This window comes from Macaca fascicularis, chromosome 8, assembly GCF_037993035.2.
Source record: "Macaca fascicularis isolate 582-1 chromosome 8, T2T-MFA8v1.1".
NCBI lineage: Eukaryota > Metazoa > Chordata > Mammalia > Primates > Cercopithecidae > Macaca > Macaca fascicularis.
The window spans coordinates 49,087,236-49,159,324 of NC_088382.1; positions in this window are offsets into that span (position 1 = coordinate 49,087,236).

A 72,089-nucleotide genomic window follows, 5' to 3' on the forward strand; every position below is an offset into this window, starting at 1 on the left:
TTCTTACTCTTTGTTATCGGAGGATATTTCCTTTGGCCCTATAGTCCTCAAAGGGATCCGAAATATCTGCTCTCAGATTCCACCGAAATAAGGCTAGCAAAGTGATCCACGAAATACAGATGTAACTCTGTGAGTGGAAGTCACACATCACAGAGCAGTTTCTCAGAAAGCTTCCTTCCAGATTTCATCTGAGGATATTTCCTTTTTCACCATAGCCCTCTGTGGGCTTCCAAATATCACTTTGCCAATTCCACAAGAACTGTCTTAGCGAAAGGCTTCTTGAGGGGAAAGCTGTACCTCTGTGAGATGATTTGACAGAACACAATGAAGTTTCTCAGAAAGCTTCTTTCTCTTTGTTATCGGAGGATATTTCCTTTGGCCCTATAGTCTTCAAAGGGATCCGAAATATCTGTTTTCATATTCCACAGAAATAAGGCTAGCAAAAAGATCCACGAAATACAGATGTAACTCTGTGAGTGGAAGTCACACATCACAGAGAAGTTTCTCAGAAAGCTTCTTTCCAGATTTCATCTGAGGATATTTCCTTTTTCACCATAGCCCTCTATGGGCTTCCAAATATCACTTTGCCAATTCCACAAGAACTGTCTTAGCGAAAGGCTTCTTGAGGGGAAAGCTGTAACTCTGTGAGATGATTTCACAGAAAACAAAGAAGTTTCTCAGAAAGCTTCTTTCTCTTTGTTATCGGAGGATATTTCCTTTGGCCCTATACTCTTCAAAGGTATCCGAAATATCTGTTCTCACATTCCACAGAAATAAGGCTAGCAAAGAGATCCACGAAATACAGATGTAAGTCTGTGAGTGGAAGTCACACATCACAGAGCAGTTTCTCAGAAAGCTTCTTTACAGACTTCATATGAGGATATTTCGTTTTTCACCATAGACCTCTATGGGCTTCGAAATATCACTTTGCCAATTCCACAAGAACTGTCTTAGCGAAAGGCTTCTTGAGGGGAAAGCTGTAACTCTGTGAGATGATTTCGCAGAACACAAAGAAGTTTCTCAGAAAGCTTCTTTCTCTTTGTTATCGGAGGATATTTCCTTTGGCCCTATAGTCTTCAAAGGGATCCGAAATATCTGTTCTCAGATTCCACAGAAATAAGGCTAGCAAAGATATCCACGAAATACACATGTAACTCTGTGAGATGAATTAAAAGAACACTAAGCAGTTTCTCAGAAAGCTTCTTTCCAGATTTCATCTGAGGATATTTCCTTTTAGACCATAGCCCTCTACGGGCTTCCAAATATCACTTTGCCAATTCCACAAGAACTGTCTTTGCCAATTGCTTCTTGAGGGGAAAGCTGTAACTCTGTGCGATGATTTCACAGAACACAAAGAAGTTTCTCAGAAAACTTCTTTTTCTTTGTTATCAGAGGATATTTCCTTTGGCCCTATAGTCTTCAAAGGGATCCGAAATATCTCTTCTCAGATTCCACAGAAATAAGGCTAGCAAAGAGATCCACGAAATACACATGTAACCCTGTGAGTGGAAGTCACACATCACAGAGCAGTTTCTCAGAAAGCTTCTTTCCAGATTTCCTCTCAGGATATTTCCTTTTTCACCATAGCCCTCTTTGGGCTTCCAAATATCACTTTGCCAATTCCACAAGAACTGTCTTAGCGAAAGGCTTCTTGAGGGGAAAGCTGTAACTCTGTGAGATGATTTCACAGAACACAAAGAAGTTTCTCAGAAAGCTTCTTTCTCTTTGTTATCGGATGATATTTCCTTTGACCCTATAGTCTTCAAAGGGATCCGAAATACCTGTTCTCAGATTCCACAGAAATAAGGCAAGCAAAGAGATCCACGAAATACAGATGTAACTCTGTGAGTGGAAGTCACACATCACAGAGCGGTTTCTCAGAAAGCTTCTTTCCAGATTTCATCTGAGGATATTTCCTTTTTCACCATAGCCCTCTATGGGTTTCCAAATATTACTTTGCGAATTCCACAAGAACTGTCTTAGCGAAAGGCTTCTTGAGGGGAAAGCTGTAACTCTGTGGGATGATTTCACAGAACACAAAGAAGTTTCTCAGAAAGCTTCTTTTTCTTTGTTATCGGAGGATATTTCCTTTGGCCCTATAGTCTTCAAAGGGATCCGAAATATCTGTTCTCAGATTCCACAGAAATAAGGCTAGCAAAGAGATCCACGAAATACAGTTGTAACTCTGTGAGATGAATTAACAGAACACTAAGCAGTTTCTCAGAAACTTCTTTCCAGATTTCATCTGAGGATATTTCCTTTTTCACCATAGCCCTCTAAGGGCTTCCAAATATCACTTTGCCCATTCCACAAGAACTGTCTTAGCGAAAGGCTTCTTGAGGGGAAAGCTGTAACTCTGTGAGATAATTTCATAGAACACAAAGAAGTTTCTCAGAAAGCTTCTTTCTCTTTGTTATCGGAGGATTTTCCTTTGGCCCTATAGTCTTCAAAGGGATCCGAAATATCTATTCTCAGATTCCACAGAAATAAGGCTAGCAAAGAGATCCACGAAATACACATGTAATTCTTTGAGACGAATTAAAAGAACACTAAGCAGTTTCTCAGAAAGCTTCTTTCCAGATTTCATCTGAGGATATTTCATTTTTCACCATAGCCCTCTATGGGCTTCCAAATATCACTTTGCCAATTCCACAAGAACTGTCTTAGCGAAAGGCTTCTTGAGGGGAAAGCTGTAACTCTGTGAGATGATTTCACAGAACACAAAGAAGTTTCTCAGAAAGCTTCTTTTTCTTTGTTATCGGAGGATATTTCCATTGGCCCTATAGTCTTCAAAGGGATCCGAAATATCTGTTCTCAGATTCCACAGAAATAAGGCTAGCAAAGAGATCCACGAAATACAGATGTAACTCTGTGAGTGGAAGTCACACATCACAGAGCAGTTTCTCAGAAAGCTTCTTTCCAGATTTCATCTGAGGATATTTCCTTTTTCTTCGTAGCCCTCTATGGGCTTCCAAATATCACTTTTCCAATTCCACAAGAACTGTCTTAGTGAAAGGCTTCTTGAGGGGAAAGCTGTAACTCGGTGAGATGATTTCACAGAACACAAAGAAGTTTCTCAGAAAGCTTCTTTCCCTTCCATATCGGAGGATATTTCCTTTGGCCCTACAGTCTTCAAAGGGATCCGAAATATCTCTTCTCAGATTCCACAGAAATAAGGCTAGCAAAGAGATCCACGAAATACAGATGCAACTCTGTGAGATGAATTAACAGAACACTAAGCAGTTTCCCAGAAACTTCTTTCCAGATTTCATCTGAGGATATTTCCTTTTTCACCGTAGCCCTCTATGGGCTTCCAAATATCACCTTGCCAATTCCACAAGAACTGTCTTAGAGAAAGGATTCTTGAGGGGAAAGCTGTAACTCTGTGAGATGATTTCACAAAACACAAAGAAGTTTCTCAGAAAGCTTCTTTCTCTTTGTTATCGGATGATTTTCCTTTGGCCCTATAGTCTTCAGCGGGATCCGAAATATCTGTTCTCAGGTTCCACAGAAATAAGGCTAGCAAAGAGATCCAAGAAATACAGATGAAACCCGGTGAGTGGAAGTCACACATCACAGAGCAGTTTCTCAGAAAACTTCTTTCCAGATTTCATCTGAGGATATTTCCTTTTTCACCATAGCCCTCTATGGGCTTCCAAATATCACTTTGTCAATTCCACAAGAACTGTCTTACCGAAAGGCTTCTTGAGGGGAAAGATGTAACTCTGTGAGATGATTTCACAAAACACAAAGAAGGTTCTCAGAAAGCTTCTTTCTCTTTGTTATCGGAGGATATTTCCTTTGGCCCTATAGTCTTCAAAGGGATCCGAAATATCTGTTCTCAGATTCCACAGAAATAAGGCTAGCAAAGAGATCCACGAAATACAGATGTAACTCTGTGAGATGAATTAACAGAACACTAAGCAGTTTCTCAGAAACTTCTTTCCAGATTTCATCTGAGGATATTTCCTTTTTCACCATAGCCCTCTATGGGCTTCCAAATATTACTTTGCCAATTCCACAAGAACTGTCTTAGCGAAAGGCTTTGTGAGGGGAAAGCTGTAACTCTGTGAGATGATTTCACAGAACACAAAGAAGTTTCCAGAAAGCTTCTTTCTCTTTGTTTTCGGAGGATATTTCCTTTGGCCCTATAGTCTTCAAAGGATCCGAAATATCTGTTCTCAGATTCCACAGAAATAAGGCTAGCAAAGACATCCATGAAATACAGATGTAACCTTGTGAGTGGAAGTCACACATCACAGAGCAGTTTCTCAGAAAGCTTCTTTACATATTTCATCTGAGGATATTTCCTTTTTCACCATAGCCCTCTATGGGCTTCCAAATATCACTTTGCCAATTCCACAAGAACTGTCTTAGCGAAAGGCGTCTTGAGGGGAAAGCTGTAATTCTGTAAGATGATTTCACAGAACACAAAGAAGTTTCTGAGAAAGCTTCTTTCTCTTTGTTATCGGAGGATATTTCCTTTGGCCCTATAGTCTTCAAAGGGATCCGAAATATCTCTTCTCAGATTCCACAGAAATAAGGCTAGCAAAGAGATCCACAAAATACAGATGTAAGCCGGTGAGTGGAAGTCACACATCACAGAGCAGTTTCTCAGAAAGCTTCTTTCCAGATTTCATCTGAGGATATTTCCTTTTTCACCATAGCCCTCTATGGGCTTCCAAATAATGCTTTGCCAATTCCACAAGAACTGTCTTAGTGAAAGGCTTCTTGAGGGGAAAGCTGTAATTCTGTGAGATGATTTCACAGAACACAAAGAAGTTTCTCAGAAAGCTTCTTTCTCTTTGTTATCGGAGGATATTTGCTTTGGCCCTATAGTCTTCAAAGGGATCCGAAATATCTGTTCTCAGGTGCAACAGAAATAAGGCTAGCAAAGCGATCCACGAAATACAGATGTAACTCTGTGAGTGGAAGTCACACATCACAGAGCAGTTTCTCACAAAGCTTCTTTCCAGATTTCATCTGAGGATATTTCCTTTTTCACCATAGCCCTCTATGTGCTTCCAAATATCACTTTGCCAATTCCACAAGAACTGTCTTAGCGAAAGGCTTTGTGAGGGGAAAGCTGTAACTCTGTGAGATGATTTCACAGAACACAAAGAAGTTTCTCAGAAAGCTTCTTTCTCTTTGTTATTGGAGGATATTTCCTTTGGCCTTGTAGTTTTCAAATGGATCCGTAATATCTGTTCTCAGATTCCACAGAAATAAGGCTAGCAAAGAGATCCACGAAATACAGATGTAACAAGGTGAGTGGAAGTCACACATCACAGAGCAGTTTCTCAGAAAGTTTCTTTCCAGATTTCATCTGAGGATATTTCCTTTTTCACAATAGCCCTCTATGGGCTTCCAAATATCACTTTGCCAATTCCACAAGAACTGTCTTAGCGAAAGGCGTCTTGAGGGGAAAGCTGTAATTCTGTAAGATGATTTCACAGAACACAAAGAAGTTTCTGAGAAAGCTTCTTTCTCCTTGTTATCGGAGGATATTTCCTTTGGCCCTATAGTCTTCAAAGGGATCCGAAATATCTCTTCTCAGATTCCACAGAAATAAGGCTAGCAAAGAGATCCACGAAATACAGATGTAACTCTGTGAGTGGAAGTCACACATCACAGAGCAGTTTCTCAGAAAGCTTCTTTCCAGATTTCATCTGAGTATATTTCCTTTTTCACCATAGCCCTCTATGGGCTTCCAAATATCACTTTGCCAATTCCACAAGAACTGTCTTAGCGAAAGGCTTCTTGAGGGGAAAGCTGTAACTCTGTGAGATGATTTCACAAAACAAAAAGAAGTTTCTCAAAAATCTTCTTTCTCTTTGTTATCGGAGGACATTTCCTTTGGCCCTACAGTCTTCAAAGGGATCCGAAATATCTGTTCTCAGATTCCACAGAAATAAGGCTAGCAAAGAGATCCACGAAATACAGATGTAACTCTGTGAGATGAATTAACAGAACACTAAGCAGTTTCTCAGAAACTTCTTTCCAGATTTCATCTGAGGATATTTCCTTTTTCACCGTAGCCATCTATGGGCTTCCAAATATCACTTTGCCAATTCCACAAGAACTGTCTTAGAGAAAGGTTTCTTGGGGGGAAAGCTGTACCTCTGTGAGATGATTTCATAGAACACAAAGAAGTTTCTCAGAAAGCTTCTTTCACTTTGTTATCGGATGATTTTCCTTTGGCCCTATAGTCTTCAAAGGGATCCGAAATATCTGTTCTCAAATTCCACAGAAATAAGGCTAGCAAAGAGATCCACGAAATACACATGTAACCCTGTGAGATGTATTAAAAGAACACTAAGCAGTTTCTCAGAAAGCTTCTTTCCAGATTTCATCTGAGGATATTTCCTTTTTCACCATAGCCCTCTATGGGCTTCCAAATATCACTTTGCCAATTCCACAAGAACTGTCTTAGCGAAAGGCTTCTTGAGGGGAAAGCTGTAACTCTGTGAGATGATTTCACAGAACACAAAGAAGTTTCTCAGAAAGCTTCTTTCTCTTTGTTATCGGAGAATATTTCCTTTGGCCGTATAGTCTTCAAAGGGATCCGAAATATCTGTTCTCAGGTTCCACAGAAATAAGGCTAGAAAAGAGATCCACGAAATACAGATGTAACCCGGTGAGTGGAAGTCACACATCACAGAGCAGTTTCTCAGAAAGCTTCTTTCCAGATTTCATCTGAGGATATTTCCTTTTTCACCATAGCCCTCTATGGGATTCCAAATATTTCTTTGCCCATTCCACAAGAACTGTCTTAATGAAAGGCTTCTTGAGGGGAAAGCTGTAACTCTTTGAGAAGATTTCACAAAACACAAAGAAGTTTCTCAGAAAGCTTCTTTCTCTTTGTTATTGGAGGATATTTCCTTTGGCCCTATAGTCTTCAAAGTGATCCGAAATATCCGTTCTCAGGCTCCACAGAAATAAGGCTAGCAAAGAGATCCATGAAATACAGATGTAACTCTGTGAGTGGAAGTCACACATCACAGAGCAGTTTCTGAGAAATCTTCTTTCCAGATTTCATCTGAGGATATTTCCTTTTTCACCATAGCCCTCTATGGGCTTCCAAATATCACTTTGCCAATTCCACAAGAACTATCTTAGCGAAAGTCTTCTTGAGGGGAAAGTTGTAACTCTGTGAGATGATTTCACAAAACACAAAGAAAGTTCTCAGAAAGCTTCTTTCTCTTTGTTATCGGAGGATATTTCCTTTGGCCCTGTAGTCTTCAAAGGGATCCGAACTATCTGTTCTCAGATTCCACAGAAATAAGTCTAGCAAAGAGATCCACGAAATACAAATGTAACTCTGTGAGTGGAAGTCACACATCACAGAGCAGTTTCTCAGAAAGCTTCTTTCCAGATTTCATTTGAGGATATTTCTTTTTTCACCATAGCCCTCTATGGGCTTCCAAATATTACTGTGCCAATTCCACAAGAACTGTCTTAGCGAAAAGCTTCTTGAGGGGAAAGCTGTAATTCTGAGGGATGATTTCACAGAACACAAAGAAGTTTCTCAGAAAGCTTCTTTCTCTTTTTTATCGGAGGATATTTCCTTTGGCCCTTTAGTCTTCAAAGGGATCCGAAATATCTGTTCTCAGATTCCACAGAAATAAGGCTAGGAAAGAGATCCACGAAATACAGATCTAACTCTGTGAGTGGAAGTCATACATCACAGAGCCGTTTCTCAGAAAGCTTCTTTCCAGATTTCATCTGAGGATATTTCCTTTTTCACCATAGCCCTCTATGGGCTTCCAAATATCACTTTGCCAATTCCGCAAGAACTGTCTCTGCGAAAGGCTTCTTGAGGGGAAAGCTGTAACTCTGTGAGAAGATTTCACAGAACACAAAGAAGTTTCTCAGAAAGCTTCTTTCTCTTTGTTTTCGGAGGATATTTCCTTTGGCCCTATAGTCTTCAAAAGGATACGAAATATCTGTTCTCAGATTCCACAGAAATAAGGCTAGCAAAGAGATCCACGAAATACACATATAACTCTGTGAGATGAATTAAAAGAACACTAAGCAGTTTCTCAGAAAGCTTCTTTCCAGATTTCATCTGAGGATATTTCTTTTTTCACCATAGCCCTCTATGGGCTTCCAAATATCACTTTGCCAATTCCGCAAGAACTGTCTCTGCGAAAGGCTTCTTGAGCGGAAAGCTGTAACTCTGTGAGATGATTTCACAGAACACAAAGAAGGTTCTCAGAAAGCTTCTTTCTCTTTTTTATCGGAGGATATTTCCTTTGGCCCTATAGTCTTCAAAGAGATCCGAAATATCTGTTCTTAGGTTCCACAGAAATAAGGCTACCAAAGTGATCCACGAAATACGGATGTAACTCTGTGAGTGGAAGTCACACTTCACAGAGCAGTTTCTCAGAAAGTTTCTTTCCATATGTCATCTGAGGATATTTCCTTTTTCAACATAGCCCTCTATGGGCTTCGAAATATTACTTTGCCAATTCCACAAGAACTGTCTTAGCGAAAGGCTTCTTGAGGGGAAAGTTGTAACTCTGTGAGATGATTTCACAGAACACAAAGTAGTTTCTCAGAAAGCTTCTTTCTCTTTGTTAGCGGAGGATATTTCCTTTGGCCCTATAGTCTTCCAAGGGATCCGAAATATCTGTTCTCAGATTCCACAGAAATAAGGCTAGCAAAGAGATCCACGAAATACAGATGTAACTCTGTGAGATGAAAGAACAGAACACTAAGCAGTTTCTCAGCAACTTCTTTCCAGATTTCATCTGAGGATATTTCCTTTTTCACCATAGCCCTCTATTGGCTTCCAAATATCACTTTGCCAATTCCACAAGAACTGACTTAGCGAAAGGATTCTTGAGGGGAAAGCTGTAACTCTGGGGGATGATGTCACAGAACACAAAGAAGTTTCTCAGAAAGCTTCTTTCTCTTTGTTATCGGAGGATATTTCCCTTGGCCCTGTAGTCTTCAAAGGGATCCGAATTATCTGTTCTCAGATTCAACAGAAATAAGGCTAGCAAAGAGTTCCACGAAAAACAGATGTAACACGGTGAGTGGAAGTCACACATCACAGAGCAGTTTCTCAGAATGCTTCTTTCCAGATTTCATTAGAGGATATTTCCTTTTTCACCATAGCCCTCTATGGGATTCCAAATATTACTTTGCCAATTCCACAAGAACAGTCTTAGCGAAAGGCTTCTTTAGGGGAAAGCTGTAACTCTGTGAGATGATTTCACAGAACACAAAGAAGTTTCTCAGAAAGCTTCTTTCTCTTTGTTATCGGAGGATATTTACGTTGGCTCTATAGTCCTCAAAGGGATCCGAAATATCTGTTCTCAGATTCCACAGAAATAAGGCTAGCAAAGAGATCCAGGAAATACAGATGTAACCCGGTGAGTGGAAGTCACACTTCACAGAGCAGTTTCTCAGAAAGCTTCTTTCCAGATTTCATCTGAAGATATTTCGTTTTTCACCAGAGCCCTCTATGGGCTTCCAAATATCACTTTGCCAATTCCACAAGAACTGTCTTAGCGAAAGGCTTCTTGAGGGGAAAGCTGTAATTCTGTGAGATGATTTCACAGAACACAAAGAAGTTTCTCAGAAAGCATTTTTCTCTTTGTTATCGGAGGATATTTCCTTTGGCCCTATAGTCTTCAAAGGGATCCGAAATATCTGTTCTCAGGTTCCACAGAAATAAGGCTAGCAAAGCGATCCACGAAATACAGATGTAACTCTGTGATTGGAAGTCACACATCACAGAGCAGTTTCTCAGAAAGCTTCTTTCCAGATTTCATCTAAGGATATATCCTTTTTCACCGTAGCCCTCTTTGGGCTTCCAAATATCACTTTGACAATTCCACAAGAACTGTCTTAGAGAAAGGCTTCTTGAGGGGAGAGCTGTAACTCTGAGAGATGATTTCACAGAACACAAAGAAGTTTCTCAGAAAGCTTCTTTCTCTTTGTTATCGGAGGATATTTCCTTTGGCCGTAGTTTCTTCAAAGGGATCCGAAATATCTGTTCTCAGATTCCACAGAAATAAGGCTAGCAAAGAGATCCACGAAATACAGATGTAATCCTTTGAGTGGAAGTCACAGATCACAGAGCTGTTTCTCAGAAAGATTCTTTCCAGATTTCATCTGAGGATATTTCCTTTTTCACCATAGCCATCTATGGGCTTCCAAATATCACTTTGCCAATTCCACAAGAACTGTATTAGAGAAAGGTTTCTTGAGGGGAAAGCTGTAACTCTGTGAGATGATTTCACAGAACACAAAGAAGTTTCTCAGAAAGCTTCTTTCTCTTTGTTATCGGATGATTTTCCTTTGGCCCTATAGTCTTCAAAGGGATCCGAAATATCTGTTCTCAGATTCCACAGAAATAAGGCTAGCAAAGAGATCCACGAAATAAAGATGTAACTCTGTGAGTGGAAGTCACACATCACAGAGCAGTTTCTCAGAAAGCTTCTTTCCAGATTTCATCTGAGGATATTTCCTTTTTCACCATAGCCCTCTATGGGCTTCCAAATATCACTTTGCCAATTCCACAAGAACTGTATTAGAGAAAGGTTTCTTGAGGGGAAAGCTGTAACTCTGTGAGATGATTTCACAGAACACAAAGAAGTTTCTCAGAAAGCTTCTTTCTCTTTGTTATCGGATGATTTTCCTTTGGCCCTATAGTCTTCAAAGGGATCCGAAATATCTGTTCTCAGATTCCACAGAAATAAGGCTAGCAAAGAGATCCACGAAATAAAGATGTAACTCTGTGAGTGGAAGTCACACATCACAGAGCAGTTTCTCAGAAAGCTTCTTTCCAGATTTCATCTGAGGATATTTCCTTTTTCACCATAGCCCTCTATGGGCTTCCAAATATCACTTTGCCAATTCCACAAGAACTGTCTTAGCGAAAGGCTTCTTGAGGGGAAAGCTGTAACTCTCTGAGATGATTTCACAGAACACAAAGTAGTTTCTCAGAAAGCTTCTTTCTCTTTGTTATCGGAGGATATTTCCTTTGGCCCTATAGTCTTCCAAGGGATCCGAAATATCTGTTCTCAGATTCCACAGAAATAAGGCTAGCAAAGAGATCCACGAAATAAAGATGTAACTCTGTGAGATGAATTAACAGAACACTAAGCAGTTTCTCAGAAACTTGTTTCCAGATATCATCTGATGATATTTCCTTTTTCAACATAGCCCTCTATAGGCTTCCAAATATCACTTTGCCAATTCCACCAGAACTGTCTTAGCGAAAGGCTTCTTGGGGGGAAAGCTGTAATTCTGTGAGATGATTTCACAGAACACAAAGAAGTTTCTCAGAAAGCTTCTTTCTCTTTGTTATCGGAGGATATTTCCCTTGGCCCTGTAGTCTTCAAAGGGATCCGAAATATCTGTTCTCAGATTCCACAGAAATAAGGCTTGCAAAGAGATCCACGAAAAACAGATGTAACACGGTGAGTGGAAGTCACACATCACAGAGCAGTTTCTCAGAATGATTCTTTCCAGATTTCATCAGAGGATATTTCCTTTTTCACCATTGCCCTCTATGGGATTCCAAATATTACTTTGCCAATTCCACAAGAACAGTCTTAGCGAAAGGCTTCTTGAGGGGAAAGCTGTAACTCTGTGAGATGATTTCACAGAACACAAAGAAGTTTCTCAGAAAGCTTCTTTCTCTTTGTTATCGGAGGATATTTACGTTGGCTCTATAGTCCTCAAAGGGATCCGAAATATCTGTTCTAAGATTCCACTGAAATAAGGCTAGCAAAGAGATACACGAAATACAGATGTAACTCTGTGAGATGAATTAACAGAACACTAAGCAGTTTCTTAGAAACTTCTTTCCAGATTTCATCTGGGGATATTTCCTTTTTCACCATAGCCCTCTATGGTCTTCCAAATATCACTTTGCCAATTCCACAAGAACTGTCTTAGCGAAAGGCGTCTTGAGGGGAAAGCTGTCACTCGGTAAGATGATTTCATAGAAAACAAAGAAGTTTCTGAGAAAGCTTCTTTCTCTTTGTTATAGGAGGGTATTTCCTTTGGCCCTATAGTCTTCAAAGGGATCCGAAATATCTCTTCTCAGATTCCACAGAAATAAGGCTAACAAAGTGATCCACGAAACACAGATGTAACCCTGTGAGTGGGAGTCACACATCACAGAGCAGTTTCTCAGAAAGCTTCTTTCCAGATTTCATCTGAGGATATTTCCTTTTTCTACATAGCCCTCTATGGGCTTCCAAATATCACTTTGCCAATTCCACAAGAACTGTCTTTGCGAAAGGCTTCTTGAGGGGAAAGCTGTAACTCTGTGATATGATTTCACAAAACACAAAGAAGTTTCTCAAAAATCTTCTTTCTCTTTGTTATCGGAGGATATTTCCTTTGTCCCTATAGTCTTCAAAGGGATCCGAAATATCTGTTCTCAGATTCCACAGAAATAAGGCTAGCAAAGAGATCCATGAAACACAGATGTAACTCTGTGAGTGGAAGGCACACATCACAGAGCAGTTTCTCAGAAAGCTTCTTTCCAGATTTCATCTGAGGATATTTCTTTTTTCACCACAGCCCTCTATGGGCTTCCAAATATCACTGTGCCAATTCCACAAGAACTGTCTTAGCGAAAAGCTTCTTGAGGGGAAAGCTGTAATTCTGTGAGATGATTTCACAGAACACAAAGAAGTTTCTCAGAAAGCTTCTTTCTCTTTTTTATCGGAGGATATTTCCTTTGGCCCTATAGTCTTCCAAGGGATCCGAAATATCTGTTCTCAGATTCCACAGAAATAAGGCTAGCAAAGAGATCCACGAAATAAAGATGTAACTCTGTGAGATGAATTAACAGAACACTAAGCAGTTTCTCAGAAACTTGTTTCCAGATATCATCTGATGATATTTCCTTTTTCAACATAGCCCTCTATAGGCTTCCAAATATCACTTTGCCAATTCCACCAGTACTGTCTTAGCGAAAGGCTTCTTGGGGGGAAAGCTGTAATTCTGTGAGATGATTTCACAGAACACAAAGAAGTTTCTCAGAAAGCTTCTTTCTCTTTGTTATCGGAGGATATTTCCCTTGGCCCTGTAGTCTTCAAAGGGATCCGAAATATCTGTTCTCAGATTCCACAGAAATAAGGCTTGCAAAGAGATCCACGAAAAACAGATGTAACACGGTGAGTGGAAGTCACACATCACAGAGCAGTTTCTCAGAATGATTCTTTCCAGATTTCATCAGAGGATATTTCCTTTTTCACCATAGCCCTCAATGGGATTCCAAATATTACTTTGCCAATTCCACAAGAACAGTCTTAGCGAAAGGCTTCTTGAGGGGAAAGCTGTAACTCTGTGAGATGATTTCACAGAACACAAAGAAGTTTCTCAGAAAGCTTCTTTCTCTTTGTTATCGGAGGATATTTACTTTGGCTCTATAGTCCTCAAAGGGATCCGAAATATCTGTTCTCAGATTCCACTGAAATAAGGCTAGCAAAGAGATCCACGAAATACAGATGTAACTCTGTGAGATGAATTAACAGAACACTAAGCAGTTTCTTAGAAACTTCTTTCCAGATTTCATCTGAGGATATTTCCTTTTTCACCATAGCCCTCTATGGGCTTCCAAATATCACTTTGCCAATTCCACAAGAACTGTCTTAGCGAAAGGCTTCTTCAGGAGAAAGCTGTAACTCTGTAAGATGATTTCATAGAAAACAAAGAAGTTTCTGAGAAAGCTTCTTTCTCTTTGTTATAGGAGGATATTTCCTTTGGCCCTATAGTCTTCAATGGGATCCGAAATATCTCTTCTCAGATTCCACAGAAATAAGGCTAGCAAAGTGATCCACGAAACACAGATGTAACGCTGTGAGTGGAAGTCACACATCACAGAGCAGTTTCTCAGAAAGCTTCTTTCCAGATTTCATCTGAGGATATTTCTTTTTTCACCACAGCCCTCTATGGGCTTCCAAATATCACTGTGCCAATTCCACAAGAACTGTCTTAGCGAAAGGCTTCTTGAGGGGAAAGCTGTATCTCTGTGAGATGATTTCACAGAACACAAAGAAGTTTCTCAGAAAGCTTCTTTCTCTTTGTTATCGGAGGATATTTCCTTTGGCCCTATAGTCTTCAAAGGGATCCGAAATATCTGTTCTCAGATTCCACAAAAATAAGGCTAGCACAGAGATCCACGAAATACAGAAGTAACCCGGTGAGTGGAAGTCACACATCCCAGAGCAGTTTCTCAGAAAGCTTCTTTCCAGATGTCATCGGAGGATATTTCCTTTTTCAACATAGCCCTCTATGGGCTTCGAAATATTACTTTGCCAATTCCACAAGAACTGTCTTAGCGAAAGGCTTCTTTGGGGGAAAGCTGTAACTCTGTGAGATGATTTCACAGAACACAAAGAAGTATCTCAGAAAGCTTCTTTCTCTTTGTTATCGGAGGATATTTCCTTTGGCCCTGTAGTGTTTAAGGGATTCGAAATATCTCTTCTCAGATTCCACAGAAATGAGGCTAGCAAAGAGATCCACGAAATACAGATGTAACCCTGTGAGTGGAAGGCACACATCACAGAGCAGTTTCTCAGAAAGCTTCTTTCCATATTTCATCTGAGGATATTTCTCTTTTCACCATAGCCCTCTATGGGCTTCCAAATATCACTTTGCCAATTCCACAAGAACAGTCTTAGCGAAAGGCTTCTTGAAGGGAAAGCTGTAACTCTGTGAGATGACGCCACAGAACACAAAGATGTTTCTCAGAAAGCTTCTTTCTCTTTGTTATCGGAGGATATTTCCTTTGGCCCTATAGTCTTCAAAGGGATCCGAAATATCTGTTCTCAGATTCCACAGAAATAAGGCTAGCAAAGAGATCCACGAAATACAGATGTAACTCTGTGAGTGGAAGTCACACATCACAGAGCAGTTTCTCAGAAAGCTTCTTTCCAGATTTAATCTGAGGATATTTCTCTTTTCACCATAGCCCTCTATGGGCTTCCAAATATCACTTTGCCAATTCCACAAGAACAGTCTTAGCGAAAGGCTTCTTGAAGGGAAAGCTGTAACTCTGTGAGATGACTCCACAGAACACAAAGATGTTTCTCAGAAAGCTTCTTTCTCTTTGTTATCGGAGGATATTTCCTTTGGCCCTATAGTCTTCAAAGGGATCCGAAATATCTGTTCTCAGATTCCACAGAAATAAGGCTAGCAAAGAGATCCACGAAATACAGATGTAACTCTGTGAGTGGAAGTCACACATCACAGAGCAGTTTCTCAGAAAGCTTCTTTCCAGATTTAATCTGAGGATATTTCCATTTTCACCCTAGCCCTCTATGGGCTTTCAAATATCACTTTGCCAATTCCACAAGAACTGTCTTAGCGAAAGGCTTCTTGAGGGGGAAGCTGTAACTCTGTGAGATGATTTCACAGAATACAAAGAAGTTTCTCAGAAAGCTTCTTTCTCTTTGTTATCGGAGGATATTTCCTTTGTCCTTATAGTCTTAAAGGGATCCGAAATATCTGTTCTCAGATTCCACAGAAATAAGGCTAGCAAAGAGTTCCACGAAATACAGATGTAACTCTGTGAGTGGAAGTCACACATCACAGAGCAGTTTCTCAGAAAGCTTCTATCCAGATTTCATCTGAGGATATTTCCTTTTTCACCATAGCCCTCTATGGGCTTCCAAATATCACTTTGCCAATTCCACAAGAACTGTCTTAGCGAAAGGCTTCTTGAGGGGAAAGCTGTAACTCTCTGAGATTATTTCACAGAACACAAAGAAGTTTCTCAGAAAGCTTCTTTCTCTTTCTTATCGGAGGATATTTCCTTTGGCCTATAGTCTTAAAAGGGATCCGAAATATCTGTTCTCAGATTCCAAAGAAATAAGGCTAGCAAAGAGATCCACGAAATACAGATGTAACTCTGTGAGTGGAAGTCACCCATCACAGAGCAGTTTCTCAGAAAGCTTCTTTCCAGATTTCATCTGAGGATATTTCCATTTTCACCATAGCCCTCTATGGGCCTCCAAATATCACTTTGCCAATTCCACAAGAACTGTCTTAGCGAAAGGCTTCTTGAGGGGGAAGCTGTAACTCTGTGAGATGATTTCACAGAATACAAAGAAGTTTCTCAGAAAGCTTCTTTCTCTTTGTTATCGGAGGATATTTCCTTGGGCCCTATAGTCTTCAAAGGGATCCGAAATATCTGTTCTCAGATTCCATAGATATAAGGCTAGCAAAGAGATCCACGAAATACAGATGTAACTCTGTGAGATGAATGAACAGAACACAGAGCAGTTTCTCAGAAAGCTTCTTTCCAGATTTCGTCTGAGGATATTTCCTTTTTCATCATAGCCCTCTATGGGCTTCCAAATATCACTTTGCCAATTCCACAAGAACTGTCTTAGCGAAAGGCTTCTTGAGGGCAAAGCTGTAACTCTGTGAGATGTTTTCACAGAACACAAAGAAGTTTCTCAGAAAACTTCTTTCTCTTTGTTATCGGAAGATATTTCCTTTGGCCCTATATTCTTCAAAGGGATCCGAAATATCTGTTCTCAGATTCCTCAGAAATAATGCTAGCAAAGAGATCCACGAAATACAGATGTAACTCTGTGAGTGGAAGTCACACATCACAGCGTAGTTTCTCAGAAAGCTTCTTTCAACATTTCATGTGAGGATATTTCCTTTTTCACCATAGCCCTCTATGGGCTTCCAAATATCACTTTGCCAATTCCACAAGAACTGTCTTAGCGAAAGGCTTCTTGAGGGGAAAGCTGTAACTCTGTCAGATGATTTCACAGAACACAAGGAAGATTCTCAGAAAGCTTCTTTCTCTTTGTTTACGGAGGATATTTCCTTTGGCCCTATAGTCTTCAAAGGGATCCGAAATATCTGTTCTCAGATTCCACAGAAATAAGGCTAGCAAAGTGATCCACGAAATACACATGTAACTCTGTGAGTGGAAGTCACACATCACAGAGCAGTTTCTCAGAAAGCTTCTTTCCAGATTTCATCTGAGGATATTTCCTTTTTCACCATAGCCCTCCATGGGCTTCCAAATATCACTTTGCCAATTCCACAAGAACTGTCTAATCGAAAGGCTTCTTGAGGGAAAAGCTGTAACTCTGTGAGATGATTTCACAGAACACAAAGAAGTTTCTCAGAAAGCTTCTTTCTCTTTGTTATCGGATGATATTTCCTTTGGCCCTAGTCTTCAAAGGGATCCGAAATATCTGTTCTCAGATTCCAGAGAAATAAGGCTAGCAAAGAGGTCCACGAAATACAGATGTAACTCTGTGAGTGGAAGTCACACATCACAGAGCAGTTTCTCAGAAGGCTTCTTGCCAGATTTCATCTGAGGATATTTCCTTTTTCACCATAGCCCTCTATGGGCTTCCAAATATCACTTTGCCAATTCCAGAAGAACTGTCTTAGCGAAAGGCTTCTTGAGGGGAAAGCTGTAACTCTGTGAGATGATTTCACAGAACACAAAGAAGTTTCTCAGAAGGCTTCTTTCTCTTTGTTATCGGAGGATATTTCCTTTGGCCCTATAGTCTTCAAAGGGATCCGAAATATCTGTTCTCAGATTCCAGAGAAATAAGGCTAGCAAGGAGATCCACGAAATACAGATGTAACTCTGTGAGTGGAAGTCACACATCACAGAGCAGTTTCTCAGCAAGCTTCTTTCCAGATTTCATCTGAGGATATTTCCATTTTCAGCATTTCCCTCTATGGGCCTCCAAATATCACTTTGCCAATTCCACAAGAACTGTCTTAGCGAAAGGCTTCTTGAGGGCAAAACTGTAACTCTGTCAGATGATTTCACAGAACACAAAGAAGTTTCTCACAAAGCTTCTTTATCTTTGTTATCGGAGGATATTTCCTTTGGACCTATAGTCTTCAAAGGGATCCGAAATATCTTTTCTCAGATTCCACAGTAATAAACCTAGCAAAGAGATCCAAGAAATACAGATGTAACTCTGTGAGTGGAAGTCACACATCACAGAGCAGTTTCTCAGAAAGCTTCTTTCCAGATTTCATCTGAGGATATTTCCTTTTTCACCATAGCCCTCTATGGGCTTCCAAATATCACTTTGCCAATTCCACAAGAACTGTCTTAGCGAAAGGTTTCTTGAGGGGAAAGCTGTAACTCTGTGAGATGATTTCACAGAACCGAAAGAAGTTTCTCAGAAAGCTTCTTTCTCTTTGTTATCGGAGGATATTTCCTTTGGACCTATAGTCTTCAAAGGGATCCGAAATATCTGTTTTCAGAATCCACAGATATAAAGCTAGCAAAGAGATCCACGAAATACAGATGTAACTCTGTGAGTGGAAGTCACACATCACAGAGCAGTTTCTCAGAAAGCTTCTTTCCAGATTTCATCTGAGGATATTTCCTTTTTCACCATAGCCCTCTATGGGCTTCCAAATATCATTTTGCAAATTGCACAAGAACTGTCTTAGCGAAGGGTTTCTTTAGGTTAAAGCTGTAACTCTGTGAGATGATTTCACAGAACACAAAGAAGTTTCTCAGAAAGCTTCCTTCTCTTTGTTATCGGAGGATATTTCCTTTGGCCCTATAGTCTTCAAAGGGATCCGAAATATCTGTTCTCAGATTCCACAGAAATAAAGCTAGCAAAGAGATCCACGAAATACAGATGTAACGCTTTGAGTGGAAGTCACACATCACAGAGCAGTTTCTCAGAAAGCTTCTTTCCAGATTTCATCTGAGGATATTTCCTTTTTCACCATAGCCCTCTATGGGCTTCCAAATATCAGTTTGCCAATTCCACAAGAACTGTCTTAGCGAAAGTCTTCTTGAGGGGAAAGCTGTAACTCTGTGAGATGATTTCACAGAACACAAAGAAGTTTCTCAGAAAGCTTCTTTCTCTTTGTTATCGGAGGATATTTACGTTGGCTCTATAATCCTCAAAGGGATCCGAAATATCTGTTCTAAGATTCCACTGAAATAAAGCTAGCAAAGAGATCCACGAAATACAGATGTAACTCTGTGAGATGAATTAACAGAACACTAAGCAGTTTCTTAGAAACTTCTTTCCAGATTTCATCTGAGGATATTTCCTTTTCCACCATAGCCCTCTATGGGCTTCCAAATATCACTTTGCCAATTCCACAAGAACTGTCTTAGCGAAAGGCGTCTTGAGGGGAAAGCTGTAACTCTGTAAGATGATTTCATAGAAAACAAAGAAGTTTCTGAGAAAGCTTCCTTCTCTTTGTTATAGGAGGATATTTCCTTAGGCCCTATAGTCTTCAAAGGGATCCGAAATATCTCTTCTCAGATTCCACAGAAATAAGGCTAGCAAAGTGATCCACGAAACACAGATGTAACCCTGTGAGTGGAAGTCACACATCACAGAGCAGTTTCTCAGAAAGCTTCTTTACAGATTTCATCTGAGGATATTTCCTTTTTCAACATAGCCCTCTATGGGCTTCCAAATATCACTTTGCCAATTCCACAAGAACTGTCTTAACGAAAGGCTTCTTGAGGGGAAAGCTGTAACTCTGTGATATGATTTCACAAAACACAAAGAAGTTTCTCAAAAATCTTCTTTCTCTTTGTTATCGGAGGATATTTCCTTTGGCCCTATAGTGTTCAAAGGGATCCGAAATATCTGTTCTCAGATTCCACAGAAATAAGGCTAGCAAAGAGATCCATGAAACACAGATATAACTCTGTGAGTGGAAGGCACACATCACAGAGCAGTTTCTCAGAAAGCTTCTTTCCAGATTTCATCTGAGGATATTTCTTTTTTCACCACAGCCCTCTATGGGCTTCCAAATATCACATTTCCAATTCCACAAGAACTGTCTTAGTGAACGGCTTCTTGAGGGGAAAGCTGTAACTCTGTGAGATGATTTCACAGAACACAAAGAAGTTTCTCAAAAGCTTCTTTCTCTTTGTTTTCGGAGGATATTTCCTTTGGCCCTATAGTCTTCAAAAGGATCCGACATATCTGTTCTCAGATTCCACAGAAATAAGGCTAGCAAAGAGATCCATGAAATACACATGTAACACTGTGAGATGAATTAAAAGAACACTAAGCAGTTTCTCAGAAAGCTTCATTCCAGATTTCATCTGAGGATATTTCCTTTTTCACCATAGCCCTCTACGGGCTTCCAAATATCACTTTGCCAATTCCACAAGAACTGTCTTAGCGAATTGCTTCTTGAGGGGAAAGCTGTAACTCTGTGCGATGATTTCACAGAACACAAAGTAGTTTCTCAGAAAGCTTCTTTCTCTTTGTTATCGGAGGATATTTCCTTTGGCCCTGTAGTCTTCCAAGGGATCCGAAATATCTGTTCTCAGATTCCACAGAAATAAGGCTAGCAAAGAGATCCACGAAATAAAGATGTAACTCTGTGAGATGAATTAACAGAACACTAAGCAGTTTCTCAGAAACTTGTTTCCAGATATTATCTGATGATATTTCCTTTTTCAACATAGCCCTCTATAGGCTTCCAAATATCACTTTGCCAATTACACAAGAACTGTCTTAGCGAAAGGCTTCTTGGGGGGAACGCTGTATCTCTGTGAGATGATTTCACAGAACACAAAGAAGTATCTCAGAAAGCTTCTTTCTCTTTGTTATCGGAGGATATTTCCTTTGGCCCTATAGTCTTTAAGGGATTCGAAATATCTCTTCTCAGATTCCACAGAAATAAGGCTAGCAAAGAGATCCACGCAATACAGATGTAACCCTGTGAGTGGAAGTCACACATCACAGAGCAGTTTCTCAGAAAGCTTCTTTCCAGATTTCCTCTGAGGATATTTCCTTTTTCACCATAGCCCTCTATGGGCTTCCAAATATCACTTTGCCAATTCCACAAGAACTGTCTTAGCGAAAGGCTTCTTGAGGGGAAAGCTGTAGCTCTGTGAGATGATTTCACAAAACACAAAGAAGTTTCTCAGAAAGCTTCTTTCTCTTTGTTATCGGATGATATTTCCTTTGGCCCTAGTCTTCAAAAGGATCCGAAATATCTGTTCTCAGATTCCAGAGAAATAAGGCTAGCAAAGAGGTCCACGAAATACAGATGTAACTCTGTGAGTGGAAGTCACACATCACAGAGCAGTTTCTGAGAAGGCTTCTTGCCAGATTTCATCTGAGGATATTTCCTTTTTCACCATAGCCCTCTATGGGCTTCCAAATATCACTTTGCCAATTCCACAAGAACTGTCTTAGCGAAAGGCTTCTTGAGGGGAAAGCTGTAACTCTGTGAGATGATTTCACAGAACACAAAGAAGTTTCTCAGAAGGCTTCTTTCTCTTTGTTATCGGAGGATATTTCCTTTGGCCCTATAGTCTTCAAAGGGATCCGAAATATCTGTTCTCAGATTCCAGAGAAATAAGGCTAGCAAGGAGATCCACGAAATACAGATGTAACTCTGTGAGTGGAAGTCACACATCACAGAGCAGTTTCTCAGCAAGCTTCTTTCCAGATTTCATCTGAGGATATTTCCATTTTCAGCATTTCCCTCTATGGGCCTCCAAATATCACTTTGCCAATTCCACAAGAACTGTCTTAGCGAAAGGCTTCTTGAGGGCAAAACTGTAACTCTGTCAGATGATTTCACAGAACACAAAGAAGTTTCTCACAAAGCTTCTTTATCTTTGTTATCGGAGGATATTTCCTTTGGACCTATAGTCTTCAAAGGGATCCGAAATATCTTTTCTCAGATTCCACAGTAATAAACCTAGCAAAGAGATCCAAGAAATACAGATGTAACTCTGTGAGTGGAAGTCACACATCACAGAGCAGTTTCTCAGAAAGCTTCTTTCCAGATTTCATCTGAGGATATTTCCTTTTTCACCATAGCCCTCTATGGGCTTCCAAATATCACTTTGCCAATTCCACAAGAACTGTCTTAGCGAAAGGTTTCTTGAGGGGAAAGCTGTAACTCTGTGAGATGATTTCACAGAACCGAAAGAAGTTTCTCAGAAAGCTTCTTTCTCTTTGTTATCGGAGGATATTTCCTTTGGACCTATAGTCTTCAAAGGGATCCGAAATATCTGTTTTCAGAATCCACAGATATAAAGCTAGCAAAGAGATCCACGAAATACAGATGTAACTCTGTGAGTGGAAGTCACACATCACAGAGCAGTTTCTCAGAAAGCTTCTTTCCAGATTTCATCTGAGGATATTTCCTTTTTCACCATAGCCCTCTATGGGCTTCCAAATATCATTTTGCAAATTGCACAAGAACTGTCTTAGCGAAGGGTTTCTTTAGGTTAAAGCTGTAACTCTGTGAGATGATTTCACAGAACACAAAGAAGTTTCTCAGAAAGCTTCCTTCTCTTTGTTATCGGAGGATATTTCCTTTGGCCCTATAGTCTTCAAAGGGATCCGAAATATCTGTTCTCAGATTCCACAGAAATAAAGCTAGCAAAGAGATCCACGAAATACAGATGTAACGCTTTGAGTGGAAGTCACACATCACAGAGCAGTTTCTCAGAAAGCTTCTTTCCAGATTTCATCTGAGGATATTTCCTTTTTCACCATAGCCCTCAATGGGCTTCCAAATAACACTTTGCCAATTCCACAAGAACTGTCTTAGCGAAAGGCTTCTTGAGGGGAAAGCTGTAACTCTGTGAGATGATTTCACAGAACACAAAGAAGTTTCTCAGAAAGCTTCTTTCTCTTTGTTATCGGAGGATATTTACGTTGGCTCTATAATCCTCAAAGGGATCCGAAATATCTGTTCTAAGATTCCACTGAAATAAAGCTAGCAAAGAGATCCACGAAATACAGATGTAACTCTGTGAGATGAATTAACAGAACACTAAGCAGTTTCTTAGAAACTTCTTTCCAGATTTCATCTGAGGATATTTCCTTTTCCACCATAGCCCTCTATGGGCTTCCAAATATCACTTTGCCAATTCCACAAGAACTGTCTTAGCGAAAGGCGTCTTGAGGGGAAAGCTGTAACTCTGTAAGATGATTTCATAGAAAACAAAGTAGTTTCTGAGAAAGCTTCTTTCTCTTTGTTATAGGAGGATATTTCCTTTGGCCCTATAGTCTTCAAAGGGATCCGAAATATCTCTTCTCAGATTCCACAGAAATAAGGCTAGCAAAGTGATCCACGAAACACAGATGTAACCCTGTGAGTGGAAGTCACACATCACAGAGCAGTTTCTCAGAAAGCTTCTTTACAGATTTCATCTGAGGATATTTCCTTTTTCAACATAGCCCTCTATGGGCTTCCAAATATCACTTTGCCAATTCCACAAGAACTGTCTTAACGAAAGGCTTCTTGAGGGGAAAGCTGTAACTCTGTGATATGATTTCACAAAACACAAAGAAGTTTCTCAAAAATCTTCTTTCTCTTTGTTATCGGAGGATATTTCCTTTGGCCCTATAGTCTTCCAAGGGATCCGAAATATCTGTTCTCAGATTCCACAGAAATAAGGCTAGCAAAGAGATCCATGAAACACAGATATAACTCTGTGAGTGGAAGGCACACATCACAGAGCAGTTTCTCAGAAAGCTTCTTTCCAGATTTCATCTGAGGATATTTCTTTTTTCACCACAGCCCTCTATGGGCTTCCAAATATCACATTTCCAATTCCACAAGAACTGTCTTAGTGAACGGCTTCTTGAGGGGAAAGCTGTAACTCTGTGAGATGATTTCACAGAACACAAAGAAGTTTCTCAAAAGCTTCTTTCTCTTTGTTTTCGGAGGATATTTCCTTTGGCCCTATAGTCTTCAAAAGGATCCGACATATCTGTTCTCAGATTCCACAGAAATAAGGCTAGCAAAGAGATCCATGAAATACACATCTAACACTGTGAGATGAATTAAAAGAACACTAAGCAGTTTCTCAGAAAGCTTCATTCCAGATTTCATCTGAGGATATTTCCTTTTTCACCATAGCCCTCTACGGGCTTCCAAATATCACTTTGCCAATTCCACAAGAACTGTCTTAGCGAATTGCTTCTTGAGGGGAAAGCTGTAACTCTGTGCGATGATTTCACAGAACACAAAGTAGTTTCTCAGAAAGCTTCTTTCTCTTTGTTATCGGAGGATATTTCCTTTGGCCCTGTAGTCTTCCAAGGGATCCGAAATATCTGTTCTCAGATTCCACAGAAATAAGGCTAGCAAAGAGATCCACGAAATAAAGATGTAACTCTGTGAGATGAATTAACAGAACACTAAGCAGTTTCTCAGAAACTTGTTTCCAGATATTATCTGATGATATTTCCTTTTTCAACATAGCCCTCTATAGGCTTCCAAATATCACTTTGCCAATTCCACCAGAACTGTCTTAGCGAAAGGCTTCTTGGGGGGAACGCTGTATCTCTGTGAGATGATTTCACAGAACACAAAGAAGTATCTCAGAAAGCTTCTTTCTCTTTGTTATCGGAGGATATTTCCTTTGGCCCTATAGTCTTTAAGGGATTCGAAATATCTCTTCTCAGATTCCACAGAAATAAGGCTAGCAAAGAGATCCACGCAATACAGATGTAACCCTGTGAGTGGAAGTCACACATCACAGAGCAGTTTCTCAGAAAGCTTCTTTCCAGATTTCCTCTGAGGATATTTCCTTTTTCACCATAGCCCTCTATGGGCTTCCAAATATCACTTTGCCAATTCCACAAGAACTGTCTTAGCGAAAGGCTTCTTGAGGGGAAAGCTGTAGCTCTGTGAGATGATTTCACAAAACACAAAGAAGTTTCTCAGAAAGCTTCTTTCTCTTTGTTATCGGAGGATATCTCCTTTGGCCTTATATTCTTCAAAGGGATCCGAAATATCTGTTCTCAGATTCCACAGAAATAAGGCTAGCAAAGAGATCCACAAAATACAGATGTAACACTGTGAGTGGAAGTCACACATCACAGAGCAGTTTCTCAGAAAGCTTCTTTCCAGATTTCATCTGAGGATATTTCCTTTTTCACCATAGCCCTCTATGGGCTTCCAAATATCACTTTGCCAATTCCACAAGAACTGTCTTAGCGATAGGCTTCTTGAGGGGAAAGCTGAAACTCTGTGAGATGATTTCACAGAACACAAAGAAGTTTCTCAGAAAGCTTCTTTCTCTTTGTTATCGGAGGATATTTCCTTTGGCCCTATAGTCTTCAAAGGGATCCGAAATATCTGTTCTCATATTCCACAGAAATAAGGCTAGCAAAGAGATCCACGAAATACAGATGTAACCCGGTGAGTGGAAGTCACACATCACAGAGCAGTTTCTCAGAAAGATTCTTTCCAGATTTCATCTGAGGATATTTCCTTTTTCACCATAGCCCTCTATGGGCTTCCAAATATCACTTTGCCAATTCCACAAGAACAGTCTTAGCGAAAGGCTTCTTGAAGGGAAAGCTGTAATTTTGTGAGATGATTTCACAGAACACAAAGAAGTTTCTCAGAAAGCTTCTTTCTCTTTGTTATCGGAGGATATTTCCCTTGGCCCTGTAGTCTTCAAAGGGATCCGAAATATCTGTTCTCAGATTCCACAGAAATAAGGCTTGCAAAGAGATCCACGAAAAACAGATGTAACACGGTGAGTGGAAGTCACACATCACAGAGCAGTTTCTCAGAATGATTCTTTCCAGATTTCATCAGAGGATATTTCCTTTTTCACCATAGCCCTCAATGGGATTCCAAATATTACTTTGCCAATTCCACAAGAACAGTCTTAGCGAAAGGCTTCTTGAGGGGAAAGCTGTAACTCTGTGAGATGATTTCACAGAACACAAAGAAGTTTCTCAGAAAGCTTCTTTCTCTTTGTTATCGGAGGATATTTACGTTGGCTCTATAGTCCTCAAAGGGATCCGAAATATCTGTTCTCAGATTCCACTGAAATAAGGCTAGCAAAGAGATCCACGAAATACAGATGTAACTCTGTGAGATGAATTAACAGAACACTAAGCAGTTTCTTAGAAACTTCTTTCCAGATTTCATCTGAGGATATTTCCTTTTTCACCATAGCCCTCTATGGGCTTCCAAATATCACTGTGCCAATTCCACAAGAACTGTCTTAGCGAAAGGCTTCTTGAGGGGAAAGCTGTAACTCTGTGAGATGATTTCACAGAACACAAAGAAGTTTCTCAGAAAGCTTCTTTCTCTTTGTTATCGGAGGATATTTCCTTTGGCCCTATAGTCTTCAAAGGGATCCGAAATATCTGTTCTCAGATTCCACAGAAATAAGGCTAGCAAAGAGATCCACGACATACAGATGTAACTCTGTGAGTGGAAGTCACACATCACAGAACAGTTTCTCAGAAAGCTTCTTTCTCTTTGTTTTTGGAGGATATTTCCTTTGGCCCTCTAGTCTTCAAAGGGATCCGAAATATCTGTTCTCAGATTCCACAAAAATAAGGCTAGCACAGAGATCCACGAAATACAGAAGTAACCCGGTGAGTGGAAGTCACACATCCCAGAGCAGTTTCTCAGAAAACTTCTTTCCAGATGTCATCGGAGGATATTTTCTTTTTCAACATAGCCCTCTATGGGCTTCGAAATATTACTTTGCCAATTCCACAAGAACTGTCTTAGCGAAAGGCTTCTTGGGGGGAAAGCTGTAACTCTGTGAGATGATTTCACAGAACACAAAGAAGTATCTCAGAAAGCTTCTTTCTCTTTGTTATCGGAGGATATTTCCTTTGGCCCTGTAGTGTTTAAGGGATTCGAAATATCTCTTCTCAGATTCCACAGAAATGAGGCTAGCAAAGAGATCCACGAAATACAGATGTAACCCTGTGAGTGGAAGGCACACATCACAGAGCAGTTTCTCAGAAAGCTTCTTTCCAGATTTCCTCTGAGGATATTTCCTTTTTCACCATAGCCCTCTATGGGCTTCCAAATATCACTTTGCCAATTCCACAAGAACTGTCTTAGCGAAAGGCTTCTTGAGGGGAAAGCTGTAGCTCTGTGAGATGATTTCCCAAAACACAAAGAAGTTTCTCAGAAAGCTTCTTTCTCTTTATTATCGGAGGATATTTCCTTTGGCCTTATATTCTTCAAAGGGATCCGAAATATCTGTTCTCAGATTCCACAGAAATAAGGCTAGCAAAGAGATCCACAAAATACAGATGTAACACTGTGAGTGGAAGTCACACATCACAGAGCAGTTTCTCAGAAAGCTTCTTTCCATATTTCATCTGAGGATATTTCTCTTTTCACCATAGCCCTCTATGGGCTTCCAAATATCACTTTGCCAATTCCACAAGAACAGTCTTAGCGAAAGGCTTCTTGAAGGGAAAGCTGTAATTCTGTGAGATGATTTCACAGAACACAAAGAAGTTTCTCAGAAAGCTTCTTTCTCTTCGTTATCGGAGGATATTTCCTTTGGCCCTATAGTCTTCAAAGGGATCCCAAATATCTGTTCTCAGATTCCACAGAAATAAGGCTAGCAAAGAGATCCACGAAATACAGATGTAACTCTGTGAGTGGAAGTCACACATCACAGAGCAGTTTCTCAGAAAGCTTCTTTCCAGATTTCATCTGAGGATATTTCCTTTTTCACCATAGCCCTCTATGGGCTTCCAAATATCACTTTGCCAATTCCACAAGAACTGTCTTAGCGAAAGGCTTCTTGAGGGGAAAGCTGTAACTCTGTGAGATGATTTCACAGAACACAAAGAAGTTTCTCAGAAAGCTTCTTTCTCTTTGTTATCGGAGGATATTTCCTTTGGCCCTATTGTCTTCAAAGGGATCCGAAATATCTGTTCTTATATTCCACAGAAATAAGGCTAGCAAAGAGATCCACGAAATACAGATGTAACCCGGTGAGTGGAAGTCACACATCACAGAGCAGTTTCTCAGAAAGATTCTTTCCAGATTCCATCTGAGGATATTTCCTTTTTCACCATAGCCCACTATGGGCTTCCAAATACCACTTTGCCAATTCCACAATAACAGTCTTAGCGAAAGGCTTCTTGAAGGGAAAGCTGTAATTCTGTGAGATGATTTCACAGAACACAAAGAAGTTTCTCAGAAAGCTTCTTTCTCTTTGTTATCGGAGGATATTTCCCTTGGCCCTGTAGTCTTCAAAGGGATCCGAAATATCTGTTCTCAGATTCCACAGAAATAAGGCTTGCAAAGAGATCCACGAAAAACAGATGTAACACGGTGAGTGGAAGTCACACATCACAGAGCAGTTTCTCAGAATGATTCTTTCCAGATTTCATCAGAGGATATTTCCTTTTTCACCATTGCCCTCTATGGGATTCCAAATATTACTTTGCCAATTCCACAAGAACAGTCTTAGCGAAAGGCTTCTTGAGGGGAAAGCTGTAACTCTGTGAGATGATTTCACAGAACACAAAGAAGTTTCTCAGAAAGCTTCTTTCTCTTTGTTATCGGAGGATATTTACGTTGGCTCTATAGTCCTCAAAGGGATCCGAAATATCTGTTCTCAGATTCCACTGAAATAAGGCTAGCAAAGAGATCCACGAAATACAGATGTAACTCTGTGAGATGAATTAACAGAACACTAAGCAGTTTCTTAGAAACTTCTTTCCAGATTTCATCTGAGGATATTTCCTTTTTCACCATAGCCCTCTATGGGCTTCCAAATATCTCTTTACCAATTCTACAAGAACTGTCTTAGCGAAAGGCGTCTTGAGGAGAAAGCTGTAACTCTGTAAGATGATTTCATAGAAAACAAAGAAGTTTCTGAGAAAGCTTCTTTCTCTTTGTTATAGGAGGATATTTCCTTTGGCCCTATAGTCTTCAAAGGGATCCGAAATATCTGTTCTCAGATTCCACAGAAATAAGGCTAGCAAAGTGATCCACGAAACACAGATGTAACCCTGTGAGTGGAAGTCACACATCACAGAGCAGTTTCTCAGAAAGCTTCTTTCCAGATTTCATCTGAGGATATTTCCTTTTTCAACATAGCCCTCTATGGGCTTCCAAATATCACTTTGCCAATTCCACAAGAACTGTCTTAGCGAAAGGCTTCTTGAGGGGAAAGCTGTAACTCTGTGATATGATTTCACAAAACACAAAGAAGTTTCTCAAAAATCTTCTTTCTCTTTGTTATCGGAGGATATTTCCTTTGGCCCTATAGTCTTCAAAGGGATCCGAAATATCTGTTCTCAGATTCCACAGAAATAAGGCTAGCAAAGAGATCCATGAAACACAGATGTAACTCTGTGAGTGGAATGCACACATCACAGAGCAGTTTCTCAGAAAGCTTCTTTCCAGATTTCATCTGAGGATATTTCTTTTTTCACCACAGCCCTCTATGGGCTTCCAAATATCACTGTGCCAATTCCACAAGAACTGTCTTAGCGAAAAGCTTCTTGAGGGGAAAGCTGTAATTCTGTGGGATGATTTCACAGAACACAAAGAAGTTTCTCAGAAAGCTTCTTTCTCTTTGTTATCGGAGGATATTTCCTTTGGCCATATAGTCTTCAAAGGGATCCGAAATATCTGTTCTCAGATTCCGCAGAAATAAGGCTAGCAAAGAGATCCACGACATACAGATGTAACTCTGTTAGTGGAAGTCACACATCACAGAGCAGTTTCTCAGAAAGCTTCTTTCTCTTTGTTTTCGGAGGATATTTCCTTTGGCCCTCTAGTCTTCAAAGGGATCCGAAATATCTGTTCTCAGATTCCACAGAAATAAGGCTAGCACAGAGATCCACGAAATACAGAAGTAACCCGGTGAGTGGAAGTCACACATCCCAGAGCAGTTTCTCAGAAAGCTTCTTTCCAGATGTCATCGGAGGATATTTCCTTTTTCAACATAGCCCTCTATGGGCTTCGAAATATTACTTTGCCAATTCCACAAGAACTGTCTTAGCGAAAAGCTTCTTGGGGGGAAAGCTGTAACTCTGTGAGATGATTTCACAGAACACAAAGAAGTATCTCAGAAAGCTTCTTTCTCTTCGTTATCGGAGGATATTTCCTTTGGCCCTCTAGTGTTTAAGGGATTCGAAATATCTCTTCTCAGATTCCACAGAAATGAGGCTAGCAAAGAGATCCACGAAATACAGATGTAACCCTGTGAGTGGAAGTCACACATAACAGAGCAGTTTCTCAGAAAGCTTCTTTCCAGATTTCCTCTGAGGATATTTCCTTTTTCACCATAGCCCTCTATGGGCTTCCAAATATCACTTTTCCAATTCCACAAGAACTGTGTTAGCGAAAGGCTTCTTGAGGGGAAAGCTGTAACACTGTGAGATGATTTCACAGAACACAAAGAAGTTTCTCAGAAAGCTTCTTTCTCTTTGTTATCGGAGGATATTTCCTTTGGCCCTGTAGTCTTCAAAGGGATCCGAAATATCTGTTCTCATATTCCACAGAAATAAGGCTAGCAAAGAGATCCACGAAATACAGATGTAACCCGGTGAGTGGAAGTCACACATCACAGAGCAGTTTCTCAGAAAGATTCTTTCCAGATTCCATCTGAGGATATTTCCTTTTTCACCATAGCCCTCTATGGGCTTCCAAATATCACTTTGCCAATTCCACAAGAACAGTCTTAGCGAAAGGCTTCTTGAAGGGAAAGCTGTAACTCTGTGAGATGATTTCACAGAACACAAAGAAGTTTCTCAGAAAGCTTCTTTCTCTTTGTTATCGGAGGATATTTACGTTGGCCCTATAGTTTTCAAAGGGATCCGAAATATCTGTTACGTTGGCTCTATAGTCCACAAAGAGAAAGAAGCTTTCTCAGAAACTTCTTTGCGTTCTGTGAAATCATCTCACATAGTTACAGCTTTCCCCTCAAGAAGCCTTTCGCTAAGACAGTTCTTGTGGAATTGGCAAAGTGATATTTGGAAGCCCATAGAGGGCTATGGTGAAAAAGGAAATATCCTCATATGAAATCTGGAAAGAAGCTTTCTGAGAAACTGCTTAGTGTTCTGTTCATTCATCTCACAGAGTTACATCTGTATTTTGTGGATCTCTTTGCTAGCCTTATTTCTGTGGAATCTGAGAACAGATATTTCGGATCCCCTTGAAGACCATAGGGTCAAAGGAAATATCCTCCGATAACAAAGAGAAAGAAGCTTTCTGAGAAACTTCTTTGTGTTCTGTGAAATCATCTCACAGAGTTACAGCTTTCCCCTCAAGAAGCCTTTCGCTAAGACAGTTCTTGTGAAATTAGCAAAGTGATATTTGGAAGCCCATAGAGGGCTACGGTGAAAAAGGAAATATCCTCAGATGAAATCTGGAAAGAAGCTTTCTGAGAAACTGCTTAGTGTTCTGTTCATTCATCTCACAGAGTTACATCTGTATTTTGTGGATCTCTTTGCTAGCCTTATTTCTGTGGAACCTCAGAACAGATATTTCGGATCCCTTTGAAGACTATAGGGCCACAGGAAATATCCTCTGATAACAAAGAGAAAGAAGCTTTCTGAGAAACTTCTTTGTGTTCTGTGAAATCATCTCACAGAGTTACAGCTTTCCCCTCAAGAAGCCTTTCGCTAAGACAGTTCTTGTGGAATTGGCAAAGTGATATTTGGAAGCCCATAGAGGGCTATGGTGAAAAAGGAAATATCCTCAGATGAAACCTGGAAAGAAGCTTTCTGAGAAACTGCTTAGTGTTCTGTTCATTCATCTCACAGAGTTACATCTGTGTTTCGTGGATCTCTTTGCTAGCCTTATTTCTGTGGAATCTGAGAACAGATATTTCGGATCCCTTTGAAGACTATAGGGCCAAAGGAAATATCCTCCGATAACAAAGAGAAAGAAGCTTTCTGAGAAACTTATTTGTGTTCTGTGAAATCATCTCACAGAGTTACAGCATTCCCCTCAAGAAGCCTTTCGCTAAGACAGTTCTTGTGGAATTGGCAAAGTGATATTTGGAAGCCCATAGAGGGCTATGGTGAAAAAGGAAATATCCTCAGATGGAATCTGGAAAGAATCTTTCTGAGAAACTGCTCTGTGATGTGTGACTTCCACTCACCGGGTTACATCTGTATTTCGTGGATCTCTTTGCTAGCCTTATTTCTGTGGAATATGAGAACAGATATTTCCGATCCCTTTGAAGACTATAGGGCCAAAGGAAATATCCTCCGATAACAAAGAGAAAGAAGCTTTCTGAGAAACTTCTTTGTGTTCTGTGAAATCATCTCACAGAGTTACAGCTTTCCCCTCAAGAAGCCTTTCGCTAAGACAGTTCTTGTGGAATTGGAAAAGTGATATTTGGAAGCCCATAGAGGGCTATGGTGAAAAAGGAAATATCCTCAGATGAAATCTGGAAAGAAGCTTTCTGAGAAACTGCTCTGTGATGTGTGACTTCCACTCACAGAGTTACATCTGTATTTCGTGGATCTCTTTGCTAGCCTTATTTCTGTGGAATCTGAGAACAGATATTTCGGATCCCTTTGATGACTATAGGGCCAAAGGAAATATCCTGCGATAACAAAGACAAAGAAGCTTTCTTAGAAACTTCTTTGTGTTCTGTGAAATCATCTCACAGACTTGCAGCTTTCCCCTCAAGAAGCCTTTCGCTAAGACAATTCTTGTGGAATTGGCAAAGTGATATTTGGAAGCCCATAGAGGGCTATGGTGAAAAAGGAAATATCCTCAGATGAAATCTGGAAAGAAGCTTTCTGAGAAACTGCTCTGTGATGTGTGACTTCCACTCACAGAGTTACATCTGTATTTCGTGGATCTCTTTGCTAGCCTTATTTCTGTGGAATCTGAGAACAGATATTTCGGATCCCCTTGAAGACCATAGGGTCAAAGGAAATATCCTCCGATAACAAAGAGAAAGAAGCTTTCTGAGAAACTTCTTTGTGTTCTGTGAAATCATCTCACAGAGTTACAGCTTTCCCCTCAAGAAGCCTTTCGCTAAGACAGTTCTTGTGAAATTAGCAAAGTGATATTTGGAAGCCCATAGAGGGCTACGGTGAAAAAGGAAATATCCTCAGATGAAATCTGGAAAGAAGCTTTCTGAGAAACTGCTTAGTGTTCTGTTCATTCATCTCACAGAGTTACATCTGTATTTTGTGGATCTCTTTGCTAGCCTTATTTCTGTGGAACCTCAGAACAGATATTTCGGATCCCTTTGAAGACTACAGGGCCAAAGGAAATATCCTCAGATAACAAAGAGAAAGAAGCTTTCTGAGAAACTTCTTTGTGTTCTGTGAAATCATCTCACAGAGTTACAGGTTTCCCCTCAAGAAGCCTTTCGCTAAGACAGTTCTTGTGGAATTGGCAAAGTGATATTTGGAAGCCCATAGAGGGCTATGGGGAAAAAGGAAATATCCTCAGATGAAATCGGGAAAGAAGCTTTCTGAGAAACTGCTTAGTGTTTTGTTCATTCATCTAACAGAGTTACATCTGTATTTTGTGGATCTCTTTGCTAGCCTTATTTCTGTGGAATCTGAGAACAGATATTTCGATTCCCTTTGAAGACTATAGGGCCAAAGGAATTATCCTTCAATAACAAAGAGAAAGAAGCTTTCTGAGAATCTTCTTTTAGTTCTGTGAAATCATCTCACAGAGTTACAGCTTTCCCCTCAAGAATCCTTTCTCTAAGACAGTTCTTGTGGAATTGGCATAGTGATATTTGGAAACCCCTAGAGGACTATGGTGAAAAAGGAAATATCCTCAGATGAAATATGGAAAGAAGCTTTCTGAGAAACTGCTCTGTGATGTGTGACTTCCACTCACAGAGTTACATCTGTATTTCGTGCATCTCTTTGCTAGCCTCATTTCTGTGGAATCTGAGAACAGATATTTCGGATCCCTTTGCAGAATATAGGGCCAAAGGAAATATCCTCCGATTACAAAGAGAAAGAAGCTTTCTGAGAAACTTCTTTGTGTTCTGCGAAATCATCTCACAGAGTTACAGCTTCCCCTCAAGAAGCCTTTCGCTAAGACAGTTCTTGTGGAATTGGCAAAGTGATATTTGGAAGCCCATAGAGGGCTATGGTGAAAAAGGAAATATCCTCAGATGAAATCTGTAAAAAGCTTTCTGAGAAACTGCTCTGTGATGTGTGACTTCCACTCACAGAGTTACATCTGTATTTCGTGGATCTCTTTGCTACCCTTATTTCTGTGGAATCTGACAACAGATATTTCGGATCCCTTTGAAGACTATAGGGCCATAGGAAATATCCTCCGATAACAAAGAGAAAGATGCTTTCTGACAAATTTCTTTGTGTTCTATGAAATCAACTCACAGAGTTACAGCTTTCCCCACAAGAAGCCTTTCGCTAAGACAGTTCTTGTGGAATTGGCAAAGTGATATTTGGAAGCCCATAGAGGGCTATGGTGAAAAAGGAAATATCCTCAGATGAAATCTGGAAAGAAGCTTTCTGAGAAACTGCTCTGTGATGTGTGACTTCTACTCACAGAGTTACATCTGTATTTCGTGGATATCCTTGCTAGCCTTATTTCTATGGAATCTGAGAACAGATATTTTGGAACCCTTTGAAGACTATAGGGCCAAAGGAAATATCCTCCGATAACAAAGAGAAAGAAGCTTTCTGAGAAACTTCTTTGTGTTCTGTGAAATCATCTCACAGAGTTACAGCTTTCCCCTCCAGAAGCCTTTCGCTAAGACAGTACTTGTGGAATGGGCAAAGTGATATTTGGAAGCCCATAGAGGGCTACGGTGAAAAAGGAAATATCCTCAGATGAAATCTGGAAAGAAGCTTTCTGAGAAACTCCTTAATGTTCTGTTCATTCATCTCACAGAGTTACATCTGTATTTTGTGGATCTCTTTGCTAGCCTTATTTCTGTGGAATCTGAGAACAGATATTTCGGATCCCTTTGAAGACTATAGGGCCAAAGGAAATATCTTCCGATAACAAAGAGAAAGAAGCTTTCTGAGAAACTTCTTTGTGTTCTGTGAAATCATCTCACTGAGTTACAGCTTTCCCCTCAAGAAGCCTTTCGCTAAGACAGTTCTTGTGGAGTTGGCAAAGTGATATTTGGACGCCCATAGAGGGCTATGGTGAAAAAGGAAATATCCTCAGATGAAATCTGGAAAGAAGCTTTCTGAGAAACTGCTTAGTGTTCTGTTCATTCATCTCACAGAGTTACATCTGTAATTTGTGGATGTCTTTGCTAGCCTTATTTCTGTGGAATCTGAGAACAGAAATTTCGGATCCCTTTGAAGACTATAGGGCCAAAGGAAATATCCTCCGATAACAAAGAGAAAGAAGCTTACTGAGAAACATCTTTGTGTTCTGTGAAATCATCTCACAGAGTTACAGCTTTCCGCTCAAGAAGCCTTTCGCTAAAACAGTTCTTGTGGAATTGGCAAAGTGATATTTGGAAGCCCATAGAGGGCTATGGTGAAAAAGGAAATATCCTCAGATGAAATCTGGAAAGAAGCTTTCTGAGAAACTGCTTACGGATCTCTTCATTCTTCTCACAGAATTACATCTGTATTTCGTGGATCTCTTTGCTAGCCTTATTTCTGTGGAATCTGAGAACAGATATTTCGGATCCCTTTGAAGACTATAGGGCCAAAGGAAATATCTTCTGATAACAAAGAGAAAGAAGCTTTCTGAGAAACTTCTTTGTGTTCTGTGAAATCACCTCACAGAGTTCCAGCTGTCCCCTCAAGAAGCCTTTCGCTGAGACAGTTCTTGTGGAATTGGCAAAGTGATATTTGGAAGCCCGTAGAGGGCTATGGTGAAAAAGGAAATATCCTCAGATGAAATCTAGAAAGAAGCTTTCTGAGAAACTGCTCTGTGATGTGAGACTTCCACTCACAGAGTTACATCTGTATTTCGTGGATCTCTTTGCTAGCCTTCTTTCTGTGGAATCTGAGAACAGATATTTCGGATCCCTTTGAAGACTATAGGGCCAAAGGAAATATCCTCCGATAACAAAGAGAACGAAGCTTTCTGAGAAACTTCTTTGTGTTCTGTGAAATCATCTCACAGAGTTACAGCTTACCAATCAAGAAGCCTTTCGCTAAGACAGTTCTTGTGCAATTGGCAAAGTGATATATGCAAGCCCATAGAGGGCTATGGTGAAAAAGGAAATATCCTCAGATGACATCTGGAAAGAAGCTTTCTGAGAGACTGCTAAGTGTTCTGTTCATTCATCTCACAGCGTTACATCTGTATTTCGTGGTTCTCTTTGCTAGCCTTATTTCTGTGGAACCTGAGAACAGATATTTCGGATCCCTTTGAAGACTATAGGGCCAAAGGAAATATCCTCCGATAACAAAGAGAAAGAAGCTTTCTGAGAAACTTCTTTGTGTTCTGTGAAATCACCTCACAGAGTTACAGCTTTCCCCTCAAGAAGCCTTTCGCTAAGACAGTTCTTGTGCAATTGGCAAAGTGGTATTTGGAAGCTCATAGAGGGCAATGGTGAAAAAGGAAATATCCTCAGATGAAATCTGGAAAGAAGCTTTCTGAGAAACTGCTTACTGTTCTGTTCATTCATCTCACAGAGTTACATCTGTATTTCGTGGATCTCTTTGCTAGCCTTATATCTGTGGAATCTGAGAACAGATATTTCGGATCCCTTTGAAGACTATAGGGCCAAAGGAAATATCCTCCGATAACAATGGGAAAGAAGCTTTCTGAGAAACTTCTTTGTGTTCTGTGAAATCATCTCACAGAGTTACAGCTTTCCCCTCAAGAAGCCTTTCGCTAAGACAGTTCTTGTGGAATTGGCAAAGTGATATTTGGAAGCCCATAGAGGGCTATGGTGAAAAAGGAAATATCCTCAGATGAAATCTGGAAAGAAGCTTTCTGAGAAACTCCTTAGTGTTCTCTTCATTCATCTCACAGAGTTACATCTGTATTTTGTGGATCTCTTTCCTAGCCTTATTTCTGTGGAATCTGAGAACAGATATTTCAGATCCCTTTGAAGACTATAGGGCCAAAGGAAATATCCTCCGATAACAAAGAGAAAGAAGCTTTCTGAGAAACTTCTTTGTGTTCTGTGAAATCATCTCACAGAGTTACACCTTTCCCCTCAAGAAGCCTTTCGCTAAGACAGTTCTTGTGGAATTGGCAAAGTGATATTTGGAAGCCCATGGTGGGCTATGGTGAAAAAGGAAATATCCTCAGATGAAATCTGGAAAGAAGATTTCTGAGAAACTGCTTACTGTTCTGGTCACTCATCTCACAGAGTTACATCTGTATTTCGTGGATCTCTTTGCTAGCCTTATTTCTGTGGAATCTGAGAACAGATATTTCGGATCCCTTTGAAGACTATAGGGCCAAAGTAAATATCCTCCGATAACAAAGAGAAAGAAGCTTTCTGAGAAACTTCTTTGTGTTCTGTGAAATCATCTCACAGAGTTACAGCTTTCCACTCAAGAAGCCTTTCGCTAAGACAGTTCTTGTGGAATTGGCAAAGTGATATTTGGAAGCCCATAGAGGGCTATGGTGAAAAAGGAAATATCCTCAGATGAAATCGGGAAAGAAGCTTTCTGAGAAACTGCTTTGTGATGTGTGACTTGCACTCACAGAGTTACATCTGTATTTCGTGGATCTCTTTGCTAGGCTTATTTCTGTGGAATCTGAGAACAGATATTTCGGATCCCTTTGAAGACTATAGGGCCAAAGGAAATATCCTCCGATAACAAAGAGAACGAAGCTCTCTGAGAAACTTCTTTGTGTTCTGTGAAATAATCTCACAGAGTTACAGCTTTCCAATCAAGAAGCCTTACGCTAAGACAGTTCTTGTGGAATTGGCAAAGTGATATTTGGAAGCCCATAGAGGGCTATGGTGAAAAAGGAAATATCCTCAGATGACATCTGGAAAGAAGCTTTCTGAGAAACTGCTAAGTGTTCTGTTCATTCATCTCACAGAGTTACATCTGTATTTCGTGGATCTCTTTGCTAGCCTTATTTCTGTGGAATCTGAAAACAGATATTTCGGATCCCTTTGAAGACTATAGGGCCAAAGGAAATATCCTCCGATAACAAAGAGAAAGAAGCTTTCTGAGAAACTTCTTTGTGTACTCTGAAATCATCTCACAGAGTTACAGGTTTCCCCTTAAAAAGCCTTTCGCTAAGACAGTTCTTGTGGAATTGGAAAAGTGATATTTGGAAGCCCATAGAGGGCTATGGTGAAAAAGGAAAGATCCTCAGATGAAATCTGGAAAGAAGCTTTCTGAGAAACTGCTCTGTGATGTGTGACTTCCACTCACAGAGTTACATCTGTATTTCTTGGATCTCTTTGCTAGCCTTATTTCTGTGGAATCTGCGAACAGATATTTCGGATCTCTTTGAAGACTATAGGGCCAAAGGAAATATCCTCTGATAACAAAGAGAACGAAGCATTCTGTGAAACTTCCTTGTGTTCTGTTAAATCATCTCACAGAGTTACAGCTTTCCCCTCAGGAAGCCTTTCTCTAGGACAGTTCTTGTGGAATTGGCATAGTGATATTTTGAAGCCCATAGAGGACTATGGTGAAAATGGAAATATCCTCAGATGAAATATGGAAAGAAGCTTTCTGAGAAACTGCTCTGTGATGTGTGACTTCCACTCACAGAGTTACATGTGTACTTCGTGGATCTCTTTGCTAGCCTTATTTCTGTGGAATCTGCGGAAATTTATTTCCCATCCCTTTGAAGACTATAGGGCCAAAGGAAATATCCTCCGATAACAAAGGGAAGGAAGCTTTCTGAGAAACTTCTTTGTGTTCTGTGAAATCATCTAAAGAGTTACAGCTTTCCCCTCAAGAAGCCTTTCGCTAAGACAGTTCTTGTGGAATTGGCAAAGTGATATTTGGAAGCCCATAGAGGGCTATGATGAAAAAGGAAATATCCTGAGATGAAATCTTCAAAGAAGCTTTCTGAGAAACTGCTCTGTGATGTGTGACTTCCACTCACAGAGTTACATCTATATTTCGTGGATCTCTTTGCTAGCCTTATTTCTGTGGAATCTGAGAACAGATATTTCGGATCCCTTTGAAGACTATAGGGCCAAAGGAAATATCCTCCGATAACAAAGAGAAAGAAGCTTTCTGAGAAACTTCTTTGTGTTCTGTGAAATCATCTCACAGAGTTACATCTTTCCCCTCAAGAAGCCTTTCGCTAAGACTGTTCTTGTGGAATTGGCAAAGTGATATTTGGAACCCCATAGAGGGCTATGGTGAAAAAGGAAATATCCTCAGATGAAATCTGTAAAGAAGCTTTCTGAGAAACTGCTTAGTGTTCTGTTCATTCATCTCACAGAGTTACATCTGTAATTTCTGGATCTCTTTGCTAGCCTTATTTCTGTGGAATCTGAGAACAGATATTTCGGATCCCTTTGAAGACTATAGGGCCAAAGGAAATATCCTCCGATAACAAAGAGAAAGAAGCTTACTGAGAAACATCTTTGTGTTCTGTGAAATCATCTCACAGAGTTACAGCTTTCCGCTCAAGAAGCCTTTCGCTAAAACAGTTCTTGTGGAATTGGCAAAGTGATATTTGGAAGCCAATTGAGGGCTATGGTGAAAAAGGAAATATCCTCAGATGAAATCTGGAAAGAAGCTTTCTGAGAAACTGCTCTGTGATGTGTGACTGCCACTCACAGAGTTACATCTGTATTTCGTGGATCTCTTTGCTAGCCTTATTTCTGTGGAATCTGAGAACAGATATTTCGGATAACTTTGAAGACTATAGGGCCAAAGAAATATCTTCTGATAACAAAGAGAAAGAAGTTTTCTGAGAAACTTCTTTGTGTTCTGTGAAATCATCTCACAGAGTTACAGCTTTCCCCTCAAGAAGCCTTTCGCTAAGACAGTTCTTGTGGAATTGGCAAAGTGATATTTGGAAGCCCATAGAGGGCTATGGTGAAAAAGGAAATATCCTCAGATGAAATCTGGAAAGAAGCTTTCTGAGAAACTGCTTACTGTTCTCTTCATTCATCTCACAGAATTACATCTGTATTTTGTGGATCTCTTTGCTAGCCTTATTTGTGTGGAATCTGAGAACAGATATTTCGGATCCCTTTGAAGACTATAGGGCCAAAGGAAATATCCTCCGATAACAAAGAGAAAGAAGCTTTCTGAGAAACTTCCTTGTGTTCTGTGAAATCATCTAAAGAGTTACAGCTTTCCCCTCAAGAAGCCTTTCGCTAAGACAGTTCTTGTAGAATTGGCAAAGTGATATTTGGAAGCCCATAGAGGGCTATGATGAAAAAGGAAATATCCTGAGATGAAATCTTCAAAGAAGCTTTCTGAGAAACTGTACTGTGATAGGTGACTTCCACTCACAGAGTTACATCTATATTTCTTGGATCTCTTTGTTAGCCTTATTTCTGTGGAATCTGAGAACAGATATTTCGGATCCCTTTGAAGACTATAGGGCCAAATAAATATCCTCCGATAACAAAGAGAAACAAGCTTTCTGAGAAACTTCTTTTTGTTCTGTTAAATCATTTCACAGAGTTACAGCTTTCCACTCAAGAAGCCTTTCCCTAAGACAGTTCTTGTGAAATTAGCAAAGTGATATTTGGAAGCCCATAGGGGGCTATTTTGAAAAAGGAAATATCCTCAGATGAAATCTCGAAAGAAGCTTTTGGAGAAAGTGCTTAGTGTTCTGTTCATTCATCTCACAGAGTTACATCTGTATTTTGTGGATCTCTTTGCTAGCCTTATTTCTGTGGAACCTCAGAACAGATATTTCTGATCCCTTTGAAGACTATAGGGCCAAAGGAAATATCCTCCGATAACAAAGAGAAAGAAGCTTTCTGAGAAACTTCTTTGTGTTCTGTGAAATCATCTCACAGAGTTACAGGTTTCCCCTCAAGAAGCCTTTCGCTAAGACAGTTCTTGTGGAATTGGCAAAGTGATATTTGGAAGCCCATAGAGGGCTATGGGGAAAAAGGAAATATCCTCAGATGAAATCGGGAAAGAAGCTTTCTGAGAAACTGCTTAGTGTTTTGTTCATTCATCTAACAGAGTTACATCTGTATTTTGTGGATCTCTTTGCTAGCCTTATTTCTGTGGAATCTGAGAACAGATATTTCGATTCCCTTTGAAGACTATAGGGCCAAAGGAATTATCCTTCAATAACAAAGAGAAAGAAGCTTTCTGAGAATCTTCTTTTAGTTCTGTGAAATCATCTCACAGAGTTACAGCTTTCCCCTCAAGAATCCTTTCTCTAAGACAGTTCTTGTGGAATTGGCATAGTGATATTTGGAAACCCCTAGAGGACTATGGTGAAAAAGGAAATATCCTCAGATGAAATATGGAAAGAAGCTTTCTGAGAAACTGCTCTGTGATGTGTGACTTCCACTCACAGAGTTACATCTGTATTTCGTGCATCTCTTTGCTAGCCTCATTTCTGTGGAATCTGAGAACAGATATTTCGGATCCCTTTGCAGAATATAGGGCCAAAGGAAATATCCTCCGATTACAAAGAGAAAGAAGCTTTCTGAGAAACTTCTTTGTGTTCTGCGAAATCATCTCACAGAGTTACAGCTTCCCCTCAAGAAGCCTTTCGCTAAGACAGTTCTTGTGGAATTGGCAAAGTGATATTTCGAAGCCCATAGAGGGCTATGGTGAAAAAGGAAATATCCTCAGATGAAATCTGGAAAAAGCTTTCTGAGAAACTGCTCTGTGATGTGTGACTTCCACTCACAGAGTTACATCTGTATTTCGTGGATCTCTTTGCTACCCTTATTTCTGTGGAATCTGACAACAGATATTTCGGATCCCTTTGAAGACTATAGGGCCATAGGAAATATCCTCCGATAACAAAGAGAAAGATGCTTTCTGACAAATTTCTTTGTGTTCTATGAAATCAACTCACAGAGTTACAGCTTTCCCCACAAGAAGCCTTTCGCTAAGACAGTTCTTGTGGAATTGGCAAAGTGATATTTGGAAGCCCATAGAGGGCTATGGTGAAAAAGGAAATATCCTCAGATGAAATCTGGAAAGAAGCTTTCTGAGAAACTGCTCTGTGATGTGTGACTTCTACTCACAGAGTTACATCTGTATTTCGTGGATATCCTTGCTAGCCTTATTTCTATGGAATCTGAGAACAGATATTTTGGAACCCTTTGAAGACTATAGGGCCAAAGGAAATATCCTCCGATAACAAAGAGAAAGAAGCTTTCTGAAAAACTTCTTTGTGTTCTGTGAAATCATCTCACAGAGTTACAGCTTTCCCCTCCAGAAGCCTTTCGCTAAGACAGTACTTGTGGAATGGGCAAAGTGATATTTGGAAGCCCATAGAGGGCTACGGTGAAAAAGGAAATATCCTCAGATGAAATCTGGAAAGAAGCTTTCTGAGAAACTCCTTAATGTTCTGTTCATTCATCTCACAGAGTTACATCTGTATTTTGTGGATCTCTTTGCTAGCCTTATTTCTGTGGAATCTGAGAACAGATATTTCGGATCCCTTTGAAGACTATAGGGCCAAAGGAAATATCTTCCGATAACAAAGAGAAAGAAGCTTTCTGAGAAACTTCTTTGTGTTCTGTGAAATCATCTCACTGAGTTACAGCTTACCCCTCAAGAAGCCTTTCGCTAAGACAGTTCTTGTGGAGTTGGCAAAGTGATATTTGGACGCCCATAGAGGGCTATGGTGAAAAAGGAAATATCCTCAGATGAAATCTGGAAAGAAGCTTTCTGAGAAACTGCTTAGTGTTCTGTTCATTCATCTCACAGAGTTACATCTGTAATTTGTGGATGTCTTTGCTAGCCTTATTTCTGTGGAATCTGAGAACAGAAATTTCGGATCCCTTTGAAGACTATAGGGCCAAAGGAAATATCCTCCGATAACAAAGAGAAAGAAGCTTACTGAGAAACATCTTTGTGTTCTGTGAAATCATCTCACAGAGTTACAGCTTTCCGCTCAAGAAGCCTTTCGCTAAAACAGTTCTTGTGGAATTGGCAAAGTGATATTTGGAAGCCCATAGAGGGCTATGGTGAAAAAGGAAATATCCTCAGATGAAATCTGGAAAGAAGCTTTCTGAGAAACTGCTTACGGATCTCTTCATTCTTCTCACAGAATTACATCTGTATTTCGTGGATCTCTTTGCTAGCCTTATTTCTGTGGAATCTGAGAACAGATATTTCGGATCCCTTTGAAGACTATAGGGCCAAAGGAAATATCTTCTGATAACAAAGAGAAAGAAGCTTTCTGAGAAACTTCTTTGTGTTCTGTGAAATCACCTCACAGAGTTCCAGCTGTCCCCTCAAGAAGCCTTTCGCTGAGACAGTTCTTGTGGAATTGGCAAAGTGATATTTGGAAGCCCATAGAGGGCTATGGTGAAAAAGGAAATATCCTCAGATGAAATCTAGAAAGAAGCTTTCTGAGAAACTGCTCTGTGATGTGAGACTTCCACTCACAGAGTTACATCTGTATTTCGTGGATCTCTTTGCTAGCCTTCTTTCTGTGGAATCTGAGAACAGATATTTCGGATCCCTTTGAAGACTATAGGGCCAAAGGAAATATCCTCCGATAACAAAGAGAACGAAGCTTTCTGAGAAACTTCTTTGTGTTCTGTGAAATCATCTCACAGAGTTACAGCTTACCAATCAAGAAGCCTTTCGCTAAGACAGTTCTTGTGCAATTGGCAAAGTGATATATGCAAGCCCATAGAGGGCTATGGTGAAAAAGGAAATATCCTCAGATGACATCTGGAAAGAAGCTTTCTGAGAGACTGCTAAGTGTTCTGTTCATTCATCTCACAGCGTTACATCTGTATTTCGTGGTTCTCTTTGCTAGCCTTATTTCTGTGGAACCTGAGAACAGATATTTCGGATCCCTTTGAAGACTATAGGGCCAAAGGAAATATCCTCCGATAAAAAAGAGAAAGAAGCTTTCTGAGAAACTTCTTTGTGTTCTGTGAAATCATCTCAAAGAGTTACAGCATTCCCCTCCAGAAGCCTTTCGCTAAGACAGTACTTGTGGAATTGGCAAAGTGATATTTGTAAGCCAATAGAGGGCTATGTTGAAAAAGGAAATATCCTCAGATGAAATCTGGAAAGAAGCTTTCTGAGAAACTGCTTAGTGTTCTGTTCATTCATCTCACAGAGTTACATCTGTATTTTGTGGATCTCTTTCCTAGCCTTATTTCTGTGGAATCTGAGAACAGATATTTCCGATCCCTTTGAAGACTATAGGGCCAAAGGAAATATCCTCCGATAACAAAGAGAAAGAAGCTTTCTGAGAAACTTCTTTGTGTTCTGTGAAATCACCTCACAGAGTTACAGCTTTCCCCTCAAGAAGCCTTTCGCTAAGACAGTTCTTGTGCAATTGGCAAAGTGGTATTTGGAAGCTCATAGAGGGCAATGGTGAAAAAGGAAATATCCTCAGATGAAATCTGGAAAGAAGCTTTCTGAGAAACTGCTTACTGTTCTGTTCATTCATCTCACAGAGTTACATCTGTATTTCGTGGATCTCTTTGCTAGCCTTATATCTGTGGAATCTGAGAACAGATATTTCGGATCCCTTTGAAGACTATAGGGCCAAAGGAAATATCCTCCGATAACAATGGGAAAGAAGCTTTCTGAGAAACTTCTTTGTGTTCTGTGAAATCATCTCACAGAGTTACAGCTTTCCCCTCAAGAAGCCTTTCGCTAAGACAGTTCTTGTGGAATTGGCAAAGTGATATTTGGAAGCCCATAGAGGGCTATGGTGAAAAAGGAAATATCCTCAGATGAAATCTGGAAAGAAGCTTTCTGAGAAACTCCTTAGTGTTCTCTTCATTCATCTCACAGAGTTACATCTGTATTTTGTGGATCTCTTTCCTAGCCTTATTTCTGTGGAATCTGAGAACAGATATTTCAGATCCCTTTGAAGACTATAGGGCCAAAGGAAATATCCTCCGATAACAAAGAGAAAGAAGCTTTCTGAGAAACTTCTTTGTGTTCTGTGAAATCATCTCACAGAGTTACACCTTTCCCCTCAAGAAGCCTTTCGCTAAGACAGTTCTTGTGGAATTGGCAAAGTGATATTTGGAAGCCCATGGTGGGCTATGGTGAAAAAGGAAATATCCTCAGATGAAATCTGGAAAGAAGATTTCTGAGAAACTGCTTACTGTTCTGGTCACTCATCTCACAGAGTTACATCTGTATTTCGTGGATCTCTTTGCTAGCCTTATTTCTGTGGAATCTGAGAACAGATATTTCGGATCCCTTTGAAGACTATAGGGCCAAAGTAAATATCCTCCGATAACAAAGAGAAAGAAGCTTTCTGAGAAACTTCTTTGTGTTCTGTGAAATCATCTCACAGAGTTACAGCTTTCCACTCAAGAAGCCTTTCGCTAAGACAGTTCTTGTGGAATTGGCAAAGTGATATTTGGAAGCCCATAGAGGGCTATGGTGAAAAAGGAAATATCCTCAGATGAAATCGGGAAAGAAGCTTTCGGAGAAACTGCTTTGTGATGTGTGACTTGCACTCACAGAGTTACATCTGTATTTCGTGGATCTCTTTGCTAGGCTTATTTCTGTGGAATCTGAGAACAGATATTTCGGATCCCTTTGAAGACTGTAGGGCCAAAGGAAATATCCTCCGATAACAAAGAGAACGAAGCTCTCTGAGAAACTTCTTTGTGTTCTGTGAAATAATCTCACAGAGTTACAGCTTTCCAATCAAGAAGCCTTACGCTAAGACAGTTCTTGTGGAATTGGCAAAGTGATATTTGGAAGCCCATAGAGGGCTATGGTGAAAAAGGAAATATCCTCAGATGACATCTGGAAAGAAGCTTTCTGAGAAACTGCTAAGTGTTCTGTTCATTCATCTCACAGAGTTACATCTGTATTTCGTGGATCTCTTTGCTAGCCTTATTTCTGTGGAATCTGAAAACAGATATTTCGGATCCCTTTGAAGACTATAGGGCCAAAGGAAATATCCTCCGATAACAAAGAGAAAGAAGTTTTCTGAGAAACTTCTTTGTGTACTCTGAAATCATCTCACAGAGTTACAGGTTTCCCCTCAAAAAGCCTTTCGCTAAGACAGTTCTTGTGGAATTGGAAAAGTGATATTTGGAAGCCCATAGAGGGCTATGGTGAAAAAGGAAAGATCCTCAGATGAAATCTGGAAAGAAGCTTTCTGAGAAACTGCTCTGTGATGTGTGACTTCCACTCACAGAGTTACATCTGTATTTCTTGGATCTCTTTGCTAGCCTTATTTCTGTGGAATCTGCGAACAGATATTTCGGATCTCTTTGAAGACTATAGGGCCAAAGGAAATATCCTCTGATAACAAAGAGAACGAAGCATTCTGTGAAACTTCCTTGTGTTCTGTTAAATCATCTCACAGAGTTACAGCTTTCCCCTCAGGAAGCCTTTCTCTAAGACAGTTCTTGTGGAATTGGCATAGTGATATTTTGAAGCCCATAGAGGACTATGGTGAAAATGGAAATATCCTCAGATGAAATATGGAAAGAAGCTTTCTGAGAAACTGCTCTGTGATGTGTGACTTCCACTCACAGAGTTACATCTGTATTTCGTGGATCTCTTTGCTAGCCTTATTTCTGTGGAATCTGCGGAAATTTATTTCCCATCCCTTTGAAGACTATAGGGCCAAAGGAAATATCCTCCGATAACAAAGGGAAGGAAGCTTTCTGAGAAACTTCTTTGTGTTCTGTGAAATCATCTAAAGAGTTACAGCTTTCCCCTCAAGAAGCCTTTCGCTAAGACAGTTCTTGTGGAATTGGCAAAGTGATATTTGGAAGCCCATAGAGGGCTATGATGAAAAAGGAAATATCCTGAGATGAAATCTTCAAAGAAGCTTTCTGAGAAACTGCTCTGTGATGTGTGACTTCCACTCACAGAGTTACATCTATATTTCGTGGATCTCTTTGCTAGCCTTATTTCTGTGGAATCTGAGAACAGATATTTCGGATCCCTTTGAAGACTATAGGGCCAAAGGAAATATCCTCCGATAACAAAGAGAAAGAAGCTTTCTGAGAAACTTCTTTGTGTTCTGTGAAATCATCTCACAGAGTTACATCTTACCCCTCAAGAAGCCTTTCGCTAAGACTGTTCTTGTGGAATTGGCAAAGTGATATTTGGAACCCCATAGAGGGCTATGGTGAAAAAGGAAATATCCTCAGATGAAATCTGTAAAGAAGCTTTCTGAGAAACTGCTTAGTGTTCTGTTCATTCATCTCACAGAGTTACATCTGTAATTTCTGGATCTCTTTGCTAGCCTTATTTCTGTGGAATCTGAGAACAGATATTTCGGATCCCTTTGAAGACTATAGGGCCAAAGGAAATATCCTCCGATAACAAAGAGAAAGAAGCTTACTGAGAAACATCTTTGTGTTCTGTGAAATCATCTCACAGAGTTACAGCTTTCCGCTCAAGAAGCCTTTCGCTAAAACAGTTCTTGTGGAATTGGCAAAGTGATATTTGGAAGCCAATAGAGGGCTATGGTGAAAAAGGAAATATCCTCAGATGAAATCTGGAAAGAAGCTTTCTGAGAAACTGCTCTGTGATGTGTGACTGCCACTCACAGAGTTACATCTGTATTTCGTGGATCTCTTTGCTAGCCTTATTTCTGTGGAATCTGAGAACAGATATTTCGGATCCCTTTGAAGACTATAGGGCCAAATAAATATCCTCCGATAACAAAGAGAAACAAGCTTTCTGAGAAACTTCTTTTTGTTCTGTTAAATCATTTCACAGAGTTACAGCTTTCCACTCAAGAAGCCTTTCCCTAAGACAGTTCTTGTGAAATTAGCAAAGTGATATTTGGAAGCCCATAGGGGGCTATGGTGAAAAAGGAAATATCCTCAGATGAAATCTCGAAAGAAGCTTTTGGAGAAAGTGCTTAGTGTTCTGTTCATTCATCTCACAGAGTTACATCTGTATTTTGTGGATCTCTTTGCTAGCCTTATTTCTGTGGAACCTCAGAACAGATATTTCTGATCCCTTTGAAGACTATAGGGCCAAAGGAAATATCCTCCGATAACAAAGAGAAAGAAGCTTTCTGAGAAACTTCTTTGTGTTCTGTGAAATCATCTCACAGAGTTACAGCTTTCCCCTCAAGAAGCCTTTCGCTAAGACAGTTCTTGTGGAATTGGCAAAGTGATATTTGGAAGCCCGTAGAGGGCTATGGTGAAAAAGGAAATATCCTCAGATGAAATCTGGAAAGAAGATTTCTGAGAAACTGCTTAGTGTTCTGATCATTCATCTAACAGAGTTACATCTGTATTTCGTGGATCTCTTTGCTAGACTTATTTCTGTGGAATCTGAGAACAGATATTTCGGATCCCTTTGAAGACTATAGGGCCAAAGGAATTATCCTTCAATAACAAAGAGAAAGAAGCTTTCTGAGAATCTTCTTTGTGTTCTGTGAAATCATCTCACAGAGTTACAACTTTCCCCTCAAGAATCCTTTCTCTAAGACAGTTCTTGTGGAATTGGCATAGTGATATTTGGAAGCCCCTAGAGGACTATGGTGAAAAAGGAAATATCCTCAGATGAAATATGGAAAGAAGCCCTCTGAGAAACTGCTCTGTGATGTGTGACTTCCACTCACAGAGTTATATCTGTATTTCGTGGATCTCTTTGCTAGCCTTATTTCTGTGGAATCTGAGAAAATTTATTTCCGATCCCTTTGAAGACTATAGGGCCAAAGGAAATATCCTCCGATAACAAAGAGAAAGAAGTTTTCTGAGAAACTCCTTAGTGTTCTGTTCATTCATCTCACAGGGTTACAACTGTATTTCGTGGATCTCTTTGCTAGCCTTATTTCTGTGGAATCTGAGAACAGATATTTCGGATCCCTTTGAAGACTATAGGACCAAAGGAAATATCCTCCGATAACAAAGAGAAAGAAGCTTTCTGAGAAACTTCTTGGTGTTCTGTGAAATCATCTCACAGAGTTACAGCTTTCCCCTCAAGGAGCCTTTCGTTAAGACAGTTCTTGTGGAATTGGCAAAGTGATATTTGGAAGCCCATAGAGGGCTATGGTGAAAAAGGAAATATCCTCAGATGAAATCTGGAAAGAAGCTTTCTGAGAAACTGCTCTGTGATGTGTGACTTCCACTCACAGAGTTACATCTGTATTTCGTGGATCTCTTTGCTAGCCTTATTTCTGTGGAATCTGAGAACAGATATTTAGGATCCCTTTGAAGACTATAGGGCCAAAGGAAATATCCTCCGATGACAAAGAGAAAGAAGTTTTCTGAGAAACTTCTTTGTGTTCTGTGAAATCATCTCACAGAGTTACAGCTTTACTCTCAAGAAGCCTTTCGCTAAGACAGTTCTTGTGGAATGGCAAAGTGATATTTGGAAGCCCATAGAGGGCTATGGTGAAAAGGAAATACCCTCAGATCAAATCTGGAAAGAAGCTTTCTGAGAAACTGCTTACTGTTCTCTTCATTCATCTCACAGAGTTACATCTGTATTTCGTGGATCTCTTTGCTAGCCTTATTTCTGTGGAATATGAGAACAGATATTTCGGATCCCTTTGAAGACTATAGGACCAAAGGAAATATCCTCCGATAACAAAGAGAAAGAAGCTTTCTGAGAAACTTCTTTGTGTTCTGTGAAATCATCTAAAGAGTTACAGCTTTCCCCTCAAGAAGCCTTTCGCTAAGACAGTTCTTGTGGAATTGGCAAAGTGATATTTGGAAGCCCTTAGAGGGCTATGATGAAAAAGGAAATATCCTGAGATGAAATCTTCAAAGAAGCTTTCTGAGAAACTGCTCTGTGATGTGTGACTTCCACTCAGAGATTTACATCTATATTTCGTGGATCTCTTTGCTAGCCTTATTTCTGTGGAATCTGAGAACAGATATTTCGGATCCCTTTGAAGACTATAGGGCCAAAGGAAATATCCTTTGATAACAAAGAGAAAGAATCTTTCTGAGAAAGTGCTTTGTGTTCTGTGAAATCATCTCACAGAGTTACAGCTGTCCCCTCAAGAAGCCTTTCGCTAAGACAGTTCTTGTGGAATTGGCACAGTGATAATTGGAAGCCCCTTGACGGCTATGGTGAAAAAGGAAATATCCTCAGATGAAAGCGGGAAAGAAGCTTTCTGAGAAACTGCTTAGTGTTCTGTCCCTTCATCTCACAGAGTTACATCTGTATTTCGTGGATCTCTTTGCTAGCCTTATTTCTGTGGAATCTGAGAACAGATATTTCGGATCCCTTTGAAGACTATAGGGCCAAAGGAAATATCCTCTGATAACAAAGAGAAAGAAGCTTTCTGAGAAACTTCTTTGTGTTCTGCGAAATCATCTCACAGAGTTACAGCTTTCCCCTCAAGAAGCCTTTCGCTAAGACAGTTTTTTTGGAATTGGCAAAGTGATATTTGGAAGCCCATAGAGGGCTATGGTGAAAAAGGAAATATCCTCAGATGAAATCTGGAAAGAAGCTTTCTGAGAAACTGCTCTGTGATGTGTGACTTCCACTCACAGAGTTACATCTGTATTTCGTGGATCTCTTTGCTAGCCTTATTTCTGAGGAATCTGAGAACAGATATTTCGGATCCCTTTGAAGACTATAGGGCCAAAGGAAATATCCTCTGATAACAAAGAGAAAGAAGCTTTCTGAGAATCTTCTTTGTGTTCTGCGAAATCATCTCACAGAGTTACAGCTTTCCCCTTAAGAAGCCTTTCGCTAAGACAGTTCTTGTGGAATTGGCAAAGTGATATTTGGAAGCCCATAGAGGGCCATGATGAAAAAGGAAATATCCTCATATGAAATCTGGAAAGAAGCTTTCTGAGAAACTGCTTAATGTTCTGTTCATTCATCTCACAGAGTTACATCTGTATTTCGTTTATCTCTTTGCTAGCCTTATTTCTGAGGAATCTGAGAACAGATATTTCGGATCCCTTTGAAGACTATAGGGCCAAGGGAAATATCCTCCGATAACAAAGAGAAAGAAGCTTTCTGAGAAACTTCTTTGTGTTCTGTGAAATCATCTCACAGAGTTACAATTTTCCCCTCAAGAAGCCTTTCGCTAAGACAGTTCTTGTGGAATTGGCAACGTGATATTTGGAAGCCCATAGAGGGCTATGGTGAAAAAGGAAATATCCTCAGATGAAATCTGGAAAGAAGCTTTCTGAGAAACTGCTTAGTGTTCTGTTCATTCATCTCAGAGAGTTACATCTGTATTTCGTGGATCTCTTTGCCAGACTTATTTCTGTGGAATCTGAGAACAGATATTTCGGATCCCTTTGAAGACTATAGGGCCAAAGGAAATATCCTCCGATAACAAAGAGAAAGTAGCTTTCTGAGAAACCTCTTTGTGTTCTGTGAAATCATCTCACAGAGTTACAGCTGTCCCCTCAAGAAGCCTTTCGCTGACACAGTTCTTGTGGAATTGGCAAAGTGATATTTGGAAGCCCATTGAGGGCTAGGGTGAAAAAGGAAATATCCTCACATGAAATCTGGAAAGAAGCTTTTTGAGAAAGTTCTCTGTGATATGTGACTTCCACTCACATAGTTACATCTGCATTTCGTGGATCTCTTTGCTAGCCTTATTTCTGTGGAATCTGAGAACAGATATTTCGGATCCCTTTGAAGACTATAGGGCCAAAGGAAATATCCTCCGATAACAAAGAGAATGAAGCGTTCTGAGAAACTTCTTTGTGTTCTGATAAATAATCTCACAGAGTTACAGCTTTCCCCTCAAGAAGCCTTTCGCTAAGACAGTTCTTGTGGAATTCGCAAAGTGATATTTGAAGCCCATAGAGGGCTACGGTGAAAAAGGAAATATCCTCAGATGAAATCTGGAAAGAAGGTTTCTGAGAAACTGCTTAGTGTTCTGTTCATTCATCTCTCAGAGTTACATCTGTATTTCGTGGATCTCTTTGCTAGCCTTATTTCTGAGGAATCTGAGAACAGATATTTCGGATCCCTTTGAAGACTATAGGGCCAAAGGAAATATCCTCTGATAACAAAGAGAAAGAAGCTTTCTGAGAAACTTCTTTGTGTTCTGCGAAATCATCTCACAGAGTTACAGCTTTCCCCTCAAGAAGCCTTTCGCTAAGACAGTTCTTGTGGAATTGGCAAAGTGATATTTGGAAGCCCATAGAGGGCTATGGTGAAAAAGGAAATATCCTCAGATGAAATCGGGAAAGAAGCTTTCTGAGACACTGCTTAGTGTTCTGTTCCTTCATCTCACAGAGTTAAATCTGTATTTCGTGTATCCCTTTGCTAGGCTTATTTCTGTGGAATCTGAGAACAGATATTTCGGATCCCTTTGAAGACTATAGGGCCAAAGGAAATATCCTCCGATAACAAAGAGAAAGAAGCTTTCTGAGAAACTTCTTTGTGTTCTGTGAAATCATCTCACAGAGTTACAGCTTTCCCCTCAAGAAGCCTTTCGCTAAGACAGTTCTTCTGGTATTGGCAAAGTGATATTTGGAAGCCCATAGAGGGCTATGATGAAAAAGGAAATATCCTCAGATGAAATCTGGAAAGAACCTTTCTGAGAAACTGCTCTGTGATGTGTGACTTCCACCCCCAGTGTTACATCTGTATTTCGTGGATCTCTTTGGTAGCCTTATTTCTGTGGAATCTGAGAACAGATATTTCGGATCCCTTTTAAGACTATAGGGCCAAAGGAAATAACCTTCGATAACAAAGAGAAAGAAGCTTTCTGAAAAACTTCTTTGTGTTCTGTGAAATCATCTCACAGAGTTACAGCTTTCCCCTCCAGAAGCCTTTTGCTAAGACAGTTCTTGTGGAATTGGCAAAGTGATATTTGGAAGCCCATAGAGGGCTATGTTGAAAAAGGAAATATCCTCAGATGACATCTGGAAAGAAGCTTTCTGAGAAACTGCTCTGGGATGTGTGACTTCCACTCACAGAGTTACATCTGTATTTCGTGGATCTCTTTGCTAGCCTTATTTCTGTGGAATCTGAGAACAGATATTTCGGATCCCTTTGAAGACTATAGGGCCAAAGGATATATCCTCCGATAACAAAGAGAAAGAAGCTTTCTGAGAAAGTTCTTTGTGTTCTGTGAAATCATCTCACAGAGTTACAGCTTTCCCCTCAAGAAGCCTTTCGCTAAGACAGTTCTTGTGGAATTGGCAAACTGATATTTGGAAGCCCAAAGAGGGCCATGGTGAAAAAGGAAATATCCTCATATGAAATCTGGAAAGAAGCTTTCTGAGAAACTGTTTACTGTTCTGTTCATTCATCTCACAGAGTTACATCTGTATTTCGTGGATCTCTTTGCTAACCTTATTTCTGTGGAATCTGAGAACAGATATTTCGGATCCCTTTGAAGACTATTGGGCCAAAGGAAATATCCTCCGATAACAAAGAGAAAGAAGCTTTCTGAGAAACTTCTTTGTGTTCTGTGAAATCATCTCACAGAGTTACAGCTTTCCCCTCAAGAAGCCTTTCGCTAAGACAGTTCTTGTGGAATTGGCAAAGTGATATTTGGAAGCCCATAGAGGGCTATGGTGAAAAAGGAAATATCCTCAGATGAAATCTGGAAAGAAGCTTTCTGAGAAACTGCTCTGTGATGTGTGACTTCCACTCACAGAGTTACATCTGTATTTCGTGGATCTCTTTGCTAGCCTTATTTCTGTGGAATCTGAGAACAGATATTTCGGATCCCTTTGAAGACTAAAGGGCCAAAGGAAATATCCTCCTATAACAAAGAGAACGAAGCTTTCTGAGAAACTTCTTTGTGTTCTGTGAAATCATCTCACAGAGTTACAGCTTTCCAATCAATAAGCCTTTCGCTAAGACAGTTCTTGTGGAATTGGCAAAGTGATATTTGGAAGCCCATAGAGGGCCATGGTGAAAAAGGAAATATCCTCATATGAAATCTGGAAAGAAGCTTTCTGAGAAACTGCTTACTGTTCTGTTCATTCATCTCACAGAGTTACATCTGTATTTCGTTTATCTCTTTGCTAGCCTTATTTCTGATGAATCTTAGAACAGATATTTCGGATCCCTTTGAAGACTATAGGGCCAAGGGAAATATCCTCCGATAACAAAGAGAAAGAAGCTTTCTGAGAAACTTCTTTGTGTTCTGTGAAATCATCTCACAGAGTTACAGCTTTCCCCTCCAGAAGCCTTTTTCTAAGACAGTTCTTGTGAAATTGGCAACGTGATATTTGGAAGCCCATAGAGGGCTATGCTGAAAAAGGAAATATCCTCAGATGAAATCTGGAAAGAAGCTTTCTGAGAAACTGCTTAGTGTTCTGTTCATTCATCTCACAGAGTTACATCTGTACTTCGTGGATCTCTTTGCTAGCCTTATTTCTGTGGAATCTGTGAACAGATATTTCGGATCCCTTTGAAGACTATAGGGCCAAAGGAAATATCCTCTGATAACAAAGAGAAAGAAGCTTTCTTAGAAACTTCTTTGTATTCTGCGAAATCATCTCATAGAGTTACACCTTTCCCCTCAAGAAGTCTTTCGCTAAGACAGTTCTTGTGGAATTGGCAACGTGATATTTGGAAACCCATAGAGGGCTATGGTGAAAAAGGACATATCCTCAGATGAAATCTGGAAAGAAGCTTTCTGAGAAACTGCTCTGTGATGTGTGACTTCCACTCACAGAGTTAAATCTGTATTTCGTGGATCTCTTTGCTAGCCTTATTTCTGTGGAATCTGAGAACAGATATTAAGGATCCCTTTGAAGACTATAGGGCCAAAGAAAATATCCTCCGATATCAAAGAGAAAGAAGCTTTCTGAGAAACTTCTTTGTGTTCTGAGAAATCAACTCACAGAGTTACAGCTTTCCCCTCAAGAAGCCTTTCGCTAAGACAGTTCTTGTGGAATTGGCAAAGTGATATTTGGAAGCTCCTAGAGGGCTACGGTGAAAAAGGAAATATCCTCAGTTGAAATCTGGAAAGAAGCTTTCTCAGAAACTGCTTAGTGTTCTGTTCATTCATTTCACAGAGTTACATCTGTATTTCGTGGATCTCTTTGCTAGCCTTATTTCTGTTTAATCTGAGAACAGATATTTCGGATCCCTTTGAAGATTATAGGGCCAAAGGAAATATCCTCCGATAACAAAGGGAAAGAAGCTTTCTGAGAAACTTCTTTGTGTTGTGTGAAGTCATCTCACAGAGTTACAGCTTTCCCCTCAAGAAGCCTTTCGCTAAGACAGTTCTTGTGGAATTGGCAAAGTGATATTTGGAAGCCCATAGAGGGCTATGGTGAAAAAGGAAATATCCTCAGATGAAATCGGGAAAGAAGCTTTCTGAGAAACTGCTTTGTGATGTGTGACTTCCACTCACAGAGTTACATCTGTATTTCGTATATCTCTTTGCTAGCCTTATTTCTGTGGAATCTGAGAACAGATATTTCGGATCCCTTTGAAGACTCTAGGGCCAAAGGAAATATCCTCCGATAACAAAGAGAACGAAGCTTTCTGAGAAACTTCTTTGTGTTCTGTGAAATCATCTCACAGAGTTACAGCTTTCCAATCAAGAAGCCTTTCGCTAAGACAGTTCTTGTGGAATTGGCAAAGTGATATTTGGAAGTCCAAAGAGGGCTCTGGTGAAAAAGGAAATATCCTCAGATGAAATCTGGAAAGAAGCTTTCTGAGAAACTGCTCTGTGATGTGTGACTTCCACTCACAGAGTTAAATCTGTATTTCGTGGATCTCTTTGCTAGCCTTATTTCTGTGTAATCTGAGAACAGATATTAAGGATCCCTTTGAAGACTATAGGGCCAAAGGAAATATCCTCCGATATCAAAGAGAAAGAAGCTTTCTGAGAAACTTCTTTGTGTTCTGAGAAATCAACTCACAGAGTTACAGCTTTCCCCTCAAGAAGCCTTTCGCTAAGACAGTTCTTGTGGAATTGGCAAAGTGATATTTGGAAGCCCCTAGAGGGCTACGGTGAAAAAGGAAATATCCTCAGATGAAATCTGGAAAGGAGCTTTCTCAGAAACTGCTTAGTGTTCTGTTCATTCATTTCACAGAGTTACATCTGTATTTCGTGGATCTCTTTGCTAGCCTTATTTCTGTTTAATCTGAGAACAGATATTTCGGATCCCTTTGAAGACTATAGGGCCAAAGGAAATATCCTCCGATAACAAAGAGAAAGAAGCTTTCTGAGAAACTTCTTTGTGTTCTGCGAAATCATCTCACAGAGTTACAGCTTTCCTTTCAAGAAGCCTTTCGCTAAGGCAGTTGTTGTGGAATTGGCAAAGTGATATTTGTAAACCCATAGAGGGCTATGGTGAAAAAGGAAATATCCTCAGATGAAATCTGGAAAGAAGCTTTCTGAGAAACTGCTTAGTGTTCTGTTCATTCATCTCACAGAGTTACATCTGTATTTCGTGGATCTCTTTGCTAACCTTATTTCTGTGGAATCTGAGAACAGATATTTCGGATCCCTTTGAAGACTATTGGGCCAAAGGAAATATCCTCCGATAACAAAGAGAAAGAAGCTTTCTGAGAAACTTATTTGTGTTCTGTGAAATCATCTCACAGAGTTACAGCTTTCCCCTCAAGAAGCCTTTCGCTAAGACAGTTCTTGTGGAATTGGCAAAGTGATATTTGGAAGCCCATAGAGGGCTATGGTGAAAAAGGAAATATCCTCAGATGAAATCTGGAAAGAAGCTTTCTGAGAAACTGCTTAGTGTTCTGTTCATTCATCTCACAGAGTTACATCTGTATTTTGTGGATCTCTTTGCTAGCCTTATTTCTGTGGAATCTGAGAACAGATATTTCGGATCCCTTTGAAGACTATAGGGCCAAAGGAAATATCTTCCGATAACAAAGGGAAAGAAGCTTTCTGAGAAACTTCTTTGTGTTCTGTGAAGTCATCTCACAGAGTTACAGCTTTCCCCTCAAGAAGCCTTTCGCTAAGACAGTTCTTGTGGAATTGGCAAAGTGATATTTGGAAGCCCATAGAGGGCTATGGTGAAAAAGGAAATATCCTCAGATGAAATCGGGAAAGAAGCTTTCTGAGAAACTGCTTTGTGATGTGTGACTTCCACTCACAGAGTTACATCTGTATTTCGTATATCTCTTTGCTAGCCTTATTTCTGTGGAATCTGAGAACAGATATTTCGGATCCCTTTGAAGACTCTAGGGCCAAAGGAAATATCCTCCGATAACAAAGAGAAAGAAGCTTTCTGACAAACTTCTTTGTGTTCTGTGAAATCATCTCACAGAGTTACAGCTTTCCAATCAAGAAGCCTTTCGCTAAGACAGTTCTTGTGGAATTGGCAAAGTGATATTTGGAAGTCCAAAGAGGGCTCTGGTGAAAAAGGAAATATCCTCACATGAAATCTGGAAAGAAGCTTTCTGAGAAACTGCTAAGTGTTCTGTTCATTCATCTCACAGAGTTAAATCTGTATTTCGTGGATCTCTTTGCTAGCCTTATTTCTGTGGAATCTGTGAACAGATATTTCGGATCCCTTTGAAGACTATAGGGCCAAAGGAAATATCCTCCGATAACAAAGAGAAAGAAGCTTTCTGAGAAACTTCTTTGTGTTCTGTGAAATCATCTCACAGAGTTACAGCTTTCCCCTCAAGAAGCCTTTCGCTAAGACAGTTCTTGTGGAATTGGCAAAGTGATATTTGGAAGCCCATAGAGAGCTATGGCGAAAAAGGAAATATCCTCAGATGAAATCTGGAAAGAAGCTTTCTGAGAACTGCTTAGTGTTCTGTTCCTTCATCTCACAGAGTTCCATCTGTATTTCGTGGATCTCTTTTCTAGCCTTATTTCTGTGGAATCTGAGAACAGATATTTCGGAAGCTTTTGAAGACTATAGGACCAAAGGAAATATCCTCCGATAGCAAAGAGAAAGAAGCTTTCTGAGAAACTTCTTTGTGTTCTGTGAAATCATCTCACAGAGTTACAGCTTTCCCCTCAAGAAGCCTTGCGCTAATACAGTTCTTGTGGAATTCGCAAAGTGATATTTTGAAGCCCATAGAGGGCTATGGTGAAAAAGGAAATATCCTCAGATGAAATCTAGAAAGAAGCTTTCTGAGAAACTGCTCTGTGATGTGTGACTTCCACTCACAGAGTTACATCTGTATTTCCTGGATCTCTTTGGTAGCATTATTTCTGTGGAATCTGAGAACAGATATTTCGTATCCCTTTGAAGACTATAGGGCCAAAGGATATGTCCTCCGATAACAAAGAGAAAGAAGCTTTCTGAGAAACTTCTTTGTGTTCTGCGAAATCATCTCACAGAGTTACAGCTTTCCCTTCAAGAAGCCTTTCGCTAAGACAGTTCTTGTGGAATTGGCAAAGTGATATTTGGAAGCCCATAGAGGGCTATGGTGAAAAAGGAAATATCCTCAGATGAAATCTGGAAAGAAGCTTTCTGAGAAACTGCTTAGTGTTCTGTTCATTCATCTCACAGAGTTACATCTGTATTTCGTGGATCTCTTTCCTAGCCTTATTTCTGTGTAATCTGAGAACAGATATTTCGGATTCCTTTGAAGACTATAGGGCCAAAGGAAATATCCTCCGATAACAAAGAGAAAGAAACTTTCTGAGAAACTTCTTTGTGTTCTGTGAAATCATCTCACAGAGTTACAGCTTTCCCCTCAAGAAGCCTTTCGCTAACACAGTTCTTGTGGAATTGGCAAAGTGATATTTCGACGCCCATAGAGGGCTATGCTGAAAAAGGAAATATCCTCAGATGAAATCTGGAAAGAAGCTTTCTGAGAAACTGCTCTGTGATGTGTGACTTCCACTCACAGAGTTACATCTGTATTTCAAGAATCTCTTTTCTAGCCTTATTTCTGTGGAATCTGAGAACAGATACTTCGGATCCCTTTGAAGTCTATAGGGCCAAGGGAAATATCCTCCGATAACAAAGAGAAAGAAGCTTTCTGAGAAACTTCTTTGTGTTCTGTGAAATCATCTCACAGAGTTACAGCTTTCCCCTAAAGAAGCCTTTCGCTAAGACAGTTCTTGTGGAATTGGCACAGTGATATTTGGAAGCCCATGGAGGGTTATGGTGAAAAAGGAAATATCCTCAGATGAAATCGGGAAAGAAGCTTTCTGAGAAACTGCTTAGTGTTCTGTTCCTTCATCTCACAGAGTTACATCTGTATTTCGTGGATCTCTTTGCTAGCCTTATTTCTGTGGAATCTGAGAACAGATATTTCGGATCCCTTTGAAGACTATAGGGCCAAAGGAAATATCCTCCGATAACAAAGAGAAAGAAGCTTTCTGAGAAACTTCCTTGTGTTCTGTGAAATCATCTAAAGAGTTACAGCTTTCCCCTCAAGAAGCCTTTCGCTAAGACAGTTCTTGTAGAATTGGCAAAGTGATATTTGGAAGCCCATAGAGGGCTATGATGAAAAAGGAAATATCCTGAGATGAAATCTTCAAAGAAGCTTTCTGAGAAACTGTACTGTGATAGGTGACTTCCACTCACAGAGTTACATCTATATTTCTTGGATCTCTTTGCTAGCCTTATTTCTGTGGAATCTGAGAACAGATATTTCGGATCCCTTTGAAGACTATAGGGCCAAATAAATATCCTCCGATAACAAAGAGAAACAAGCTTTCTGAGAAACTTCTTTTTGTTCTGTTAAATCATTTCACAGAGTTACAGCTTTCCACTCAAGAAGCCTTTCCCTAAGACAGTTCTTGTGAAATTAGCAAAGTGATATTTGGAAACCCATAGGGGGCTATGGTGAAAAAGGAAATATCCTCAGATGAAATCTCGAAAGAAGCTTTTGGAGAAAGTGCTTAGTGTTCTGTTCATTCATCTCACAGAGTTACATCTGTATTTTGTGGATCTCTTTGCTAGCCTTATTTCTGTGGAACCTCAGAACAGATATTTCTGATCCCTTTGAAGACTATAGGGCCAAAGGAAATATCCTCCGATAACAAAGAGAAAGAAGCTTTCTGAGAAACTTCTTTGTGTTCTGTGAAATCATCTCACAGAGTTACAGCTTTCCCCTCAAGAAGCCTTTCGCTAAGACAGTTCTTGTGGAATTGGCAAAGTGATATTTGGAAGCCCGTAGAGGGCTATGGTGAAAAAGGAAATATCCTCAGATGAAATCTGGAAAGAAGATTTCTGAGAAACTGCTTAGTGTTCTGATCATTCATCTAACAGAGTTACATCTGTATTTCGTGGATCTCTTTGCTAGACTTATTTCTGTGGAATCTGAGAACAGATATTTCGGATCCCTTTGAAGACTATAGGGCCAAAGGAATTATCCTTCAATAACAAAGAGAAAGAAGCTTTCTGAGAATCTTCTTTGTGTTCTGTGAAATCATCTCACAGAGTTACAACTTTCCCCTCAAGAATCCTTTCTCTAAGACAGTTCTTGTGGAATTGGCATAGTGATATTTGGAAGCCCCTAGAGGACTATGGTGAAAAAGGAAATATCCTCAGATGAAATATGGAAAGAAGCCCTCTGAGAAACTGCTCTGTGATGTGTGACTTCCACTCACAGAGTTATATCTGTATTTCGTGGATCTCTTTGCTAGCCTTATTTCTGTGGAATCTGAGAAAATTTATTTCCGATCCCTTTGAAGACTATAGGGCCAAAGGAAATATCCTCCGATAACAAAGAGAAAGAAGTTTTCTGAGAAACTCCTTAGTGTTCTGTTCATTCATCTCACAGGGTTACAACTGTATTTCGTGGATCTCTTTGCTAGCCTTATTTCTGTGGAATCTGAGAACAGATATTTCGGATCCCTTTGAAGACTATAGGACCAAAGGAAATATCCTCCGATAACAAAGAGAAAGAAGCTTTCTGAGAAACTTCTTGGTGTTCTGTGAAATCATCTCACAGAGTTACAGCTTTCCCCTCAAGGAGCCTTTCGTTAAGACAGTTCTTGTGGAATTGGCAAAGTGATATTTGGAAGCCCATAGAGGGCTATGGTGAAAAAGGAAATATCCTCAGATGAAATCTGGAAAGAAGCTTTCTGAGAAACTGCTCTGTGATGTGTGACTTCCACTCACAGAGTTACATCTGTATTTCGTGGATCTCTTTGCTAGCCTTATTTCTGTGGAATCTGAGAACAGATATTTAGGATCCCTTTGAAGACTATAGGGCCAAAGGAAATATCCTCCGATGACAAAGAGAAAGAAGTTTTCTGAGAAACTTCTTTGTGTTCTGTGAAATCATCTCACAGAGTTACAGCTTTACTCTCAAGAAGCCTTTCGCTAAGACAGTTCTTGTGGAATGGCAAAGTGATATTTGGAAGCCCATAGAGGGCTATGGTGAAAAGGAAATACCCTCAGATCAAATCTGGAAAGAAGCTTTCTGAGAAACTGCTTACGGTTCTCTTCATTCATCTCACAGAGTTACATCTGTATTTCGTGGATCTCTTTGCTAGCCTTATTTCTGTGGAATATGAGAACAGATATTTCGGATCCCTTTGAAGACTATAGGACCAAAGGAAATATCCTCCGATAACAAAGAGAAAGAAGCTTTCTGAGAAACTTCTTTGTGTTCTGTGAAATCATCTAAAGAGTTACAGCTTTCCCCTCAAGAAGCCTTTCGCTAAGACAGTTCTTGTGGAATTGGCAAAGTGATATTTGGAAGCCCATAGAGGGCTATGATGAAAAAGGAAATATCCTGAGATGAAATCTTCAAAGAAGCTTTCTGAGAAACTGCTCTGTGATGTGTGACTTCCACTCACAGATTTACATCTATATTTCGTGGATCTCTTTGCTAGCCTTATTTCTGTGGAATCTGAGAACAGATATTTCGGATCCCTTTGAAGACTATAGGGCCAAAGGAAATATCCTCCGATAACAAAGAGAAACAAGCTTTCTGAGAAACTTCTTTGTGTTCTGTGAAATCATCTCACAGAGTTACAGCTTTCCTCTCCAGAAGCCTTTCGCTAAGACAGTTCTTGTGGAATTGGCAAAGTGATATTTGGAAGACCATAGAGGGCTATGGTGAAAAAGGAAATATCCTCACATGAAATCTGGAAAGAAGCTTTCTGAGAAACTGCTCTGTGATGTGTGACTTCCACTGACAGAGTTACATCTGTATTTCGTGGATCTCTTTGCTAGCCTTATTTCCGTGGAATCTGAGAACAGATATTTCGGATCCCTTTGAAGACTATAGGGCAAAAGGAAATATCCTCCGATAACAAAGAGAAAGAAGATGTCTCAGAAACTTCTTTGTGTTCTGTGAAATCATCTCACAGAGTTACAGCTTTCCTCTCCAGAAGCCTTTCGATAAGACAGTACTTGTGGAATGGGCAAAGTGATATTTGGAAGCCCATGGAGGGCTATGGTGAAAAAGGAAATATCCTCAGATGAAATCTGCAAAGAAGCTTTCTGAGAAACTCCTTAGTGTTCTGATCTTTCATCTCACAGAGTTACATCTGTATTTTGTGGATCTCTTTGCTAGCCTTATTTCTGTGGAATCTGAGAACAGATATTTCGTATCCCTTTGAAGACTATAGGGCCAAAAAATATCTTCCGATAACAAAGAGAAAGAAGCTTTCTGAGAAACTGCTTTGTGTTCTGTGAAATCATCTCACAGAGTTACAGCTTTCCCCTCAAGAAGCCTTTCACTAAGACAGTTCTTGTGGAATTGGCAAACTGATGTTTGGAAGCCCATAGACGGCTATGGTGAAAAAGGAAATATCCTCAGATGAAATCGGGAAAGAAGCTTTCTGAGAAACTGCTTAGTGTTCTGTTCCTTCATCTCACAGAGTTACATCTGTATTTCGTGGATCTCTTTGCTAGCCTTATTTCTGTGGAATCTGAGAACAGATATTTCGGATCCCTTTGAAGACTATAGGGCCATAGGAAATATCCTCTGATAACAAATAGAAAGAAGCTTTCTGAGAAATTTCTTTGTGTTCTGTGAAATCAACTCACAGAGTTACAGCTTTCCCCACAAGAAGCCTTTCGCTAAGACAGTTCTTGTGGAATTGGCAAAGTGATATTTGGAAGCCCATAGAGGGCTACGGTGAAAAAGGAAATATCCTCAGATGAAATCTGGAAAGAAGCTTTCTGAGAAACTGCTCTGTGATGTGTAACTTCCACTCACAGAGTTACATCTGTATTTCGTGGATCTCTTTGCTAGCCTTATTTCTGTGGAATCTGAGAACAGCTATTTCGGATCTCTTTGAAGACTATAGGGCCAAAGGAAATATCTTCCGATAACAAAGAGAAAAAAGCTTTCTGAGAAACTTCTTTGTGTTCTGTGAAATCATCTCACAGAGTTACACCTTTCTCCTCAAGAAGCCTTTCGCTAAGACAGTTCTTGTGGAATTGGCAAAGTGATATTTGGAAGCCCATAGAGGGCTATGGTGAAAAAGGAAATATCCTCAGATGAAATCTGGAAAGAAGCTTTCTGAGAAACTGCTTACTGTTCTGTTCATTCATGTCACAGAGTTACATCTGTATTTCGTGGATCTCTTTGCTAGCCTTATTTCTGTGGAACCTGAGAACAGATATTTCGGATCCCTTTGAAGACTATAGGGCCAAAGGATATATCCTCCGATAACAAAGAGAAAGAAGCTTTCTGAGAAACTTCTTTGTGTTCTTTGAAATCATCTCACAGAGTTACAGCTTTCCCCTCCAGAAGCCTCTCGCTAAGACACTACTTGTGGAATGGGCAAAGTGATATTTGGAAGCCCATAGAGGGCTCTGGTGAAAAAGGAAATATCCTCAGATGAAATCTGGAAAGAAGCTTTCTGAGAAACTACTTAGTGTTCTGTTCATTCATCTCAGAGTTACATCTGTATTTTGTGGATCTCTTTGCTAGCCTTATTTCTGTGGAATCTGAGAACAGATATTTCGGATCCCTTTAAAGACTATAGGGCCAAAGGAAATATCCTTTGATAACAAAGAGAAAGAATCTTTCTGAGAAAGTGCTTTGTGTTCTGTGAAATCATCTCACAGAGTTACAGCTGTCCCCTCAAGAAGCCTTTCGCTAAGACAGTTCTTGTGGAATTGGCACAGTGATAATTGGAAGCCCCTTGACGGCTATGGTGAAAAAGGAAATATCCTCAGATGAAAGCGGGAAAGAAGCTTTCTGAGAAACTGCTTAGTGTTCTGTCCCTTCATCTCACAGAGTTACATCTGTATTTCGTGGATCTCTTTGCTAGCCTTATTTCTGTGGAATCTGAGAACAGATATTTCGGATCCCTTTGAAGACTATAGGGCCAAAGGAAATATCCTCTGATAACAAAGAGAAAGAAGCTTTCTGAGAAACTTCTTTGTGTTCTGCGAAATCATCTCACAGAGTTACAGCTTTCCCCTCAAGAAGCCTTTCGCTAAGACAGTTTTTTTGGAATTGGCAAAGTGATATTTGGAAGCCCATAGAGGGCTATGGTGAAAAAGGAAATATCCTCAGATGAAATCTGGAAAGAAGCTTTCTGAGAAACTGCTCTGTGATGTGTGACTTCCACTCACAGAGTTACATCTGTATTTCGTGGATCTCTTTGCTAGCCTTATTTCTGAGGAATCTGAGAACAGATATTTCGGATCCCTTTGAAGACTATAGGGCCAAAGGAAATATCCTCTGATAACAAAGAGAAAGAAGCTTTCTGAGAATCTTCTTTGTGTTCTGCGAAATCATCTCACAGAGTTACAGCTTTCCCCTTAAGAAGCCTTTCGCTAAGACAGTTCTTGTGGAATTGGCAAAGTGATATTTGGAAGCCCATAGAGGGCCATGATGAAAAAGGAAATATCCTCATATGAAATCTGGAAAGAAGCTTTCTGAGAAACTGCTTAATGTTCTGTTCATTCATCTCACAGAGTTACATCTGTATTTCGTTTATCTCTTTGCTAGCCTTATTTCTGAGGAATCTGAGAACATATATTTCGGATCCCTTTGAAGACTATAGGGCCAAGGGAAATATCCTCCGATAACAAAGAGAAAGAAGCTTTCTGAGAAACTTCTTTGTGTTCTGTGAAATCATCTCACAGAGTTACAATTTTCCCCTCAAGAAGCCTTTCGCTAAGACAGTTCTTGTGGAATTGGCAACGTGATATTTGGAAGCCCATAGAGGGCTATGGTGAAAAAGGAAATATCCTCAGATGAAATCTGGAAAGAAGCTTTCTGAGAAACTGCTTAGTGTTCTGTTCATTCATCTCAGAGAGTTACATCTGTATTTCGTGGATCTCTTTGCCAAACTTATTTCTGTGGAATCTGAGAACAGATATTTCGGATCCCTTTGAAGACTATAGGGCCAAAGGAAATATCCTCCGATAACAAAGAGAAAGTAGCTTTCTGAGAAACCTCTTTGTGTTCTGTGAAATCATCTCATAGAGTTACAGCTTTCCCCTCAAGAAGTCGTTCGCTAATACAGTTCTTGTGGAATTCGCAAGGTGATATTTTGAAGCCCATAGAGGGCTATGGTGAAAAAGGAAATATCCTCAGATGAAATCTGGAAAGAAGCTTTCTGAGAAACTGCTCTGTGATTTGTGACTTCCACTCACAGAGTTACATCTGTATTTCCTGGAACTCTTTGGTAGCATTATTTCTGTGGAATCTGAGAACAGATATTTCGTATCCCTTTGAAGACTATAGGGCCAAAGGATATGACCTCCGATAACAAAGATAAAGAAGCTTTCTGAGAAACTTCTTTGTGTTCTGCGAAATCATCTCACAGAGTTACAGCTTTCCCCTCAAGAAGTCTTTCGCTAAGACAGTTCTTGTGGAATTGGCAAAGTGATATTTGGAAGCCCATAGAGGGCTATGGTGAAAAAGGAAATATCCTCAGATGAAACCTGGAAAGAAGCTTTCTGAGAAACTTCTTTGTGTTCTGTGAAGTCATCTCACAGAGTTACAGCTTTCCCCTCAGGAAGCCTTTCACTAAGACAGTTCTTGTGGAATTGGCAAGTGATATTTGGAAGCCCATAGAGGGCTAGGGTGAAAAAGGAAATATCCTCACATGAAATCTGGAAAGAAGCTTTTTGAGAAAGTTCTCTGTGATATGTGACTTCCACTCACATAGTTACATCTGCATTTCGTGGATCTCTTTGCTAGCCTTATTTCTGTGGAATCTGAGAACAGATATTTCGGATCCCTTTGAAGACTATAGGGCCAAAGGAAATATCCTCCGATAACAAAGCGAATGAAGCGTTCTGAGAAACTTCTTTGTGTTCTGATAAATAATCTCACAGAGTTACAGCTTTCCCCTCAAGAAGCCTTTCGCTAAGACAGTTCTTGTGGAATTCGCAAAGTGATATTTGAAGCCCATAGAGGGCTACGGTGAAAAAGGAAATATCCTCAGATGAAATCTGGAAAGAAGGTTTCTGAGAAACTGCTTAGTGTTCTGTTCATTCATCTCTCAGAGTTACATCTGTATTTCGTGGATCTCTTTGCTAGCCTTATTTCTGAGGAATCTGAGAACAGATATTTCGGATCCCTTTGAAGACTATAGGGCCAAAGGAAATATCCTCTGATAACAAAGAGAAAGAAGCTTTCTGAGAAACTTCTTTGTGTTCTGCGAAATCATCTCACAGAGTTACAGCTTTCCCCTCAAGAAGCCTTTCGCTAAGACAGTTCTTGTGGAATTGGCAAAGTGATATTTGGAAGCCCATAGAGGGCTATGGTGAAAAAGGAAATATCCTCAGATGAAATCGGGAAAGAAGCTTTCTGAGACACTGCTTAGTGTTCTGTTCCTTCATCTCACAGAGTTAAATCTGTATTTCGTGTATCCCTTTGCTAGCCTTATTTCTGTGGAATCTGAGAACAGATATTTCGGATCCCTTTGAAGACTATAGGGCCAAAGGAAATATCCTCCGATAACAAAGAGTAAGAAGCTTTCTGAGAAACTTCTTTGTGTTCTGTGAAATCATCTCACAGAGTTACAGCTTTCCCCTCAAGAAGCCTTTCGCTAAGACAGTTCTTCTGGTATTGGCAAAGTGATATTTGGAAGCCCATAGAGGGCTATGATGAAAAAGGAAATATCCTCAGATGAAATCTGGAAAGAACCTTTCTGAGAAACTGCTCTGTGATGTGTGACTTCCACCCCCAGTGTTACATCTGTATTTCGTGGATCTCTTTGGTAGCCTTATTTCTGTGGAATCTGAGAACAGATATTTCGGATCCCTTTTAAGACTATAGGGCCAAAGGAAATAACCTTCGATAAAAAAGAGAAAGAAGCTTTCTGAAAAACTTCTTTGTGTTCTGTGAAATCATCTCACAGAGTTACAGCTTTCCCCTCCAGAAGCCTTTTGCTAAGACAGTTCTTGTGGAATTGGCAAAGTGATATTTGGAAGCCCATAGAGGGCTATGTTGAAAAAGGAAATATCCTCAGATGACATCTGGAAAGAAGCTTTCTGAGAAACTGCTCTGGGATGTGTGACTTCCACTCACAGAGTTACATCTGTATTTCGTGGATCTCTTTGCTAGCCTTATTTCTGTGGAATCTGAGAACAGATATTTCGGATGCCTTTGAAGACTATAGGGCCAAAGGATATATCCTCCGATAACAAAGAGAAAGAAGCTTTCTGAGAAAGTTCTTTGTGTTCTGTGAAATCATCTCACAGAGTTACAGCTTTCCCCTCAAGAAGCCTTTCGCTAAGACAGTTCTTGTGGAATTGGCAAAGTGATATTTGGAAGCCCAAAGAGGGCCATGGTGAAAAAGGAAATATCCTCATATGAAATCTGGAAAGAAGCTTTCTGAGAAACTGTTTACTGTTCTGTTCATTCATCTCACAGAGTTACATCTGTATTTCGTGGATCTCTTTGCTAACCTTATTTCTGTGGAATCTGAGAACAGATATTTCGGATCCCTTTGAAGACTATTGGGCCAAAGGAAAAATCCTCCGATAACAAAGAGAAAGAAGCTTTCTGAGAAACTTCTTTGTGTTCTGTGAAATCATCTCACAGAGTTACAGCTTTCCCCTCAAGAAGCCTTTCGCTAAGACAGTTCTTGTGGAATTGGCAAAGTGATATTTGGAAGCCCATAGAGGGCTATGGTGAAAAAGGAAATATCCTCAGATGAAATCTGGAAAGAAGCTTTCTGAGAAACTGCTCTGTGATGTGTGACTTCCACTCACAGAGTTAAATCTGTATTTCGTGGATCTCTTTGCTAGCCTTATTTCTGTGGAATCTGAGAACAGATATTAAGGATCCCTTTGCAGACTATAGGGCCAAAGAAAATATCCTCCGATATCAAAGAGAAAGAAGCTTTCTGAGAAACTTCTTTGTGTTCTGAGAAATCAACTCACAGAGTTACAGCTTTCCCCTCAAGAAGCCTTTCGCTAAGACAGTTCTTGTGGAATTGGCAAAGTGATATTTGGAAGCCCCTAGAGGGCTACGGTGAAAAAGGAAATATCCTCAGATGAAATCTGGAAAGAAGCTTTCTCAGAAACTGCTTAGAGTTCTGTTAATTCATTTCACAGAGTTACATCTGTATTTCGTGGATCTCTTTGCTAGCCTTATTTCTGTTTAATCTGAGAACAGATATTTCGGATCCCTTTGAAGACTATAGGGCCAAAGGAAATATCCTCCGATAACAAACAGAAAGAAGCTTTCCGAGAAACTTCTTTGTGTTCTGTGAAGTCATCTCACAGAGGTACAGCTTTCTCCTCAAGAAGCCTTTCGCTAAGACAGTTCTTGTGAAATTGGCAAAGTGATATTTGGAAGACCATAGAGGGCTATGGGGAAAAAGGAAATCTCCTCAGATGAAATCTGGAAAGAAGCTTTCTGAGAAACTGCTTAGTGTTCTGTTCATTCATCTCACAGAGTTACATCTGTATTTCGTGGATTTCTTTCCTAGCCTTATTTCTGTGTAATCTGAGAACAGATATTTCGGATCCCTTTGAAGACTATAGGGCCAAAGGAAATATCCTCCGATAACAAAGAGAAAGAAACTTTCTGAGAAACTTCTTTGTGTTCTGTGAAATCATCTCACAGAGTTACAGCTTTCCCCTCAAGAAGCCTTTCGCTAAGACAGTTCTTGTGGAATTGGCAAAGTGATATTTGGACGCCCTTAGAGGTCTATTGTGAAAAAGGAAATATCCTCAGATGAAATCTGGAAAGAAGCTTTCTGAGAAACTGCTCTGTGATGTGTGACTTCCACTCACAGAGTTACATCTGTATTTCGTGGATCTCTTTTCTAGCCTTATTTCTGTGGAATCTGAGAACAGATATTTCGGATCCCTTTGAAGACTATAGGGCCAAAGGAAATATCCTCCGATAACAAAGAGAAAGAAGCTTTCTGAGAAACTTCTTTGTGTTCTGTGAAATCATCTCACAGAGTTACAGCTTTCCCCTCCAGAAGCCTTTCGCTAAGACAGTACTTGTGGAATTGGCAAAGTGATATTTGGAAGCCCATAGAGGGCTATGGTGAAAAAGGAAATATCCTCACATGAAATCTGGAAAGAAGATTTCTGAGAAGCTGCTTAGTGTTCTCTTCATTCATCTCACAGAGTTACATCTGTATTTTGTGGATCTCTTTCCTAGCCTTATTTCTGTGGAATCTGAGAACAGATATTTCCGATCCCTTTGAAGACTATAGGGCCAAAGGAAATATCCTCCGATAACAAAGAGAAAGAAGCTTTCTGAGAAACTTCTTTGTGTTCTGTGAAATCATCTCACAGAGTTACAGCTTTCCCCTAAAGAAGCCTTTCGCTAAGACAGTTCTTGTGGAATTGGCAAAGTGATATTTGGAAGCCCATGGAGGGTTATGGTGAAAAAGGAAATATCCTCAGATGAAATCGGGAAAGAAGCTTTCTGAGAAACTGCTTAGTGTTCTGTTCCTTCATCTCACAGAGTTACATCTGTATTTCGTGGATCTCTTTGCTAGCCTTATTTCTGTGGAATCTGAGAACAGATATTTCGGATCCCTTTGAAGACTATAGGGCCAAAGGAAATATCCTCCGATAACAAAGAGAACGAAGCTTTCTGCTGAGAAACTTCTTTGTGTTCTGTGAAATCATCTCACAGAGTTACAGCTTTCCAATCAAGAAGCCTTTCGCTAAGACAGTTCTTGTGGAATTGGCAAAGTGATATTTGGAAGTCCTTAGAGGGCTATGGTGAAAAAGGAAATATCCTCAGATGACATCTGGAAAGAAGCTTTCTGAGAAACTGCTAAGTGTTCTGTTCATTCATCTCACAGAGTTACATCTGTATTTCGTGGATCTCTTTGCTAGCCTTATTTCTGTGGAATCTGAGAACAGATATTTCGGATCCCTTTGAAGACTATAGGGCCAAAGGAAATATCCTCCAATAACAAAGAGAAAGAAGCTTTCTGAGAAACTGCTTTGTGTTCTCTGAAATCATCTCACAGAGTTACAGCTTTCCCCTCAAGAAGCCTTTCGCTAAGACAGTTGTTGTGGAATTGGCAAAGTGATATTTGGAAGCCCATAGAGGGCTATGGTGAAAAAGGAAATATCCTCAGATGAAATCTGGAAAGAAGCTTTCTGAGAAACTGCTTAGTTTTCTGTTCATTCATCTCACAGAGTTACATCTGTATTTTGTGGATCTCTTTCCTAGCCTTATTTCTGTGGAATCTGAGAACAGATATTTCCGATCCCTTTGAAGACTATAGGGCCAAAGGAAATATCCTCCGATAACAAAGAGAAAGAAGCTTTCTGAGAAACTTCTTTGTGTTCTGTGAAATCATCTCACAGAGTTACAGCTTTCCCCTCAAGAAGCCTTTCGCTAAGACAGTTCTTGTGCAATTGGCAAAGTGATATTTGGAAGCCCATAGAGGGCTATGGTGAAAAAGGAAATATCCTCAGATGAAATCTGGAAAGAAGCTTTCTGAGAAACTGCTTACTGTTCTGTTCATTCATCTCACAGAGTTACATCTGTATTTCGTGGATCTCTTTGCTAACCTTATTTCTGTGGAATCTGAGAACAGATATTTCGGATCCCTTTGAAGACTATTGGGCCAAAGGAAATATCCTCCGATAACAAAGAGAAAGAAGCTTTCTGAGAAACTTATTTGTGTTCTGTGAAATCATCTCACAGAGTTACAGCTTTCCCCTCAAGAAGCCTTTCGCTAAGACAGTTCTTGTGGAATTGGCAAAGTGATATTTGGAAGCCCATAGAGGGCTATGGTGAAAAAGGAAATATCCTCAGATGAAATCTGGAAAGAAGCTTTCTGAGAAACTGCTTAGTGTTCTGTTCATTCATCTCACAGAGTTACATCTGTATTTTGTGGATCTCTTTGCTAGCCTTATTTCTGTGGAATCTGAGAACAGATATTTCGGATCCCTTTGAAGACTATAGGGCCAAAGGAAATATCTTCCGATAACAAAGGGAAAGAAGCTTTCTGAGAAACTTCTTTGTGTTCTGTGAAGTCATCTCACAGAGTTACAGCTTTCCCCTCAAGAAGCCTTTCGCTAAGACAGTTCTTGTGGAATTGGCAAAGTGATATTTGGAAGCCCATAGAGGGCTATGGTGAAAAAGGAAATATCCTCAGATGAAATCGGGAAAGAAGCTTTCTGAGAAACTGCTTTGTGATGTGTGACTTCCACTCACAGAGTTACATCTGTATTTCGTATATCTCTTTGCTAGCCTTATTTCTGTGGAATCTGAGAACAGATATTTCGGATCCCTTTGAAGACTCTAGGGCCAAAGGAAATATCCTCCGATAACAAAGAGAACGAAGCTTTTTGAGAAACTTCTTTGTGTTCTGTGAAATCATCTCACAGAATTACAGCTTTCCAATCAAGAAGCCTTTCGCTAAGACAGTTCTTGTGGAATTGGCAAAGTGATATTTGGAAGTCCAAAGAGGGCTCTGGTGAAAAAGGAAATATCCTCACATGAAATCTGGAAAGAAGCTTTCTGAGAAACTGCTAAGTGTTCTGTTCATTCATCTCACAGAGTTAAATCTGTATTTCGTGGATCTCTTTGCTAGCCTTATTTCTGTGGAATCTGTGAACAGATATTTCGGATCCCTTTGAAGACTATAGGGCCAAAGGAAATATCCTCCGATAACAAAGAGAAAGAAGCTTTCTGAGAAACTTCTTTGTGTTCTGTGAAATCATCTCACAGAGTTACAGCTTTCCCCTCAAGAAGCCTTTCGCTAAGACAGTTCTTGTGGAATTGGCAAAGTGATATTTGGAAGCCCATAGAGAGCTATGGCGAAAAAGGAAATATCCTCAGATGAAATCTGGAAAGAAGCTTTCTGAGAACTGCTTAGTGTTCTGTTCCTTCATCTCACAGAGTTCCATCTGTATTTCGTGGATCTCTTTTCTAGCCTTATTTCTGTGGAATCTGAGAACAGATATTTCGGAAGCTTTTGAAGACTATAGGACCAAAGGAAATATCCTCCGATAGCAAAGAGAAAGAAGCTTTCTGAGAAACTTCTTTGTGTTCTGTGAAATCATCTCACAGAGTTACAGCTTTCCCCTCAAGAAGCCTTTCGCTAATACAGTTCTTGTGGAATTCGCAAAGTGATATTTTGAAGCCCATAGAGGGCTATGGTGAAAAAGGAAATATCCTCAGATGAAATCTAGAAAGAAGCTTTCTGAGAAACTG